The sequence below is a fragment of the Acomys minous genome, assembly GCF_964271855.1.
Source record: "Acomys minous genome assembly, chromosome: 15".
NCBI classification, from domain to species: Eukaryota; Metazoa; Chordata; class Mammalia; order Rodentia; family Muridae; genus Acomys; species Acomys minous.
In genome coordinates, this window is record NC_140497.1 from 73,829,032 (window position 1) to 73,900,959 (window position 71,928).

Consider the following 71,928-nt stretch of genomic DNA (forward strand, 5'->3'; position numbering starts at 1 on the left):
GGCCAGCCTGGTCTACAAAGCGAGTCCAGGAACAGCCAAGGCTACACAGAGAAACCCTGTCTTGAAAAACTGAAAAAAAAGAAAAAAAAGAACACTAATGCCATTGACAGTCCCCTCACCCCACACACACCATGACTTAATCACCCTGCAAAATCCCCACATTTTACTACTGCCCTGTTGGGAATTAGATTTCAACACATGAATTGGGAAGGAGACATACCATACCAACTGATAGACTGAGGAAAACAGGGGAGGAAACAGCATAGTCTCACCTCCAACTAATAGGTGCATAAACTCAAACCAATAACACATTCACAAAAAGCCCATACTGTAGCCCCCTAAGGGAAGAGAAAGGAAAAAGTGAGGAATGGAGGGAAACAGGGAGGGAGAGAAGGAAATAGGGAGGGACGGGGAGGAAAGTGAGGGGGTGAGAGAGAGTCAGAGAGGGAGGGAGGGATCATTAACGCCATATGGTATTGCCAATTCTCCAAGGTACTGTAAAGCCAGAAACCAAGACTCACGCTGTTAATTAAACATAGAGCTGGAAATTACATAACTCACCCCAAACTCTGAGTGCGGGCCTTTCTCACAGATGCGTTTTACCATCTAGCCTTGGAAAACAAGAGGTGCTCACAGCTCTGGAGAAGAGACTTGGGATATAAGAAGCAAAACCCTTGACCCCTGAAGCTGCCGGAACAGCACAGCTTCTCTGTGGGGTCAACTGGCCCGACAGCATTCATCTAGGAAAGATTTGTAAGACACCTAGACTTCAGAGAAGGTTTTTATATCTGGGGGCACTTATAAGCTAAGAAGCTTATAGTTCTGAATGGTCTCCATTAATGTGTGACCTGGATAATGTTTTAAATGCACCTTAAAGATACAAATGCTGGTCGTCTTTCTTTGTTATATCAGGAAAAAAAATGTTGGCACTTAACAGGACTGACAAAAATCAAGTCAAATCACATTGGACTGAAAGTCTTGTCTTAGTTAAATAAATGAATAACACCTGGGTTAAGTAGACAATCATGACAAAAACAATAGTCTTCTTGAAACTGAATGACAAATATCCCCTGTATGTTAAAATTAGTGAGATTCCCTTGAATAGCACTGAGAAGGAAATGTCCATATTTAAATATATTGAAGAAAAAAAGGAAGAAAAAAAACTGTTGCTCCTCATTATCACCCTCTCATTCTTTGTTCCTCTTTCCAAGGCAATTCAGCTCTTACTGTACTGGATGAACTGCACCGGCTGGCCCTCGTCACCACAGGAGAGGGTGTGTTCTGAGCATTCTGGGCTGATGCAGAGTCTCCATGCAGGAGAGGAGCCCAGCTTGGCCAGGCAGATGGAAGGGGAAGCCAACCCCCCACCATCATGGAGTAGAGAATCAGGCAGGAGCTGGGGAGGAAGGCAGCCTAGCAAGGAGATCAGAGTGAAGGTACCGGGAGGGTGACCACCCCTGGGAGGGCTTGGCCACCAGGGATGAGAAATCAGCTACACATAGGGAACTACACAAAGAGCATCCTGAAAAAGTCTTAACTTTCTACAAACTCATAAAAAAAAAATAGCTTAAATGTTTATGGACTCATTTGTTTGTGTATTTATGCACTTATTTATTTTGTGGCACCAGGAAGCAAACTCAGGGCCCTGCGCATGCTCAGACTTCCCATTTACAAATACTGTCTTTCTTGCCATTTATTCTGATCATCTTTTCTGTTTCATGATAAAACTTTATAATTCTCTTCATATAATTCCTCTGCTTTTCTTTCATAATGTATTTTTAATATTGTGTGGATATAAATGCTATGTATCTACACTCATTATTTATCACTCATCTTTAAAAGTTACTTTTAGGTATGGACTTATAGTACTTACATCCTTGAATTTATGATAGATCCCCTGCCTCAGCATCCTGAGTCCTAGGATTTATATATGAATCTTGTATCAGCTCCCTAACCAAATCCTCTCCTTAATGTTTGTGTTTCTATTTACTAGTGTCTTGTGCTTCCTAAATATAAAATCATATCATCAGCTTTGTGTTGCTTTCTTGCTTTTCCACCACTGGTGCTAATTATCACTACTGTAAGTTTTATTTTCCTTTAAATTATGTGCGTGTGGTACGCACACTTGAGCGCAGGTGCCCACAGAGGCAGAGGTGTCAGGGTCTCTTGCAGCTAGAATATGGCTGGGACCTGAGTGCTGAGAACTCAGTTCAGGTACTCAAGCAGAGCAGGAAACGCTCTTAACCACTAAGCCGTCTCTCCATGCCCCATTTACTGCTTTTATGATCTCTGGCCTGAAATTTCCAATAAATGGTAAATTAAAAGGATGATACATCTTTCATTAGGTCTCCATTTTAATAGAAAAATGTTTCACAGTTTGATTTTAGGGTAACATTTGCTGTCATATGTTGGTGAAGGGTTTGGGTATGCTTTAATTCTGTAATGGAATGTGAAATTGCAAGCCGTATGTGCTAACAACAATGTAGGGTTGCCGGGAAGTGTCACCCATCAGGCCCTGAATGAATGAATTTGCCCTTCAGTTGGACAATATAGACTCTCCTGTCAGCTAAGCAATGAGAGCTTATATATTTCCTGTCATGGGAGCTAGGGATATCTTAGGAACACTTTGTATTACAGAGGAATTCACTTGTTACAAAAGAAAACTTGGCCTGGGTGGGTAGTTTGCTCTTCAAACTATTTAGAACTTTTCGATATTTACAGTCATTGTACAGATAAGAGTTGTAGCCATTGTACCTGTGGGTACCATGAAACGGGTAACCTACAAACAATAGGAATACGTTGCACACAACTTAGGATGGTTAAAGTCAGCATCAGGGTGCTGGCATTTGACCTAGTAAGGATCCACTTCCTGGTTCACAGACAACCTAAAATTTTGCTGTGTCTTCTCAGCTCTTTGGGGTTTCTTCTACAAGGGTACTTACACTGTTCACAAGGACATAGTCACCCTCAAAGCCACTGCTCCCTAATACCATCACCTTGGCCATTAGGAGTCCAATATGGATTTAGTAGAATATACATATTCAATCTGCCACAATAAAAAAAATGAAAATTGTGGTCAAGAAAAACAAAAAATTCTGTCCCATTCGTATTTTATTTATGTTTGAATTGGGAACCAATGTTAACTTTCATCACTCTTCTATACCTATTAAAATTATATGATCTGCTAATGTGATAAAGTATATTTATGGATTTCATGTGTCTAAAACATGATTCAATCCAATGTGATTTTACTTGATTTTGCCAGTCATGTTAAGTGACGCTTTTTTCTGATATAACAAAGAAATACAACCAGGTTTATATCTTTAAGATGGTGGGGGGGGGGGAGTGCCCCTTCTCTGAGGAGTGGGGAAGGGGGAACAGGGGAAACAGAGAAGGAGGGTGGGACCAGGAGGAGAGGAGGGAGGAAGCTGTGCCTGAGATATAAAGTGAATAATTAATTTTAAAAAGAATTTAATAATACTTAATTTTTTTTCTCCTATATTGACAAATAAGATTTGCCTAAATACTGTCTCTTCCTCAATATCTGGATAACAACAGAGGTGACATTGCAGGCATGGATAAATCAAGTCCGGGACATTCTAGAATCTATAGGGTGTTCTATAGATCCCAGGAAGTCCCCTGCTTGGTAATGTCCCCCTCCTCCTTGCATCTTCTTTGCTACCCTACTGGAGGAAGGTGTTGGCTGTTTTCGCTGCGCCAACACTGCTGCAAATGCCCTCACACCTGTACCATGATGCTAGGAAGCATTTCTGTGAGTCGCCAGCCCAGAAGTGGGACTGCCGCACACAGGTCTGTTCTTTCCAAGGATGCCACTCGTGGGTCCTCTGGGGGACCCTACCTTTCCTCCCCCCATGACTCTCATTGTGATGTGTTGTCTGGTTTGCTTTGTTTATGATAGGGTTTCACTGTTTAGCCCAGGCTAGCCTGGAACCCCTGAGCATTCTGCCTTATCCTGCTGAGTGCTGGGATTACAAGCCTGTGCCAATAGCATTGTGAGACCTTTCTTCAAAGATTTATTTTTATTTTATGTCTATGAGGTTTTTGCCTGTGCGTATGTATGCGTACCACATGTTCACGGTGCTCCCAGAGGTCAGAAGAGGCCAGTACATCCCCTAGAGCTGGAGGTACAGGTGGTTGTGCACGGCCATGTGGGAGGTAGGACCTCTGCAAGAACAGCCAGTACCTGTGAGCCATCTATCCAGCCACAGAGAGATAAATATGATGCTAAACCCATTCATTATACCTTTCAGCTTTAATATCCTTTTACTATTATAGTTGTTTTTTTTTTTTTCTTAAAATGAGTTTTGAGTTCTTCTGGCAACCTGTCTTCCTCCATGCTAATAAAAGTACTTAAAGTTATACATCTTCCTTTGGGCATGAATAGCTTTTGCAAAGTACATTGGTTTGGGGGCATGAAATATTCTTTTATTGCTTCCTAGAGATCATCCCGGCATATAGCATGTATTATAAAGTAGGGCTTTCCTTCCATTCTATTCTTAATAAATTTTAATCCTAGAATGTATCCTGCCCAATCTCTGTCGTCTATAGCCTAAGGTTTTCTTTGAGAGAGGACATCAAGTTTTCTAAATTATCCAAATATAAATGAAAAAGAATACTTTTCTATTCAAAGTGTGTACATTTCTATAAATGCCAATTACTCCGACAGTATTTAAAGTTGCCTTCAGCTCTCCTGGCGCTCTCTTAATTTGCTTGCTAAACAGTGTTGAACCAGACACTGCGGCCTCCTGCTGCTATGCACCTTGATCAAGTTTCCCTTAGTTGGAGGAGGAATTACAGTTCTCAACAGTGGCTAGAGATGAATAATCAGGACCCGAAGAGACGTCAGTTATGCAGATATCTGGGAAAGAGCATGCATGTTGAGGGACTACGTTCTTTCTAGAATGTTCTAGAAACCAGGAACGGGCCAAGGCAGATAAGGGAATAAGAGAAATGGCCTATCTGAGTAATCACATATCTGAAAAATGTGACTGAAGCATATAGGGCCTAATAGTGAGACTGTGAGAATTTTGGCGTTAACCCATCTGCCCAGTCAGAATCCCTGAGTCCTCTTGGGGAGGTGTCTTAGAGCCCGTCCCTTTTGACTTGAGACAAGGCTACAAATGTCCCTGGCACTCCCTGTCAGGTGAAGTTCGGACTTAAAATACAGTTCTCTCCTCAAAATCTCTCCAATCCGAACCCTTTCAATCCTAAGTGTAAATGAGTTTGCAAATCACTGAACCTCTAATCCTGATCGACCTGCACAGAGTTTAGCATCTATATTGCCTCATCCCAAACTTCCATTATTAAAAAAAACAAAAATACCTGTACTGGTTAACTTTGATTGCAATACTTAGACTTGGAGATGCCTCCAAGATTCCACCAACCACATGGGGCCATTTCAAATGACAACTAGCATGTAAAAACCTGAGGGGGAAAGAGCCACCCTAAAAATGGTCAAGTACATGGACAGTTCTTACTGGTTCATAGCCTCGGCACCCAGAAGGAATAAATACAGAAGAGGAAGCATGTTGAACAGCCTGTTTCCTGGATGCCATAAAGTGGGCAGCGGTCCTGTGCCATGCCCTTCCACCGGGAGGTTTCTGCCTTGCCAATGAAGCCAACTGTCTAAGGGCAGAAGTCTGTTTGTCAAAATAAATCTTTCCTCCTTTTAAATTGTTCCTTTGGGGTGTGTGTTACAGAACTGGAGAAGCAACATAAAGACCTATTAAAAAACGAAGTCTCGGACGTAAAAAATGGAACCAAACACAAGCTCCTTGCAGTGCATCAATCCATGTTTGTGTAGATTTAATGATGCCTTCGAATTAATGAGTGCTTGCTATGAACCTTGTAATCGATTAGTATTAACTATCATGTCTGATAATTGGTATAAAGTTGGAGGAGAAACAGAATACAAGGTTGTAATAGTTGCCACTTTATTCATGAGGACAAGTCTTTCCCAGCAAGTCCCAGTTGGTGTCAAAGGCATATTTTGAACCTTGCATCCTCCAAATTAGGTTTGCCCCATTATTATTATTTAAATAAGAATACATTACCACTAGGTAAGATGACAAGTCATCAGGGCTCTGTTTATAGATGGGCAGCTTTGTTATAAATGTAATTAATTACCTTCCCAATTTCTCATAAGGTAAAGTATTGCTGGTCTGATACAACTAAAAAGAGTGACCCTGGGTCTATCAATAGTTTATGGGAAATCTTTATCAGGATTAAGTGGAAGAAAGGAAAGGAAAGAGGGAGGGGGGGAAGGAGGAAGAGAGGGAGGAAAATAAATGGAGGGAGGGACAGGGGAAGGGAGGGAAGAAGGGAGGACAGACGAAGAAGGAAGGCTGCCTAAGGTAAGGAAGGTGAACCTTTTTTTTTTCCCCTGGAGAGAGGCTTACAGTCAGCCACCAACCACATCGTGGCAGTTCTCTCTTGTGTCCTCATGTCTAATGACTCTCACCAAGGCTCTGATGGCCTCCCATAACTCTCAGGAACGTTACAGAACTCTTAGCAACATCTATTACTTTGACTCTGTGTCTTCGGTTACACGGAGTGTTTCCCAGTGCCTGCAGCGAGACACAGAGCCCTCCAAACCTCAGCGGCTCCATCTCCCGTGGAGACGCAGCTCTCCCGGATCAGCCTACATCCCGCGCGTCACTGCTGTGCACTGGTCATGAATGGTGAAACAAAGAGAATTTTGGTCTACTACCTACTGGCCACGTGACCCTCTGCTTCGCCACTACAGTCGCTCTAGTCTCTCACCCTGGACCACAGCACCCTCTCCCTTTGTAGAATGCTTCTCTGCAGTCTACCTTCCTGACACTCGAGAGCGGAAATGAGATGAACTCCCTTGCTTTAAATTTTCCAACGTTTCTCACTTAACAACAACAACAAAAATATCCTCACCTCTTAACACAACATCCAAAGACCACACGAACTGAACACCCTATAAACTCTGCAAAGCACATCTTGCCTACTGGTACCCAGGCCCAGGCTCCCACATTCTCCTTTTGTCCCTCCCGGTGCCAAACTTGTCTCGGGCCCTACATTTGCTGGTGTGGCTGGAATCCTCTGCCTCATCCAGTCTACTCGCTTCTCTCGCTTTTCAGCCCTCACTCCAGCGCAGCGTCTCAGAAAGACCCTGTGCACCCAGCGCAGCAGGAGCAGCCAGCCCTCTACAGACACTTCCTCACAAGACGTTAGCATCCTGCCCAGCTTGGTGGCCATTCTTTTCCCCTAGAATATAAGCTCTTTGTGGGTAAGGCTCCTTCCCATCACTGTGTCCTGGTCCTACTGTCTCCTGAGTGCTGGCACAGTGGCTGCCCACAGGAAGCACCCAATGAGTATGTAACTGTCACTACCTTCTGGAAGAGATGTGGCGTTCTCATGCAATCAAGTGCGGGGGGCATCTGGTGTTGGCAGTGCCGTTGGGTTCATTTCCTGCCTCTTAACCTCTCCCAAGATGCAACTGGGAAGCTGTGTGAGGTGATGCTGACCAGATAAGCCTCAAAAGAATCAAAACCTAAAAAAATAAAAATATAAATAAATAAATAAATAATAAAGGTGGCTTATACCAAACACAATCCAAGCATCAAAGAAGGAGAAAGCTAAGAGAAAAGGGAACAAAGCAGAGGGCAGGAAGGAAGAAATGCCCTCAGAGGTGCCTGGCATGTGTCAGGTGGTTAACAAGCATCAAAACCAAGAGTGTATTTCTCACGGTGGGGAATTCTACTTAGAGAAGAAAACAAGACTTTTTACTGCACGTGTGAAACTACAATGCAAGGCAGATATCATGTGTTATAAGAAAGAAAAGTATTATGAAAACCTGAAATTTTTGAATAGCTGGCCTCCAAGCCTGCCTGGCTTCCTTCTCCTCGATGCTTTTTTTTTTTTTTTTTTTACTCCCCAGAACCTAAACCTAAAGTATAACATTCTTTAGATAACAGGAAGCCAATAAGTGCCTATTGGGAACATGTGTGGATGATCTCAGAGTGAGGGATGGGTAGTGAAAGGCCAGGTAATAATGAAATCAGAAATGTCTCATCGGAGGTGGCCAGAGGAGCCAGCTTTGCCAGAGCAGGATCAGAATCAACAACCAGGCCCTCACAACAGAGTAAAAGACCTGGGAAATCGGTCCTGCCAGGAGGGCGCGGCAGCTTATACATGCCTTCGTGCACAGAGGGAGACCGTGCCTGGCTCACTGCTGCCTGCTTTCAGGGCAGGGGATCATTGTCAAGCCCCGGAGCAGAAAACACTTAATGTGATGACCAGGCGAGAAGCACAGTTCCTTCTTCTGACCTCCGTCTCCGCCACAGGCAGAGCTGGCTGCTGGGGTGGGCTGTGTGTGTGTGGGGGGGGGGGGGAGGCGAAAGTGAAGAGGGGCCGGAGGGAAAGCCTGTTCAGATGGTGCTAAGTGCCTGGGTACCACAGCCTCATCAGGGGCGCTCTGCTGCGGTGTCTAAGCAACACTTGCCTCTGGGCACGTCAACAGGTCGCTGGGTAGATGAGCAGCAAGTACAGAGCAACAGCAGATTCTCAGCTTAAAGGAAAGGAGACAAGATGCAAATCCGTGAAAACACGGTGAGTCTTTATAACATCCCTATAACTGAACACTCTGTATTTTATGAATGAGGAAACCGAAGCATAAAGAAATAAATGGCCGGGTGTGGTGGCTCACGCCTTTAATCCCAGCACTCAGGAGGCAGAGGCAGGTGGATCGCTGTGAGTTCGAGGCCAGCCTGGTCTACAAAGTGAGTCCAGGATGGCCAAGGCTACACGGAGAAACCCTGTCTCGAAAAAGAAAAAAAAAAAAAAGATTCACCCATTTTGAGTATACAAATTCGATGGAATATTTGTGTATTTAGTCACATAACCATCATCACACTCGGTTTTAGAACATTAACTACTAACAGGCATTATTGCCCTCTGTATCCAGCCGCCGGGTCCTTCACAACCACTATTTTACTTTTGTTTCTATGGTTTGCTTGCTCTGAACACCTCGTCTAAACGGGTTCATACAGTGGGCGGTCCTGTGCGCGCAGCTTCTTTCGTTTGGCACGCTTTCACGATGCATTCGCTTGTAGCACACATTAACCGGTATCTCGTTTCTTTCTGTTGTTGAATTTTTATGTGTCTGGGTGTTTTGTCATACACCACATACACACTCGGTTCCCACAGGGGATTGAATCTCCTGGGACTGAAGTTTACCAACTGGGACTGCACTTACCGACTGAGCCATCTCTCTGGCCCCATCAGGACCTCTTTTTTTTTTTTTTTTTAATTACAGATGAGTAGTATTCTGCCTTGTTCATTATGTTTCCCACGTGGACTCTAAAATGGAAGCTCCGTGGGAGAAAACCCTTCACACTTGCTTCCCGCTGTAGCCCTGGTGCCAGAAAAAGCATCTGGTAGTTGAATGATCAGTCCTCACACTGGAGAGTCCCTGCTGGACTTCGCAAACCGGGCTGAAGCAGCTGAGACCCAGGCCCAGCCTTGTGGACGTCACTCCTCGCTTCTGCGTCCGTACTTAGAATTGAAAAGCCATGAGTAAGTATGAGATGCTTAAACCACACCCACAGGGAGAGTGGAATATGCTTGCTCTATCATATGAAAATGAAGGAAACAACATTGGTTACACTACACTCACAAACCTGGTGGACTTTGTTGGTGGTGTTCTTGTTGTTTTTAATACTTAGAAAAGAGATTGTAGTGAAAAGAATCAAAATGCTCTCAGGGTCGTTTTTGAGTGGTCCAAGTGAAGGGCATTTACTGCTTCTCTTTCTTCTACCCCATCCCCAACATATTCTAATTTTCTTTAACAAACATGTGTAACTCTTTTTTTTTTCTTTTCTTTTTTTGGAGGGGGATGCGGGGGAGGCAGAAAGTTGGGTTTTGGGTTTTGAAGATAGGGTTTCTCTGTGTAGTCCTGGCTGTCCTGGACTCACTTTGTAGACCAGGCTGGCCTCGAACTCACAGAGATCCACCCGCCTCTGCCTCCCTGAGTGCTGGGATTACAGGTATGCTCCACAATACCTGGTTTTTATGTAACTCTTAGTGGGGGGTTGGGGGAGGAGAATTCCAGTGTTCCATCAGAAGATAGGCCTATCTGCCATATTTTACAACCTCCTTGATAGGCACACTTGGTTACCTGGCCAGTTCACAATACCTGTAAGGCGAGCAGTGTTTCACCTGTTTAGTATACGCTCAGCTTGGTCCCTCAGCTTAGATTCCCCCACAGCACCGGATCCACATCAGACCAGCATTCTGTGCGGGAATTCACGTCAGTTCAGTACTAATCCAACCCCATCCTCCTTTCCAACTCCAAAATGCATATCGGTGAGGCGACAGTAGCCGTTTTGTCAGTTGCATATTCCTGTTTGTTTTAGTTTGGGCTTTTGTTGTCTGTTTGGTTGGGTGTTTTGTTTTGTTTTGTTGTTTCGTCATTGTTGTTTGTTTTTTGAGAAAGACTCTCACAGTAAAGCCCGGGCTATCTTCAAATTCGAAATGGTCTTTCCAAGAGCTGCGGTCCCAGACACTGCAGCGATTTGAATGAGAATGACCCCAGAGCCTCCTGCGCTTGAGTATTTGGGTCCCAGTTGGTGGACTGTTTAAGAATTAAAAGGAGTTGTGAGTGGTGGTGGTGAAGGCTTCAAGAGCCCACGCTATCTCAGACCTTCTCTGCTTGCTCTCAGCTACCTCTACCCCGACCCCCACCCCGTGCTCTCCACTATAGTGTCCCTGGACTAGCCCTCTGAAACCGTGAGCAAGCCTCCAAGTAAATGCCCCCTTTTATAAGTTGTCTTGGTCACAATGTTCATCACAGCAATAGAAAAGGAACCACAAGTGTGCATGTGACACCACACTTGGCTTAGCCACATACTCTTCAAGTTAGTCTACCTTTACAAACCTGACCCAAGAAATACAGAGAAACAAGAAACACAGCGGGAACGGCCAGGCCTAATTAAACTTGAAAGCCACTCAGTGACTGTGCATTCCTGGTGTTGGGTCATGTCACTATTACATAATAGACTGTAAAAGGCCCTCAATGCCGGTCTCCCAGCCACAAGACTCTTAGTTTTAAATCCCAGATTAAAAAGAAAAAAAGGAAAAAAAAAAAAAGGAAAGTAATCTTGAATAGATTTCTGCCTTGAGAAACATTATGGCACCCTCTGCTGTCCGGAAACAAAATCTGAGGTCCCTTTAGGGCTTTTTTATTTTTTTATTTATTTTTTTTATTTTTTTATTTTTTCCTTACAGTTCCTCCAGCGTCCCTACCAGAGGCTGGCAGTCATCTTCCCAAATATAAAAAACATAATCCAGATGGAGAAGAAAAGACTTCGAGGCGAGAAGGATACAACCGCAAAAGCAAACACTGGAGATCCAGTCGGTGTGTGTGGTGAGTAAGAAAGGAAAAGGGAGCTGCGCTGAGAATCTCGGGCCAGCAGGTCCTACAACGTCCTGTCTACGCCCCCACGTGAACTAACACTGCACAAGCAGCCCATGGAAAACAGAAGGGTGGGGTGTGATGTCCAAGGTCACACAGCAGAACCAGAGCTTACATTTCTAGCCACTTTAGTGGCAGGGGACAAACATCCCAGACACGCTGATATTTATTGCCAGGGTTTTGGTTGTTTTGTTTTTTGTTTGTTTGGTTGTTTTGTTTACCCTCATCCAAACGAAAACTGACTGCTGGGAAATTTATTCCTTCATCCTAAGGAAAAAAATTAAAAAATAATTTCAGTCCCTTGGCCACAGTTTAGTCTGTCTGAAGCTGGGAAGTTGGTTTTTTTGTTGTTGTTTTGTTTTGTTTTTTCTCTTCTAATTTTAAGGACAAATTTATTCGTAAGGGTACATTTATTGGGAAATCAAAATTTATTACAGTTAGCCCCAAAACCGTGCCCCTCTTCACAACTTCACTGAAGTTGGCACTGTTTTACAGGGCTGAACACTCTCTCAGAACAACCCATACTCAGAGACTAGTGCACCTGATGAGTAACACCTGTGACAGAAGGCTAGCCCTGGGTACGCAGGGTAAGGTGCTTCCTTCGTAAGAGACACAACAGGTGGTCCCCTCTTCCTCAGTGGGAAGGCCTTGATCAGGGCAAATGGGAGCTGAAAAACTCTAGGCTGCAGGCTGTATACAGTAGGATGAAACTCCTTGTTATGGTAGAAGCAGCAACGCTGGCTCCAAGTCCCTTGACAGAGTCAGGAACAAGGCCCAATCCACTCAGTGCTATTTACCTGCCCGAGTTCCCTTTGCCCAGACTCCAAGTGATGACAGTCGTGCTAAGCCCTGCTGCAATGGGGGACTTTGAGAAAGCTGTACAAGCACAGGCAGGGACACCACAGCGCTAGGAACAGGCAGCAGAGGCCGTGATGTCTGAGAACCTCTACACCAGACAGTCCCTAGTGCCTCATGTGACTTCACCAGACACTCCCATGAGGCCTGGATGTCAGGACAGTTCTAGTCTATCCTAAGGAGAGGCTGGCTCTTCATTTCATCCTCCCTAACGTACCTTCAGCCCACAGGTCTGAGCCCTAACTGCCAGGTCAAAAGGACCGTGTCAGGGTCTTTGAAATACAGTACTGTCCTCTGCTCTTGCTTCAGCTAACTGGAATGAAAATTCTGTCCCCATTTAGTAGAATAAATCTGTCACCCTCCTTGGTTCCTCCATTCATCTCAGTCTATCAGAGGAAGACGATACTTGGTTGCTGAGACTGGAAAAGATCATTGCATGTACATGGACTGGGGCATTTTAAGCACCACTGCGATCCACTGGCAGCTGCAATGCTTAGGATTTGCTGCTTCCCTTCCCAGGAGACAGGCCCTGTGGACGGAGGCCTGGTCGATGAGGCCTGCGGAAATTCAATTTAGAGTCAAGAAGCACACATAACCAGATACCTGGCATGTACCAGGTGCAAAAGACATTTTTGTGAAACTGAATAAATCAAGGACTCTGTTGGGAAGATTCCAGCAGGATTTAGTTGATCCCTCTATTTCTACCTTGAGAAAATTGTGGTAATATAAAATTTCAATCATTAGGTTCAAGAAATAAACATTTCTGGGGGATAATTTTTAAAGAGATTTTTGTCCATGTATATACATGCACACATTGCACACACGCGTGCACGGGCGCACGCGCACACACACACACACACACACACACACACACACACACACACACACGTCTAGTTGCATTCTTATATACAGTAAAGACTTGGGAACAAATTATTGTTGAAGGCTAGTCTGGTGTATTTTGATGCTAATTACTGCTTGCTGTCTCTGCTACCCACCTGTACCTTGTCTAAGAGCCTACCCTATTTGACTATCACACCTGGGCAGGGCAAATGGAAAGGCGTGGCTAAGATTCCCGGGCTGTGGGAGAGAGGGGGAATCTTGGGAGGAAGAGAGACCCAAGGAGAGGGAGGAAGAAGACAACTGCGCCATCATGGGTTAGGTGGAGGAGAAGCACATGGCTGGTGTGGATGGAGACTTGGCCCAGATGATGATAATTAGCAAGTATTTGGGATTATGGATGGGAGGTAGCTTGATAGATGGCATGGGATACCTGCCCCACTATGGGAAGTAGTTTAGGGGATTAATATCTTCCCTGCCCCAGGTTACCTAAGGCTATTTAAAAATATAACAGGTGTCTGTGGCTTGGTTAATTACTAGTGGGTTGGAAAATACTGCTGTAATAATAATTATAGGCCAGATAATAAACATTATTAGGCCATACTGGTAAATTAACCACAACAAATTATTCTTACACCTCACTGTAAATTCAAGATTCTTCTATTTATAAAGCAAGTACGCAAGCTAAGAAAAAAAATACTCAAGTAAATAAAACCAGAAGTGAAAAAGAAACAAACCCACTAGTTTTATGAAGATACAACATGTAATAAGAGACCACTATGGACGACTACGCAGCTATAGCTCGGATAGCCTAGAAGAAATGGAGAAATTAAGAACCTACAACTTCTCATGACTCAATCAGAAAGAAATAGAAACCGGAAGAGACCAAAACCAAGGAGATTAAACCAATAATGTAAAAGCTCCCACCACAGACTTCTGGACTGGGTCAGCAGGTAAAAGCACCTACAGCACTTGCAGAAGGCCCCAGCTGGTTCCTAACACCCACATCACAGAGCTCATAACTACCTGCAACCCAAGCTCCAGGGATGAAGCCAGTGCCTCTGGCCTCTGCAGGCCCATGCACACACCAACACACAGATATACATATAACACACATAACTAAAGCATTAAAAACAAAACAAAAACAAAAAACCCAACACACTCCCATCAAAGAAAAATGGCTTCCCGGCAGAATTCTACCAAATACTTAAGAACTAACATGGATCCTTTTGCAAGTCCTCTGAAGAGGGAGAGGAGGAGATGGTGGCATGGTGCTTCTCAACCCATTTTACAAGTCATCATTATGCTAATAGCAATGCCAGGCAAGACAAAAAACAAGATAACAGGCCAGTGTCACTGATGAGCACAGATAATAAAAATTCTCAATAAAAGACTGGCAAAACAAATTTAACAGTGCACTACGGCCAAGTGTGATTTTTCCTAGAGCACAAGGCTCAATATATAAAAATGTGATATAGCATCTTAAGAAAAATAAGAATCACTTAAAAAAAAACATTTATCTCAAATTCAGAAAATATATTTGATAAAATCTAACACACTTCCATGATTTAAATTTAAAAAAAAAACTATCAACAAATTATGTATAGAAGTACTACAACTTAGTAAAACGTCCCCAGCTAGTATCACACAGTAAAAAGTTCAAAGTGCTTCCTCTAAGGTCAGTAACTTTAATAATTAAAAGTTAAGATATAAGATGCCAGGCAACAGATATTATATTACATGAGGTTTATTAAACAAGCCTAAGGAGACAAGGGGGGGGAGAGGTACCCCAGAGAAAGAGAGCCAGAGACAGAGGAAGAGAGAGAAGGAGGGAGAGAGGTGAGGGAGAAGGGGGGTAAGAGAGAGTGTGGTAGGTGAGTTTGTCCTTTCATATAGCCCTGGGTAAGGTCACGCCCCCGTAGCAGGTAAGCAATGACATCACAGGTAGGCAGACTGAAGCAGAATCCTAACAGTAACAAGGATGCCTTATCTCACCATGTTTTCCCAACAGAATACTGGAGACCTTAGCCACAGCAATAAATGAATAAGAAGTAATAAGATTTCTGTTCTGGCCGGGCGTGGTGGCGCACGCCTTTAATCCCAGCACTCGGGAGGAAGAGGCAGGTGGATCGCTGTGAGTTTGAGGCCAGCCTGGTCTACAAAGTGAGTCCAGGATGGCCAAGGCTACACAGAGAAACCCTGTTTTAAAACAAAACAAAACAAAACAAAACAAAAAAACCAGAAAACAAAAAAAAAAAACAACAAAAACAAAAGATTTCTGTTCTAATTGGGGTTACTATTGTTGTGCTGAAGCTAAAGCAACTTGGGGAAGAAAAGGGTAAATATTTGGCTTACATTTCCATATCACTAGAGGAAGTCAGGACAGGAACTCAAGCAAGGCAGGAACCTGGGGGCAAGAGCTGACACAGAGACCATAAAGAAGTGCTGCTTACTGGCTTGCTTAGCCTGCTTTCTTATAGAACCCAGGACTACCAGAACAGGAGTGGCATCACCCCCAACAGGCTGTCTGCCCCACCCCCAACAGTCACTTAAAAGAAAATCCTCTACAGGCTTGCCTGCAGCTGAGTCTTATGAAAACATTTTACAATTGAGATTCCCCGTTCTCTGATGAATCTAGCTTGTGTAAAGCTGACATAAAACCTGCCAACTGCCCCCCTGTCAACTTGACACACAAACACATCACTGCTAAGCCTTTCTTTTCTTGTTCATCAACAAGATCACACATTAATAAAAACACAATATAAAATCATTTGAAAAATGTTAAAAGTCCCACAGCCTTACGAATTCAAACACCTTAAGAGTTGCCTCTTTAAGATGGGCATGGTGGTGCATGCCTTTAATCTCAGCACTAAAGAGGCAAAGGCAGACAATATCACTGAGTTTGAGGCCAGCCTGGTCTACAAAGTGAGGCCAGGACAGCCAAAAAAAAAAAAAAAAAAAAGTCTTTTAAAATCCAAATTCTCTGTAAAACTCCAAAATTTTCTTCTTTAAAAGTTTAAGGGCTGGAGAGATGGCTCAGTGGTTAAGAGCATTTCTGTTCTTCCAGAGGTCCTGAATTCAATTCCCAGCAACCACATGGTGGCTCACAGCCATACATAATGAGATCTGACGCCCTCTTCTGGTGTGTATATGTAATAAATTAAAAAAATATTTTTTTTAAAAAAGTTTAAAGTCTCTCAACTGTGGACACCTATAAAATCAAAAAATCAATTAAATATTGTCTTACTTCAAGATGTAAGAACCAGAGCAGTCAGTGTCTGAAGCTCCAACAGTGTAAAGAGCTCAATGCCCAATACTGAAGAGAGAGGAATTCACTCATTGTATTCTGGGCTAAAGTGCTTGGGTCACTTCTCTGGTTCCTCCCTCTGCAGCACACACAGCCTGTCTTCTAGGCTCAGGCCAGCTCCACTCCACTGCTGCCGCTGACCTTAGTGGTCATCTCATGGCACTGGCATCTCCAAAATAGAGGGGTCTCTTACCGCAACTGGGCTGTACTTTTACCAATATGCTCTCCTTGGCTCCCTTCAGGGACTCCAACCCTGCCACTCAGGCCAAGCCTCGGCTGCTCTCCATGACCCCTTCATGCCTTTGATGCCAGCACCACCACCCGGGTGACTCTTACACCACCAGGTCCCACTGGCAGCACGAGGTGCAACCCTGGCAGCCTCCGGACACAGCTGACATGTGCCAACTCTGAGGAAACACTTCCCAGAAGACTTCCCCTAAGTGATGCTGCTCTCTGCTTAATCACTGCTGATTCCTCAGCTCCAGCTGACCAGCAAGCACCAATTGTACTAACTGTCCCATTAAGCAAAGGTTTTATTTAGTTCAGTGGTTCTGGCATCTTGTTACTCACAGCTGAATCTTCAGCCCAGCTAGCCAGAACCATAGATTGTCCAATTAAAACAGCAAATGGCCCTGACAGTCATTAAGACTCTCAAACTTCCCTCTGAAACTTCACAAGCCAGGTCTCCATCATCTGCACCGTTTTCAACACTCTTCCAAGCTTTCACAGAACAGCTCACCTTGGCTTTCAACAGTTAATGACTTTTCTCACCCAAAGTTCCAAAGTCCTTCCACAATCCTCCCAAAAAACACATGGTCAGATCTGTCACAGCACTATCCAACTATCCTGGTCCTAATCGCTGTGATAAAATAACGTAACCAAAGCAACTTGGGGAAGAAAGGATTTATTGCCTTACCCTTCTACATTACTGTTCATCGCTGAAGGAAGTCAGGGCAGGAACCTGCAGGCAGGAACTGATGCGAGGCCAAGGAGGGATGCAGCTCATTGACTTGCTTCCCATGGCTTGCTCAGGCTGCTTTCCTATAGAACCCAGGACCACCAGCCCAGGGGTGGCACCACTCACAATGGGCTCGGCCCTCCCCATCAATCACTAATTGAGAAGTCCCTTATGGAGGCATTTCTCAATTGAGGTTCCCCACTATCTGATGGTTCAAGCATGTGTCAAGTTGACATAAAAGTAATTGGCACAGTGTCCAAGCATTAGATCAGAAGAGAAACTATCTGTCTTCAGATGGCATCTTAAATATAAAAAGAGCCCAGAAGACTCCATCAAAGATTTCATACATGCACTTGGCTCATATTAATTCCCACCACTTTCCTCCAGCTCCCACCAAGAAAGCCTAATTTTATTTTTATTTTTATTTTTGGAGACAGGGCTCGTTCTATGTAGCCAAGGATGCAACTCAGACCTCCTAAGTGCTAGGATTAAAAGCATGTACCACCATCCCCGGCCCCATCACCGCCCCCTCTTTTTTTTTTAATGTGTATACTTGGGTATAAATATGTTAGAAACCCTGAAATCCTGATCTGAGTCCTCAGAACCCAACGCAGGTCCTTTGAAAGAAAAGCAAGTGCTCTTAACCACTGATCTTTCTCCAGGTGATCCCACTTTTTTTTTTTTTAAATAACCTACTTAGTCCAATTAGGAGCAGGGTTTCAGGACTCACTTAGCCATCCTTGCAGGATTTTTGACTGGCCTCAACTTGAGCAGGCAACCACAGCTGCTCTAAGTTCATGTGTACAACAACCTTGTCATGTAAAAACAAAAACAAACAAACAAACAAAAAAACCCCAGCATTTTCCAGCTCTCCTCTTCATAGCTCTTAAACTCTTTCTATCAACCCCTGCCCCAACTATGTTGATCCTTAAGCCCTGGAGATCAGGGGCTGGTACAGACGGCCCATCTATGGCTGGACACGTTCTTTAACTTTGGTCCTAATTTGAGGCATATTTAATTCTATTAGAAAAGCTCGCGCGCGCGCGCACACACACACACACACACACACACACACACAGTGTAAGAAGAATGATTCCAGAACAGCCAGGGCTACAAAGAGAAACCCTGTCTTGAAAAAACAAAATAAAAGTGTAAAATGAGGGCCCTTGCTAGTATCATCTCCTACTTCCAAGGATTTAGAAAATAATCCATTTGTTTACACTAAAAACACACACGCTCGCACATTACAACAGAATATGCTGATCAAATACAGGGAACAGCAGGATGTAACACAACAGAGGCAGAACTTTGGAATTTAACGTTCACTGTCGTCTATAAAGCATCCAGACCCACTACTGCCTACATATGCTTGACAAACATCTGCTGGAGGAACTACTCTGTGGAGAGGTAACTTTGGCAGATTGAAAGAAATTACTTGCAACACTAATAGTTGCCTTAAAGCCTTGGAAGAGCTTCATTATTTTATATGCCACTTTTCCAAATCATTCATCTATAAAAACACCTCAAAAGAAAGAAGAGAATGTCTTTCACATTATAAAATGGCTTATATTGTCACAGCAGAGGCAAAAATAGATAACCTTGGTGGGGGGGGGGGTGAAATTCTGTAAAAGAATCTTTCAGTATATTTTTTACAGTTTATTACATACAACTTTATTTATAGGCTCCAAAGGACTGTCTTAGAAAATTCAAAAGCACATGTAATCAGATTTTAACAATAAGAACTTAAAAATTACATCACAGTCCTTAAAATCAAAGGCTAATTAAAATTAAATGCAGTTCTATCAAGAACTAGAAATAAATTCTGTGTGCATAGTGTCACTTAAAGTTCCATGAAAACATAAAATACTTCTATGAATGTGGCTATGTCTGGGGAAACATCATCGGCTTCAAAGCTTGACAGTAAAGGAATTTCCAATCAACACACGCAGAGGCTTCACCCAGGAAGAGTTAGGGTCATTTCATCCAGAGACTGTGAGTCCGTAGACGCACAGGAAATGCTCTGCTGTGGATACAGCCTATGTGCATACACATAGTGAGGACACACTGGGACAGCAGGCTGCTCACTCCTGATCCACTGGAACTCTATGGCCTCCAGCCTGAGAAGTATTGTAGGAGTCACAAATCTTACATTTCATGCCTAAGATATGGAACTGGACTGTGGATCGGCCGTTACAGTCATTGCAGAGAATCTGAAAAATGAAGAGTAAGGAGTTTAAGCCTTGGAACCACAGTGGCATGATCTGCATTAACAATCATTTGACAGTCATATAGAAGATGTAAAGTCACATGTATATGTCTAAGCCTATCTGAAGTGAAAATGTCTTTTCTCCAATGAGTATTTTAAGGGTTAAGGCAGCTTTGAATTCAGAAAATGAGAATACGAATCTGACACAGAAGACTCATTTAAAAATAGTCCCTAAAAGTGAACATAACACAAGCAAGACAATTAGCATGGACATACTCAGATCTAATACTTTTCATTAAGGCAAACACTTAATATCTAAAGAACTAACACACATCATGACTTCATTATTTTTACTGGCACTCTGAATTTATCTTAACTAATAAAGCATAAATTTGTACACACAGGAATATTTTTGTGTAATTTTTAGATTTACTATGTATGCTTCAGGAGTGAACTCAAGAACAAAAGAACTTTCTAAATGAGTAGAGCCAGAGCCTCTTGTTTATCTCTAAGTTGACAAGGACTCAATCTCCTCTGGTGCGAAGATCTCAAGATCACAAGTGTTCAGCTGCAAACAGACCAACATATAACTATGCAGCAGCCTTAGCATGTGCACATCATAAGCAATTTCATTTATCTTAACATAATTTGGAAAGCTACTCTTGAAAATGCTACTTAAAGACAGAGATTAGAGGTTGTCTAAGAAATGACCGCTAGTTGTTTTGGGGGTTTTGGGGGGTGGGGTTCATGTGTGCTTTTGTGTGCATCTGTGTGTCTGCGTAGTATGTGTGCAAGTGTAGGTACACACAGAGACCTGAGGTCACTGTTGAAGGTCTTCCCTTCATTGTTCTCCACCTTCATTTTTTGAGACACAGTCCCTCATTGAACACAAAACTCAATGATGTAAATGGGCTGGCCGGCTGGCCAGTGACTTTGAGCTACCTACCTACCTCCACTTCCGTAAGGACAAGGTTATATGACATGCATGTCCATGGCCAGCTTTACCTGTGTGTCCAGGACATGGAAACTCAAGTCACTGTTCGTGGGTGGCAGATGTTTGGGTACCAAATGAGCCATCTCCTCAGCTCTGGGCATAGGGTTTCTTTGTAAGTGACAAAAATATTCGTGGTGCTATTTGTACAATTCTATAAATGTACTGAAAGTCCTGAATTGTGTATTTTTAAGGAATGAACTCCAATGTATGTGAGGTGGGCCTTCATAAATCTATTATTCCAAAGAAAGCATCTACATGAACACAGTAAACCTCAGCCTAAAGGAAGCATCACAATTATCAGGTAGGATCTAAGGGATTTTCCACTGTCCTTAGTAACAAGTCAGCTAATGACATTAATTTTGGAACATTCCACAGTGAATAAACCAGAAGAGTTTTTGTTTTTGTTTTATGGTGCTGGTATCAAATCCAAAACCTTGTTCATACTAACTACTACTGTGGTACATATCCAACATTAAAATAATTACTTGGCTTTGTTTCATCCTTGTGTTCCAAAGTATTTGTAGATATGTATAATACTTATATGTCCAAATGTTATCATAACATCATCTAACTCTGATTTAAACTTAATGCTATACTGAAAAAGAAGCTACGAAGCAATATCTGTCATTTCTCTGTAGGGCCAAAGAATAAGCTAAATGAGACCAAATAAAAGTCTAGAACAAAATACAAAAGGCAGTAAACATTAAAACTCAAAAGTTGGTTTTTAAAAAAACAACAAATATGTTCTCTTGAAACAAATTTTTGAAAATGTAAGTGAAGCACAGGCAAAATAAACACCAGTGATCCACTTGACTAGCAATCCGCCAAAAACTCATAACGAAGCCTTTGCCTGCCATCTAGTGCTGAGAGAAACTGCACAGAGGGATTCCTGGGGCTCTTCCTCCCCTGGTCTAATATCAGCCTAAATTTTTTAAATGTTTTGTCTTTTGCTTTAATTGATTACAATGGCACTATGTCAAAGCAGTAATTTTTAAAATTTAAGCAAAGTGGCAAAAGAAAGAGTGTCAGCAAGATATCTGAGAAGTTCTAAGCGTGGATTCTACTCACATCCACAGTCACATTCTGGTACTCCGATGGCATAGGAGTCTGTGCTACCTCGTTATCCAGCTGCCTCCAGTACCGCGTCATATCTAAGGCAGAGTGCATACACAACGGACATCTGTAGCCTCTGCAACAAACAGCAGGTAGGATCTACATCAGCTCGGGTACACACAGAAGACACAGCTCAGTGGCACATGAACCTCCAAACAATTTTTCAGGAACTTGAAAATCTATGCACTTAAAAAGATAAATAGTGGGCTGGAGAGATGGCTCAGAGGATAAGAGCACTGGATGTTCTTCCAAAGGTCCTAAGTTCAATTCCCAGCAACCACATGGTGGCTCACAACCATCTATAATGAGATCTGGTGTACAGGTGTGCAGGCAGAACGTTATATACCTAATAAATAAATAAATAAATCTTATACATAATAAATATTTTTTAAAAGATAAATAGTAAATTCTATATCTTAGAATACTTTTAAACCCTAAATTTTTATCCTTAACTCTCTAAAATAGAAAAGAACTAGTCAACATTCTTTGTAGAACTGTTTTTACTTAAAATACCAATTAAACTACTCATTAGCTAAATAATTTTAATTTCTTAGGACGCTGATACAAAGAAATTGTAGTCCTAAACAATTGTTCCAACCATATTACTACTTCCTTTCTAAAATTTTTCAAAAGTTGCTCCCTGTCTTGGTATTACATTTTTTGTTCATTAGTTGATAGAACCAAAACACACTTCTACTCTTTTTCCTATTTCTCATCTTATTTCAGTTCCAGTTTTAAAGAAAATTTACTGATTTTCTGAGCAGTTCATTGCTGGGCCAATATACTTAACTAATAAAATTTGAACACTATTCCTCAGTGCTCTTTCCCAAGTATATATGGCTAGAAAATAAAAGGCTTTGCCTGACTCAAGCTGTGGGGAAACAGGCATGATAAGGACATGCAAACGGAGTCCCTAAGATTCCCAGCTAAACACCAGTTATCTACTCTGCTCACCTCCATATATGTATCTACTGTGCCCAAAACAGTGTGTCCAGATGCTGTGTTCACCCACTTCCCCACAGCCCTCCTCACAAAAACCAAACATCTTAAAACTGTAAATTTTAAAATCATCAAAAACTCACTCTTTCAACATTTCTTCATAACACGTTCTGAAAGAAAATAGAACACATTGTTTCAGTAATAGAACAGCTGCCTCCATTATTTGCAGACACCTGTGAGCAGGAAGTAAGGAATCTTACCTATGTAAGAGATGCCCGCATGGCAAGACATGAGCAACAACGCGGGAGGTGTGGATGTCCTGAAAGGAAAGAAAGCCATTAGTGCTTGCAAAAAGGCACTAGTAAGTACTAGCACTTCAAACTCAAAACAGGAGATTTCCAAAGTGAAGAATATTCCACACTCACCTCCAAGCATATTGGACAATTCTGCCTGGAAACATTTTCAATACACTGTTCAAAGAAGAATCTTAAATTAACAGAATTATCAAAAGATAAAAATGCCAACTATAACAGCATTAATAATATATCTATAGCCTCTAAAGACAACAGTTTAGCAGGGCGTGGTGGCCCACCTGTAATCCCAGCACTCAGGAAGCAGAGGTAGGCGGATCTCTGTGAGTTCCAGGCCAGCCTGGTCTACAAAGGGAGTCCAGGATAGCCAAGATAACACAGAAAAACCTTGTCTCGAAAAAAACTAAAATAATAATAATAATTTTTTAAAAATAAATAAATAATGCAGAGAATGGGAGCCCTGCCATTTATGAATCTTTTAGATTTAGACAAAGCCACATACCTTAGAATCTATGTAATTAGGATGTTTCTGACAAGTCAGTTCACTGAGCGAATGAAGTGCAAATGATATGAAGATGCAATGAGCTGGATGTGTGTATACACACACATGTGCATTTCTGTACAAAATGTATTATATATATGCTCTGGAAGCCAGAACAGAGCCAGAGAAGTACAATCCTTGAGGCTACTAACTCCAGGCTATCTTTGTTAGCTTGTCTTTTTAAATTCTTAATTTAATGACTTTTATTTATCTTTAGGCAAGGTCCCGCTACGGAACTCAGGTGAGTCGTGAACTTGTGATATGTCTACCTCAGCCTGCCAAGTGCTAAGACTACAAGCATGTGCCACAACCTCAGTCAGCTTACCTTGCTATCACCCCAAAGTCTGTTTTGTTGTTGTTGTGGGGTTTTTTTGTTTTTTCATTTTTCAAGACAGGGTTGTTGGTTTTGGGTTTTGTTGTTGTTGGATTGATTTTTTTGTTGTTGTTGTTTTGTTTTTGTTTTATTTTTCAAGACAGGGTTTCTCTGTGTAGCCTTGGCTGCCCTAGACTCACTTTGTAGACCAGGCTGGCCTCAAACTCATAGTGATCTGCCTGCCTCTGCCTCCCAGAGTGCTGGGATTAAAGGCGTGCGCCGCCGCCACCTGGCACCTCAAAGTTTTTTAAGTCAGACCATCTTTAGCAAAGTCCTATTCTGCTCATCAAATTCCTCTAAGCTAAGGCTGGGTACCTCGGGAGTTATCTTTACTCAGCCTCACTCTAATTAATTCTCAGTTATCATTTCCCAATGTTCATTATTCATTTTAATTTTCCTCACTATTGTACTATTTTAGGTCAAGTCCTATGTAATACTGTATTTCTACCACACTCTTTTACATTTATCTTGTAAAGAACATAGTGATCATTAACTTATTTCAAATATTCTTTCTGAGTCTATAAATATTCTCTCTCCATTCCCCTGTCTGTCTTCCTCATCTTCAGACAGAAGGCTACACTGGAATGCCCTCTACTTTTTCACTTTGCTGACCCTGCATTCTTTAAATTCTTACAGTACACAGAATCAGTACTATACCTATAGTACTTCATTAGATTGTTTTTAAATAGAAAGAGGGTCTGGAATTACAATAAAATTCCTGTATCTATATTTATAAGTCTTAATTATGAAAGGAAATATGAAGTATACTTTCTAATTATTCTTAGAACACTATGTAAATAGGTTATAGAACAGCACTCTTCCTTTTAAATTTAATCTTAGAAGCAGCATCAATGATAAGAATCAATGAACCAACTGAGAAGCTATAGTGGCTGGTTTTGTGTCGATCTGACACAAGCTAGCGTCATCCCAGAGGAAGGAGCCTCAGTGAAGGAAGTGCCTCCTTGAGACCCAGCTGTGAGGCGTTTTCTCAATTAGTGGTCAGTGCCGGGGGAACCAGCCCACTGTGGGTGGGGCCATCCCTAGGCTGGTGGCCCTGGGTTCTACAGAACAACAGGCTGAACAAGCCATGAGAAGCAAGCCAGTAAGCTGCACCCTCCATGGCTTCTGCTGCAGCTCCAGGATCCTGCCCTGTTTGAGTTCCTGTCCTGACTTCCTTTAATAATGAACTGCAATATAGAAATGTAAGCCAAATAGACCCTTTTCTCACCAACTTGCTTTTTGGTCATGGTGTTTCATCACAGCCACAGAAATCCTGGCAAGAAGCTGTCCACATTATACTATTAATTGTCTTAGGCATTCTTACATTACAAAAAACAAACTGTGCATCAAATGCTCTGAGGCATACATTTTAGATTATCTACTTAATTTTGCTTTTCAGAAAAGTAAAAAATATAGTTGTGGTTGGTAATATATGAAAATTAGCATGTTTCCAAAACATATTAGAATTTAAGCTGGTTTTCAAAAATGCTAATATATTTTAATTATGCAAACTGAATCATGTACCTTATGTTTTCCTTGGAGATTCGTGGCTAGGCATAAGTTACATTTCAAGCAGTGGAAAAAATCTTCCTTTGGACCAATCCTAACAAAACATAACATGAAGGCAAAAAGATTATTTTTTATCACACAATAATTTGTTCACTATATAATACCCAAACTTAGTCCCACTGCAAAAATATTCAAAGTACACTGAGGAATATGGCGAAACGGCCATCTCTGCAGTGTCAAATGTAAACTCCACGAGCACAGTGGCACTCTAAGACTTTTCTTCTGTAAAGAAGATATAGATGCATAGGACAGACCCACATCTGAGCTTTTTTTCTTACACAGCTCTACAGATGGCACTGCAACTAACTTAAACTTGGAAATATATCCAAGGAGTATTTCTGTGCACAGAAAACCTCTTCATTCTTCTTAACAGCCACAAAGTAGTCACATGGTATGGATGTATCATTTATAAGATTATTTCCTCACTGATATAAAATATAATCTTGACTTGCTACAATAATATAATTTTTTAAACATCCAGGTAGCATTCAGCTCATATTTAGATTATTTTTTTCACGATCCTAAAAGTGACACTATTGAGTCAGAAGACCCTGGTCATCAACTGTGATACTGGCAACCTGATGCCTACGAAGACTGCTAGCTCACATTCCCACAGACAGCGAGTATGAGCCATGTTCCTCCCAAACTGGACAGCTTGGGCGCATGTGCAACAGACAAAATACGCTTTTTAACTTTCATCTCTCAAATTACAAAGGACTACTCTTTAATACTAAGAATTGTTACTTCTCTGGTCTGTTGTCTACCTGTTCATAAAGCTCCACCTTAATTTCTACGTATTAAAAAGCCATCGGGAGCTTGAAAAATGGGTCAGTGGTTAAAAGCGCACGCTCCTCTTGCACAGAGAGGACCCACATTTAGCATCCAACACCCATGGTGGGCAGCTCACAACTACCTCTAACTCCAGCTCCAGGGTATCTGACCCCTAGCCTCTATGATCACCTACATTAACACATGCATGTGCACACACACACACACACACACACAAAATTTAAAATAAAAACAAAAAGTAAACTTAAAGGCCATCTACATGTTCCTTTATAGTTATGCTTTCTGCACTCTGTTTAGGAAAAACTTCTGTAACCTCATAGTCATAAACATATTCTCCTTTGTATGTTCTAATACTTAAAACAACTCATTTTTATATTTTATTCAGGTTGAAGTTCATTATAAAATTTATAATATAAACGGCAAAGATGTAATTGCCTGCTAGGGCCCATATTTCTATTCTTTGCTTCTTTTACACCAAAACATTTATTTAACAAGGCAGTTATTCAGACCTATCTTGAAAAAAGACAATTTCCAGCGTCTATGGAGGTTGTGAAAAGAAAGATAAATTTTCTGTTCTGAGAGGAAAGAGTCGCGGTGATGCAGCAAGTAAAGGCACTGCCGCCAGGCCCTGTAACCTGAGTTCAGTCTCTGAACCTTGAATAGTGGAAGGCAAGAACTGCCGCTTCCAGCTCTGACTTCCACATGAACACCATGGCACACAAATTAAATTTAATTAATAAAAATTATTTTTTAAGATTTATTTATTATTATGTATACAGTGTTCTGCCTACATGCGCACCTACAGGCCAGAAGATGGCATCAGATCACTTTACAGATGGTTGTGAGCCACCATGTGGTTGCTGGGAATTGAACTCAGGACCTTCGGAAGAGCAGACAGCGTTCTTAACCTCTGAGCCATCTCTCTAGCCCTAAAAATTATTTTTAATAAAGGAAAAACAATGTGCTTTCTCTTCCTCCTCACAGATCTACCTATTTTCCCCTGCCCAGAACATGAGCCCACAGAATCAAATGCAAGAAAACACCTTATAGTTGGGATGTGGGAGTGCTCAGCTATACAACTACCTGAATTAGGCTTTTCCATGAGAAATAAAACTCAGCCTTTCATGAGCCACTATTGTGTTTGTCACAAAATGCTAAAACCACATTATAATGAGTATGTTTCAGAATCACACTTTTGCTTTTCAAATAGATACCAATTATCTTAATACTCTTTCGTAATTTAGAATATCACTTTTGCTCCTGACTCATATTCATAAATATCTAATCTTGACATGGCAAAGGGCGACTAATATATTAAAATAACATTTTTAAAAGGTTACAATGAGAGGATGATTTCAACTGTGCTGCAAATGCACTGACAGACTTTATGTTCCCTTTTGGTGTTCCTACTACTCCTTTAAAAAAGTGGCTGGAGTAGTGACACACACCTGTAACCACAGCCCACAGGTGCCTCAAATACAAGAGTGACAAGTCTGAAGCTGTATCAGAACTCTCTCAAGTTAAATGAAGAGTCATTATTTGATGTCCCACATGACTTCGGACTAGAGGCAGCATCCATCCATCTCACTAACAGGCTTACTTCTCCTATCTTCTAGTACCCGGCTCTCCTTAAAGCAACTACCAGGGGCTGGAGCGATGGCTGCTCCCCAGAGGACCTGGGTCCCATTCTCAAAGTCTACACGGCAGCTCCCAACCATCAGAGACACCCTCACGTGGGGTACAGGCAAAACACTCATACACATAAAATAAATAAAATTTTAAATAATTACTGAGCCAGACACATAAGTACACCCATTTAATTCCAGTACTCAGGAGGCAGAGGCAGAATACAGGTCAGCCTGGTCCACACAGTAAGTTCTAGGCCAGGAGGCCATATAGTAAGACCCTACCAAATAACAACAAAAACAAAGTTAAAACAACAACAAAACAACAACAAGCAACTACTGAATAGATACTTCAAAGAGTTTTTAAAACAGCAGCAAGTATTAACCTACTAAATACTTGTAGGTAATCATAATCATTCATCTCAAATATGACTCACATGATTTTGATACTCAGTAACACAGAATATAAAGCGTTTTTCATTTAAAAATTTCTTGGCCAGTTGGGTTGGCAGACGCCTTTAATCCCAGCACTCAAAGCATAGATGAGTGGATCTCTGTAAATTCAAGGCCAGGCTGGTCTACAAAGTAAGTTTTCAGGAGACCCAGGGCTACACAGAGAAACTTTGTGTACTACTAAAAACCAAACAAAGAAAAAAAAACCTTTCTAAATATTCAGTAGCTCAGACTTTTTACAACTTTGTTCTCATATAAGGACTATGATAACCTAGAAACAACATTCTTAAAGATTTACAAGGCAAAATTAGCAAGTTACAAGTCCTGAGAAAGAGTGAAGATTAAACTCAGCACTTACACAGTCTTTAGCCAATACTGATATTGTCCCCTAATCCAATTCCTTTTTAATAAATTCTGTTTAAAATCAGGGAGTGGTACAGGCCTTTAATCCCAGCACTCAAGAGGCAGAAGCAGGTGGGTATCTGTAAGTTCAAGGCCAGCCTGGTCTACAGAGCTCGTTCCAGGACAGCCAGAGCTACACAGAGAAAGCCTGCCTGAAAAATAAATGAATAAATAAGTAAGTAAACAAACACCATTCTAAAGATTAAAATTTTATAATATTATTCTATGACACTATCCTTTACTAAATATCTTCCAAACATCAAGAAAAACGTCCTTGATAGAATAAACTCACTCAAGTTTGTAATTATCATATGATCCATGGAACCTTTTTACAAATCTGATACATTTACAGAATGTGTGTGCGCATACACACTCCCACATGCTCGCACTCTCATATGCATATTCCTATGTATGCATCTGTGGGTGGGGCGGTAGGCGTGTGTATAGCACTGCAAGTACGTGGATGTCACAGAACTTTCAGAAGTCAGTTCTCTTTTTCCTTTTTGTACTGCTCAAAGCATTGCATCGTCTACTATATAAGTATTAAGTCTGAAGGCACCCTTGTAGATTTTTTTCAGGTTTTCTTGATAACAGTTGAGAAAGCCGAATTTTTCATTTTTCATTCAAAATGGCAAAAAGTAAAATAAAGACAAATGCAGAGGCACATAACCCCAGTCTGGGCTTTTTCTACTTACTTCTAGTAACATTTTTGACAGACTGTTCTTATGATAGGGAACTGTTTGCACATTGTAGAATTTCTAATAGCACTCTTGGCTTCTACCCAGTAAATGTTATAGTATTACCCTGTGCCTGGCTATGACAACCAAAAATATTCTCTCAAGGCAAAATCATCCCTTCTAAGGAAGAAAGGAAGGGAGAAAAAAAAGAAAGAATACATTAAGTCTCACCAACATAACCACCCACACATGAACTCAACAAGGAAGACACCAATGAACATGGCAAACTGCACAGGGCAGCTGTGCGCTTTGCTGGAGGAAGTATGTCGCTGAAGGGAAGCTTTGAGACTCAGCTGATTGCTAGTTCTCACCTTAACCCTAACAAAGCACAACAGGGACTGAGTGAAGCAGGAAGCAGGAGAGATGGTCCTCCCCAGGGAAGAGCCTAATACCACACCGTCAGCTCTGAAAGCATGCATCAAACTAACATTGTATGGACTCAACAGGTTATATTTAGGAATATATATGTACATACAAGTATGTATGTGTGTGTGTGTGTGTATACATACATATATGCATGCAATAACAATTAGTGGAAAAAGAGGTCACAAATTTGAAGGAGAGTAGGGAGGAGTATATGAGAGGGCTTGAAGGGAGGAAAGAGACGGGAGAAACGTAGATTACAATCTCAAAAATAAACAAAAAACAGAAAGAGCCACTGCACTGAACTCCTAATGATGAGCCTACAGGCAATATATCAGATTATAATGTTCCGATGACCATATATTCGATGAATGGTCTCATTTAAAACAAAACTAGACAGTGGTGGTGCACACCTTTAAACCAAGCACTTAGGAGGCAGAGGGAGGCGGATCTCTGAGTTTGAGAACAGCATGGACCATGTAGTGAGCAGTGAGACACTATTTCAAAACTAACCAAGTTAATTTTTTAAACTATTTGTGCTTGTTTGAATGAAATTGTCCCCCACAGGCTCCAGGATTGGCTGGCATACTTGCTTTCCTGTTAGTGGTGATGCCTGCAGAGGTTTAAGAGATGTGGCCTTGCTGGAGGAAGTGTGTCACTGAGGGCCAGCTTTGAGACTCAGGTGTCTGCCAGTTCTCACTCTCTGGCTCCTGCTGACAGTTCAAGACTTGAGCACTTGGCCACCTGCTGCCAAACAGACTAACCTTTGGGAACCACAGCTCTTCTAGGTTGCCTTGGTCATAGTGTTTTGTTTTGTTTTTTTTAAGAGATTTATTTATTTATTGTGTATGCAGTGTTCTGCCTGCATGTACAACTGAAGGCCAGAAGAGGGCATCAGATCACATTATAGATGGTTGTGAGCCACCATGTAGTTGCTGGGAATTGAACTCAGGACCTCTGGAAGAACAGTCAGTGCTCTTAACCTCTGAGCCATCTCTCCAGCCCCTAATCATACTGTTTTATCACAGCAACAGAAAAGTAACTAATACACTGTTATTGCCCAAATATACTAGAAATAACTCAAAGAGGACATTTTATATACAGTACCTACAAATCCCACAGTTCTCACAATGATACTGCTTCTTATCTTTGTCAAACAGATGGCATATACTGCAGTAATATTCTCCAAACACCGTGCTACAGTCTTCACAAGTCTGCTGGGACTGAAAAGAACACATTAATTAAAAACTCGAGTAACTTTATCAAAACTACTTAAATATCCAGAATCTATGTTAAAGTATGTTTAGCTTATTTTTATGTTCTTAAACATCTAAGTCAACAATGTTATTTACTCAGAGAGTTAAGTCTCATTTCCAACTTTTGATTAAACTTTTTCAATCCATCTTAAAACTTTAAAAAGACATATGGCAGATGTCATTAAAATCTTACATGTTGGATTTTTTCACAGTTGATGCACTGCACTTCCTTTACTTTGAAACGATCTAGCGGATGATCTTCACTGTTGTCATGACACAGCCGGCAAGTATAAAGCTTGTCACAACAAGGTGCCTAATACCCGGGGGAGCAGAGGGGACATAAGGAGAAAAGACAAGTTAATTACAAAGAAAGAAAATCCTACCTCCTTCTCTGGAACAAGGTCAAAGATTACAACCAAAGGATATGTGGCTAGCATTCATTTCTTGGCACATTTAATGCTAATAATATTCCCCTTCAATATCTGTTTGAATGACTCTAATACAACTTTAAAACACAAAAATTATCATAGAAATCTCTAGACAGAAAAATCAAGCCCGTAACATCCAAATCTCATTCTCAGCCTAAACAGAAGATAGGTAATGCCTTCTCAGACATTACCAGAAAAAACCAATCATTTATATACCTTAGTATCTAAATACAAAACTAATATTTACTAACTATAATGCACACACCAATATTGCATAGGATGCAATAAATAAATAAACAAGAGACAGTTTTGTTTTGTTTTGTTTTGTATTGTTTTTTAGATAAGGTCTCTCTATGTAGCCCTGGCTGTCCTGGAACTATGTAGAACAGTCTGGCCTTGAGATCGGATTACTCCTGCCTCCCAAGTACAAGGGTTAAAGGCATGCATCACCACACCTGACCTCACTGACTTTTGAGAATGTTAAAAATTGCCAGTTGTCCACTGAAATCTGTTCCCTCCTTTCTGAACAGATTACCCAACTACTGTACAGTTGATCATATGCCTTAAAATATATCAAAATAATACAAGAGAAAACAAAAAACTTGACTCTAAAACAACCAAGTTGGAACAGAGGCTCTTTGCCCACCTGGATCATACTTTGGAATTGTTACGTGGAAAGAAATATACAGAAATGTATTTTTTATCATTTAAACATTATTACTGTTAGGTCATTTCATTTTATGTACTTAGCTTTTACCCTGTTATATCAAGAAATGCCCAAACTTGGGATGTAGATTAATGGAACAATTACTTGCCTAGCATGTGCAAGGTGCTCATTTCCCATCATTCAAAAAATAAAAAAGCTCTTTTTGGAGGGAGGAGTGGGGATGAAGTGACCAAAATGTAAGACAGCGTCAGAAAGAAAGAAAACAGTAAGGTGTACTGGCTGGTTTTGTGTGTCAACTTGACACATGCTAGAATCATCAGGGAATGTGAAGCCTCAGCTAAGAAAATAACTTCATGAGATCCATCTATAAGGCACTTTCTTAATTAGTGATCAATGGGGGAGGGCCCAGCCCATTGTGGGTGGTACCACCCCTGGGCTGCTGGTCCTGGGGTCTATAAGATGGCAGGCTGAGCAAGCCATGGGAAGCAAGCCAGTAAGCAGCATCCCTCCATGGTCTCTGCATCAGCTCCTGCCTCCAGGTTCATGCCCTGCTTGAGTTCCTGTCCTGACTTCCTCCAACAATGGACTATGATCTGGAAGTGTAAGCCAAATAAACCTGTTTCTCCCCAAGTTACTACTTGGTCATGGTGTTTCATTGCATCAATAAAACCCTTAATTAGGATATAAGTAAATGAAGAAGAAGAAGGAGGAGGAGGAGGAAGAGGAGAAGAAGAAGAAGAGGAGGAGGAGGAGGAAGAGGAAGAAGAAGAAGAAGAAGCCGCCAGGCCTGGTGGCACACATCTTTTAATTCCAGCACTCAGGAGGCAGAGGCTGGTGGATCACTGTGAGTTGAAGGCCAGCCTGGTCTACAAAGCGAGTTCAGGACAACCAAGGCTACACAGAGAAACCCTGTCTCGAAAAACAAACAAAAAAGAAATTCCTAGGCCAGTATAAGGAAGCACCCGTGTTTGAAAATTATGTCTAATTGAGAAGCAGAAAAAGTAATGAATAAGAGAAAGATCTGACAGAACAGGATAGCCAATTCTCACAAGAACAGAGAGTAAAGAAGAGGTGACTTTAGAGAAAGCAACAGAAAGGAGAGGGAGAAGGCAGTTGAAGAGAGAACAAGCTAAACACAGGTGAAGATAGAATGAGCAAGAGACTAAGGAACCAGATTAGAACAGATGGCTAGTTAGTTTGAGGCCAAGCACAGCAATTCAGTCAGAAATAAGAGAAGCCAGTTTGAATCAGTCATCTTGGAGAGGAGTTTGAGCCAGAACAGCTGAGTTGAACCAGCTAGCTAGAATTCAGAAAGAGCTAGAAAGGGTGAGCTTATTAAGCAGTAAGTCTCAGAGGCTAAAAAACACTCTAGGCCTAGATTAGATTATACAGAGGCTGGAAGCTTCCAGGAGTAGGCCTAGGTTAGCACATGGCGGCAGTAAGTCTCAGAGACAATTCAACAGGAGAATAAAAGTTACTTTTACAGCCTAATACTGTTTCTTTGCAGACCTGCACATTCCTAATGGCTTCCTATGCTGTCACTGAACCGTAACACAGTTCATCCTTTAAGTGCTATAACTGTTACTGGCTACATTTTTCTCCAACATGACACTTGCCTAAATTTTAGTGGAGGACATCCACGGTAACCCTTTCACACCTACATGTTCTTATTTTAAGTGGCCTTGTATCCAACCCTTCTCTACCACAGTCTCATACTTAGACACAGCAGCTCACAAACACTTTGGTCTCAGGACCCTGTTAAACGCTAAGGCTCTTAAGGAGATCAAAGAACTTTGGTTTATGCAGACTATAGCTACCAATAACTCATACCAAAATTACTACTGTTTTTAAAACATTGTCAATCTTTTCTCTTCCATGAGTCTTTACTCCTTCCCCACTTTTGAGAAAATGTCTGCCTTGAGTAAATTCAAGCTTGAATGACCAATTTTTTTCAAGTAAAAAATTGTTCATAAACAAAGCAACTAATTTACTTCATAAGCCAACCTAAAAACTTTTCCTCTAGTAAGCCAAAGTACTTGCTAAAAGTTTTCCACTTGTCAAATAAGTTATTAAAAATATTTATGAGCTAAGATTTGATAGATATTGATATTAATCTTTTAGTGCTTCATCAATGATGTTTTTAAATGACACTGGCTCTAACTATAGCTATGCTATAGTGTAGCATGACTGCTTGATTCATACACAGGGGCTAGTTTTAATCATTACTTTCCACCATCAGTATAAATGTCAACACACTGTATACAGACTATCTATTCCACAAAGTGGTTTTCAAGGGATTCTTGGAGGTCCAGTTATCACACTCTGGAACTGCTGCTCCAGAGAAAGGACTCTATCTCAACTCCAAGCACTAAACAAGCAAAATCCTAACACTAGTTAAATCCCACTCCTACCCACTGACGTGTATCAGAAGCTGGAGTAAAACACCACCATACTGTTTGGTCTCCTTTTTTGTTTGTTTGTTTTTAATTTCAGGGCTTTAGTATGCAATAGAGAAGGACACACTTTTACATGCCCACCCCCTAGCTTTTAAACTGAATTACTCTGAGATTCCTGGAAGCTGTTCCCCCGCTTTACGATCTCCATGTGAACTTTCGAAGACAGTAAAATAATCAGGAAAATTCTTAAGTTTTTTCCCCTTAAACACAGATACCATTATCAACAGAATTAATTTTTAAACCAATAGAAAAAAAAATACTAGAATTTATCACTAAACTAGCTTTATTTTTTTTTTTTCCTGGAGGCAGAAGCTGGTGGATCTCTGAGGTCCAGGCCAGCCTGGTCTACAGAGTGCGTTCCAAGACAACCAGAGCTACACAGAGAAACCTTGACTCAAAAAGGTAAAGGAAGAGAGGGAGGGAGGGAGGAAGACGGGATAAAGGGAGCGAAGAAAAAAGCAGCATTTCTCCATGGCCTCAGCTTCAGTTCCTACCTCCAGGTACCAGCCCTGCATGAGACTCTGCCTTGGCCTCCCCTAATGATGAAGGGTAAATAATAAACCCTTTGCTCCCCAAGTGCTTTTTGGTTATAGGGTCTATTACAGCAGCAGAGAAGCAAACTACTACCCTCTCTGCCTTGTCTTCTTTTACAAATACTGTACAGTTAGCACCCACTTGCAGCTAAGATCTGCTTCATTTGTGTGATGCATCTTTCCCCTCTGACTCCTCAGGAACAGTAGTAGCCCTAGAGCACTTGCTTTTCCTGCCACATTACCAAGGGACCTGTGAGATCATCTCCCAGTAAACAGAAACATACTGTAACACATATTTCAGTCTCCTTTGCAATAAAAATCCAAAAACTCTCTATGCTATGTTATTTCCAGTATCCACGCCAAGGAAGCTTTCTCCTGGATCCTTCCATTGACACTTCCCCTTGCCAAAGCAAAGCCAATTGCCACTCTTTATCCTACTTGAACAGCTGCACCTGATCTAGCAGATGACTTGCTCCTTGAAACCCCTCAGCAGGCCTCTCCTATTTAAGGAAGAGGGAGAGGGAAAGAAAAACAATGTTTGACACTCAGGGGAAAATATCCTAAGTGCAGGAGTAGGTGGGGGAAGGCCAAGATGTTAAATTCAGTCTCATACCTCACTTTGAAACTGTAAAAATACTTCAGTAGAAATGTAATCAAAAGAATAGTATTGAACTCCTTACACAACATTAACCAGTTTGAAACAAATTCATCTAATGAAATGAAACAATGTTCATCAAACCATGGCCCACAGAAAAGGGTTCATCTTACAGACCTAAGCCTATCATTTCATCCTAATTTTCCAGGTCAGTGACCAGCAGGAGGGCTGACTGGTAAAGAAAAAAAAAAAAAAAGACTGAGTGGTAGTTAATATTTACTACACCTCCTAAACACTACATGTGCACTCTATGCAACCATCATATTGTTTATAGAAGAGGCTTTTCCCCATTGGCGGGGAAGATTGAACCTAGGGACTCCGTGATGAAGACAGTACTCCAGCAATGACCTGTGTATTGACCCAGCACCCACCCTCCCTTTTTTTTTTTCTTATTGGCAACAGCAGCTTCAGGCTGGTATTCCTTCTGCCTCAGCGTCAGAAATAACTGGTAGCACTTGTCTGCTGAAACTACAAGCCTTTACCACTAAGACCAGCCATGAAAAAGAGGACGTCTAAAATTGCCATTTTTTATGTACAAGCCATTTAAAAAGCAGCTTGCTCAAAATTACAGAGCAAATTAAGGGCAGAACTAAAGTATGGGGGAAAGCTACAGAATTCCATCAGTCAACGTTTCGTAGTGGGAGAGACTTCTGATGACTGAAGCCAAGGCCTTCAGCATTTTCAGCACTTCACTGGCGTTCTAGTGCTGAGTTACACCCCCTTCCCCCAGCTCAAATCTCAGGCTTTCTCAACAAAATATTCACACTGCTTCTTGAAAACAAAAACAAAAACAAAAACAAAAACAAAACAGGAATCAGTGTGAGAGCCACTTTTAAACACTACAGACAACTAGCATGTTTCTCAAGCTGCAAAAAATAATAGCATAGATATATTGCGCACTTCTCTGATATCCAAATTAACGGCAATTACACAACTGTCTCATTTCACACATTTTCTCCTTGACAGGTCTGGGCATACTCCCTGACTATACTCACTATACGAACAGAAATTATACTCTGATTTCCCTTTCCTTATCTTTTCTTCACCATGCATGGAGAAACGCTTAGAACAGGCCTTACAACTGTCTCGTTCTACTGTCAACCTCAAATGACGAATAAACCCGCTGGTGACGTGACTTTGTGCAAGGTCCGGACCTTTGCAAACAAGAGCTCTTGCTTGCAAAGTACGAAAGCGTAGAGCAAGCACAGAGCTCAGACCCGCCTCACCAAAAACGTTCCCTGCAAGGGGGAACCCAATTCCAGATGGAAGGTAACCTGACAAGCAGCTCACTCGAAAATTTATGCCCAAGATTAACCGGTTGCCTCGCCGAACCTGCCCCAGCCTGCCCCGGCGGCAGCTTATCAGGAAATGCCCTTTCAAGTCGTCACCTTGAGGAGACAGCCTCTGTCATAATGCTCGCAGCCCCGCCGCCCTCGCTCCAGGCTGGGGACGCCATTTTCCTGCGCCTCCGCCGCCGCCGCCATCTCCTACACCTCCCCCACCTCCCCCTTCGCGGTCCACAGAACCTTCCCCCAGCTTGGAAACCACGCCTTAGAGCCGCAGAGGCGGTCTGAGAGCCCGCCTCCTCCTCAGAGCAAGCTGCCACTACAATCGATATGGCGGCCGTTCACGTGACCCGGGACAACCGGATTTCCGGTTTCTGGTCGAAGGGGCGGAAGTGAAGTGAGTCGCTGAGTCCGTCATCGACGTTAGTCGCTGTCTTCGCTGCTAACGGTAGTAACTCTTAGGTTGGCTCCTCTATCTCCCCCCGCCCCGCATCGCGGCCAGCCCAGATCCCGGGGCGAAGGAGACGGCAGCGACCCGCGAATCTGAGTCCGGCCTGCTGCAGGGCTAGCGCCCGTGAGGAGAGGCCCCGCCCTCGGCCTGGCCCCGCCCTCGGCCTCCAAAAGGGGGCGGAGCTCGGCGGCCGCGGGGCGGCTCCTCGAGCCGGCGGCTGCCAAGGTTCGGTTCCTATTTCCCCGTGCCTCCTTCAAAAGCCGTGCTGGTCACCAGCTAAGGCGTGAGAAGGAGTGGGCGTGCCATGGCATGCCCCAGTGGAACTCACAGATGGGTACGGGGAACCGTCGCCGTAGTGGATGAGATCACAGTCTGGAGGGACGCTTGAAGGATAATTGTGTGTGGTGGCCCTGGGGAGGGGACGCTGCCGCTGAAAGTTAAATAGCAAACAGTATGCCCTCAGGAGGTAGTGTGCATCGACCTGTAGCAGAGAAAATGGTCCGTAAGAACCTGAGAGCAACCCGGCGTGGTGGCGCTCGCCTTTAACCCCAGCACTCGGGAGGCAGAGGCAGGCGGATCGCTGTGAGTTCGAGGCCAGCCTGGTCTACAAAGTGAGTCGAGGACAGCCAGGGCTACACAGAGAAATACTGTCTCAAAAAGCCAAAAACAAAAGACCCTCATATATTGAGGTGCGGGGAGGATGCCTTTGGCTTAGCCCTAAAGTTACTACCCATTTTAATTCCCTCACAGTTTTGCTATGAGTTGCTAACACCATGGTGAAATGTCGCTCAGCCATTGGATGTGCTTCCCACTGCTTGCCAAATTCCAAGTTAAAGGGACTGATCTTTCATGTGTTAAGACTTTGCTGTACTCAAGCCAAGTTCTTTTAACTTTTACTAAAAAGGAACTGTTCTACCTAGGTCTGCAGTTTCAAGCTTTAGTTCCTAGGGCCTTTTTAAACCGCCTTGTTAAAATTAAACTGACAGCAGTTCCTTTATGCCTTCATAATGTGGAAATTTTAAGTGCCAAGGAATCAAAGACGCAATAACACCACCAACTGCCAGGCTCACTTTTGCTGATGTTTGCGTTTTTAACTGAATTAAGTTCACTTTTTTTTTTTTACATGTAGTTTACAGTCTACATGAGGGATCTTTATTCAGATAGCCCTTCTGTTTAGAACTAGATGAGGCAAAAGATGTTCACTATAAATTACAAGTTCAGACCAAGGATTATTTAGCTGCATTGCAGATACAGCTTGGGGAATTCTAATTTAGTGTTTTGATCATCCCTGTGACACCCGTGGGGGCCGGGTCTAATAGGATCTAACAAACATGCTAAGGATTTGGCAACTTTTGTGTGAAGTACTTGTCTTTTCTAGGTACTTTACTAGGTGTGGAAATAAAAAGTGTGTGTGTACCACCTTATCATATCACACACACACACACACACACACACACACACACACACACACACAGTATTTGAACTAGCTTTGAAATTTTGAGAAATGTAACAGCCAGAATCTGGAAACAACCTAGATGTCCCTCAACTGAAAAATGAATGAAGAAACTGTGGTACATCTACGCAATGGAATACTACTCAGCTATTAAAAACAAGGAAATCTGGAAATTTGCAGGCAAATGGACGACACTAGAGACAATCATCCTGAGTCATGGTATGTACTCACTTATAAGTGGATATTAACCCAACATAGGTGTCCCTCTGAGAGACTCCACCCAGCAGGGGATCGGGACAGATCCTGGGGCTTGAAGCTGGACTCCTCCCGACAGAGCAGTGACAGTTGTAGGGAAGAGTGGGGGATGGTAGGTCTGGGAGAGAGCAGGAGCTCCACAGGGAGAGCACGGAGGCCTGTGGATCTCACCAAGCAAGGACAACAGGCATGCGGAGAACCGAGACCCCTGTTCAGGTGTAGCCGCTGGACAGCTGATTCTCCACAAGGGGGTGGGGGAGGGGAGACCCCTGCTGAGCCTCAGACATGCCCTCTGCTGCCCACTGCCCCTTGGCAAGACAGCGTTATGGGAACACAGGAAGGGGATGAAGGCTATCCGGAAGAGACCTAATAGGCTGTGGCCAAACAGTGGGGCTATGACGGGCCCCCCCTATCAAGAGGGCTAGAGGGGCGTGGGGGGGAATAGGGCAGAAGAGGGAGGGAGGGTGGGCGCAGGAAGATTAGAACCAAGAGACTAGAATCAGGACGTAATGTGAGTAAATTTTAAAAAAGAGAAACTTTGAGAAATAAGATTATTGACCCTAAATCTCTTACAATAGTTCTACCTGCAGAATTCTAGACTCTGCAGCGTTCTCTGCGTACTGTCGTAAAGCAGTTATAGACCTGCTATACCAAGCAGTTTTCAGGCAATGACAAACAAGTGAAAGTACAAAAGGTCCCATCCATTAAGGATAAATTCTGGGAATCACTTCAGAAAGGGAAAGGTCAGAGGCATTCTTTAACATCTGCAGTTAGAGAAAACCCTTTAATTGCAGATCTTGCTACAAGGTACTAAATGTTCATTGAAACATTGAAACATCCATTCAATGTGATAAAATTTTAAATAAAGGCCATGTATTTCTGAAGAATGGCAAAAAAAAAAAAGTCTAGATATTAAATCTGAGTTATGAGGCCAGCAGGGTGTCTTAGCAGGTAAAGGCTGTTGTCACAAACCTAATGACTTTAGGTGAATAACCAGGACCCACATGATGGAAAGAGAGACAAATTCCCACAAATTGCCCTCTATACTATACTATACATGCTGTGGAATATGTGTGTGTATCTGCAGACACATATGCAAATACAAATGTCATTTAAAAAATTAATTTGTTTTAAAAAATTGATTTGTTACATAAGCAGGAATTATGATTTCTGGAATAGTTCAATCTGAATATATATCAATATTTTAATTTTTTTTCTAGATTCCCCATAGATGAAAATATCAAAAGAAAATGGGTATTAGCAAGGAAAAGACTAGATGTGAATACTGCAGGCAATTGGGAGCCTAAAGAAGGAGATGTGCTCTGCCGGAGGCACTTTAAAAGGCAGGATTTTTTTTGTTTGTTTGTTTGTTTGTTTTTTTGAGACACAAAGGCTTCTCTGTGTAGCCTTGGCTGTCCTAGACTTGCTTTGTAGACCAGGCTGGCCTCGAACTCACAGTGATCCGCCTGCCTCCTAAGTGCTGGGATTAAAGGTGTGCGCCACCACGCCCGGCTTAAGGCAGGATTTTTTTTTTTTAAGATTTATTTATTTACTATTTATACAGTATCTGCCTGCATGTGAGCCAGCAGGCCAGAAGAGGGCACCAGATCTCATTATAGATGGCTGTGAGCCACCATGTGCATGCTGGGAACTGAACTCAAGCCCTTTGGAAGAACAGCCAGTGCTCTTACCTTCTGAGCCACCTCCCCAGCTCTAAAATTCAGATTTTGACAGAATCACTCCAAATACTAAACTCAAGCAAGGACTCATCTCTTCTCCTTTGAGTCCCTGTGGCACTTACAGGTTGGTACATGAGCTACTGTGTGCTGTGAACACTCACTTCCTGCGGCAATTCTAAAGTCTTGTTTGTACTTGTGGGCACGTGTATTGCTTTCTCTATCTGAAGTTCATTCTGTGAGCTTCATAGATTATAGCCTCAGCATTCATGATGCATAGCAGAAAAATTTTGCCAGTAAACACCCATAAATATTGATATATTACTAAAATTTAGGTGAGTGGACTGGTGTTTAAATTTAAAAAAAAAAAAAGTCAACTCAGGCTGGTGTCTTAAAAACAGAGGAGATTGAACTGAGGTTCAGATTAGTAATTCTTAAGACCGCTGGACTCACGCCTTTGATCCCAGCACTTGGGAGGCGGAGGCAGGTGGATCACTGTGAGTTCAAGGCCAGCCTGGTCCACAGAGTGAGTTCTAGGACAGCCAGGACTATACAGAGAAACCCTGTCTCAAAAAAAACAAAAAAAAACAAAACAAAACAAAAAACACCACAACAACAACAAAAAACCACTCAAGAGCAAACTGCAAACAAAACCAAAATATGGTTAGAGTAAAATGAGAGATGATGTTACAGAAAAAAAGAAAGAAAAAAGAAAAAGAAAGGTTGAGTAGTAAACCTACAGTAGAAAGAATTGTGTTCTTTGTCCGTATAGTGTTGTGAGTTGGCCGCTTTGTCCTTGCATCTCTCTTGGCTTACTATAGCTGAGAATGCATTTGCTTCAAGAACAGTGGACCATGATTATTGCTTGTAAGTTACTCAGGTCTTCTCCTGTCACCGTTTTCTCACCTGGTAGGGAATATCCCCTTCCATTTTCACTCCTCTTTTTGTTTTTGTTTTTAAAGAAATTTTATGTTTATAGCTGAACCTTATAGTTGCCTGAAGGATGCTCTTTTACAGTAAACAAAATGAAATTTACTGGCTTCTAGAACAGTCTCCAAGAAAAGAAATATGGTATTTCACTACACAAAGCTATGAAGGAATCAGATAGTAAGAATGGTTACAGTAGCTCAATGATTTTTATTAACTGTTCCTAACAGGAGAAAAAAGAAAAAGTTAATTGTAGAAAAACTTCATTCTAAAAACCCTTTCAAAGTCACTAGCCATGGTCACCAACTTGGTGCTTCATGCATTAAAGAATTCCAACCCCAGGCATTTTTATAAGTAAAATTATTTACTGAGCTAACTGCTGAGTTACTTCTTTTAAGGTAAATATGCCCTTTCCACTAGGGTCAAATGTGTCAGAATCATAGCAAAAAAGTAAAATGTAGGCTTGTGAAGAGGGTTTGTTTGTTTGTTTGTTTGTTTGTTTTTTAAGATTTAGTTTGGTTTGGTTTGGTTTTTTCGAGACAGGGTTTCTCTGTGTAGCCTTGGCTATCCTAGACTCACTTTGTAGACCAGGCTGGCCTTAAACTCACAGAGATCCACCTGCGTCTGCCTCCTGAGTACTGGAATTAAAAGTGTGCGCCACCATGCCTGGCTTATTTATTTTATGTATATAAGTACTCTGTCTTCATGCACACCAGAAGAGGGCATCAGATCCTATTACACATGATTATGAGCCACCATGCAGTTGCTGGGAATTTAACTCAGGGTCTTGGAAGAACAGCCAGTGCTCTTAACCACTGAGCCATCTCTCCAGCCCCCAGAGGGGTTCTTTAATATATAACTTTCCAAATAAGTTTATTTCCCATGATCATTGTAATTTAAATGTTTGCAAAAGCAATATAAAAGTGGGTAATCTTTTGGTTATATACTTAGTTTGAAGAATGCTTTTGTAAGGATTGTTCTACCAATAAAATAATTCTTTAAGATTATATTTTCAACATGGAAAAAATTAGTTTAAAAATAGCTATATCAGCTGGAGAGATGGCTCAGAGGTTAAGAGCACAGGCTGCTCTTCCAGAGGTCCTGAATTCATGGCTCATAACCATCTGTAATGTGATCTGGTGCCCTCTTCTGGCAGACAAGTATACATGTAAGCAGAACATTGTATATATAATAAATAAATACATCTTTTTTTAAAAAAAAATAGCTGATCTTTAGGTTTTCTTGAAAACAGTCACACACAATACAGAGTATTCAAGCTTCTATTTACTTATTCACATATTAATTGTTCATATAAGTGCCAGGCATTGAATGAAATGATTTACTACAGCATTGTTATAATGTTTTATTGTTGTTGTTTTGTGTTTTGAACTCACTCTGTAGACCAGGCTGGTCTCAGAGATCCACATACCTATGCCTCCCGAGTGCTGGGATTAAAGGCATGTGCCACCACCGCCGCCGCAACCACCACCACCAATCTGTAATAATTTTTAAAATCAGGTACTATTAGTCATGTTCACTTTTGTTATTTTTTCAACGTTGTTTTGGCTATTACAGATATTTTTTTTTCTTTGTCATGTGAATTTAAAATCACTTTGTAAAATTCTACCAAAAACAATGCTGAATTTTCACTGGTTGCTGTTGTCTGGAGACATCTATGGAGAGAAATGAGGTCTCGGGAACAGTAAGAAGTCTCTGACCTTGAATGAGTGTTTTGCTTTGCCAGATTTGTTTCTTAGTATTCCATGTGTTTGCTCACTGTTAGAAATGCTATTATTTTGTTTGCTTCTAGAAGATGGAAATTTCATTTACTTTATCTTGATCTTATATCTAACAAACTTGCTGAACTCAAATATTAATTACGGCAGGGTTTTTTCTTTAAGGCCATCAGATTTTCTGTGCAAATCATCATGTCGTCCACGGTTAAGGACAGTTTTGATTCTTCCTTTCTACTCTCAATGTCTGCCGTTGCCTTCCTTCCAAGTGAATGCCTTGAGCTCCCAGGGCTATCATGAGGCCAGTAGCCCAGGCCTTATTCCATCTACTAAGGCAGTTTTTCTTTTTTAGGCTAACATGTCAATTGACCTCTCAAGTGCTTAGCTAATGTTTTATTCCAGGAATGACCCTTACTTTGTAATGTATCATCACAATGCATTCTTATGTATTTTGCATACAACTTGTGATTTTTTTTTGGTTTAACCATCACTTGGGTGTTCAAGAGGGATATTTAGCCTGTAGCTTTCCCCCTCCCCTCCTCCTCTGATGTTTCAGTTTCTGAATTCAATATCAGAATAATACTGACCTTTTAAAAAAGTGAGGAAATATTACCGACTTTTCCAGGTTTCTGGAAAAAGGTTTTTGTGTAATTAAAATTTTCTTTTATAAATATTAGATAGACTCCTCTCATGAAGCTCTGAACTTCAGGGGATTGATTGATTGGTTGCTTGTTGAAGAAAAATATAATAGCTTCTGTCTTCCAAGGAACTTGTCCACTTCATCACAGTTACAACACTTATTAGCGTGAGGTATTTAATAATGTCTTCTTATTGGTCCTTTTGCAGACTCTGTAGACACAATTGTTCTCATCTCTCACTCTTGACCATTTGTATCTGGTCTTTTACAGTAGTCTGCCTAAAGGCTTAACAAGTTTCTTAATCTTGTCATAGAACTCAACTTTTATTTTATATTTTGTTAATCTATTCATATTACATCTCAGTGGTTATCCCATCCCTTGTATCCTCCCATTCCTCTCTCCCTCCCCTTTTCCCCTTACTCCCCTCCCCTAGAACTCAACTTTTGTTTATTTTCTTTCTTTCTTTTTTTTTTTTTTTTTTTTTTTTTCTGAGACAGGCTTTCTCTGCGTAGCCTTGCCTGTCCTGGACTAACTTTTGTAGACCAGGCTGCTCTCGAACTCACAGTGATCCACCTGCCTCTGCCTCCCGAGTGCTGGGATCAAAGGCATGCACAACCACGCCCAGCATTTATTTTCTTTTACTTCCCTAATTTCTGCTCCTTTGTTATTATATTTTTCTACTTATTTCAGTAAAATGTTCTTGACTTTTTCTAGTTAAGGTGAAAGTTGATATCACTGTTAAGACTTGTATCTTTCTAGTCTAGGCTTTCAGTGGTATTACTTTCTCACTAAGTATTGCATTCTACAATAAGTTGCGAGTTCTTTGTTTTTCATATGTTTAGTTTCTGTTTAGGTTTGCTCTTCAACACATTGGTTACTTAGAAGTGTATTGTTTGGGGTAGGGAGATGGCCCAGTGGTTATAAATGTGGTAATTCCTTCTTCACAAGGCAGACACAGGACCCCCAGAGCAAGCTGGCTAGCAGTGTCAGCCATGTTGGCATGCTCCAAGTTGACTGAAAGATCTTTCCTCAGTGAACAACCAACCATAGAGGTTGGTTCTAGACATGAACCTCAGGCCTCCACGTGCACACACACCGAAAGGTAGAGGGGGAAAAATGGCCTCCATGGTTTCCTGATATTTTGCATATCTCCATACCTCTAAATGCCAAGCTTTGCATGGGTCCCTCATCCTTGCCATGGCCTACAACCTCTTCCAAGGCCACAGGCTGGAGCAGTCACAGGACTCACCTCTATTTCCCATCCATCCCTGAAGCTGCCTCTCTTGTCCAGTATCTGTTATCCTCAAGTCTGTTTCATGTCTTTGGACCACACATTGGTTCATATGGAATCAATCCAGTCTTTCACTTCATCCTGTCTAGAAACAAAAGCCTTCTTTAGTAATTTTAATATTAAGTAATTCTTTAAAATTAGTTTATAGTATCTTTCTATGTCGGTATTATTTTCCCTGTTTTCAGATGAAAAAGTATATTGTCAGTAGGCTTAAGCCTGGTCAAAGTAAATATTTAATTGGAACTAAATTAATCTTTTTTAAACTGCAAGCCTGGAGTCCTCTCTGGATCCCTGCACTCAGCATGAGTGCCTGCTCTAATGCTCCTTTCCTGTTACTGCTTATAAAGTAAAAGGTTCCTCAAGAGGAAGTAAAGAATTAGCATCTCAGGGGCTGGGTGTATAGCTAATAGAACCCCTTTCCTGAGATTCTCGAAGCCCCAGATTTGACCCCCAGCACTGCCAAAAAAAAAAAAAGTGGTAAGGGTGCATGGGTTACTTAGGTGGAGGTTGGAGAATCCGACCTCTGAGTAGTCTTCAGCTATATGGCAAGTTCGAGGCCAGCCTCAGATACACGATACCCTGTGTCGAAGAAAAAAAAAAAAGCTCAAATTCATTTGATAGATATAAACTGTTTATTGGTGCCATACTTAAGAAATGTAAGCTGCATAGGTCTTGCCAGTGCAGTGCTCATAGCAGGCTGGACCCTCTAGATGAGACGTGTTTCCCATCAGCAATGTCCCATGCTCGCAGTATGTGGAGCCTCAGAAAGGAGAGGCTGAGGGCCATCACCTGCTTCCTCTTCCACCATCCTCCTGTGCTCATTAACCCTCTCGTGACCTCTCCTCTAAGTGCCATAAGTTAAGAAAGAGCTGAAACTCAGTGCTAAGCTTTCATTTCTGTTGATACGGTGGATGTATTTTGGGAACCTGGCTACAGTGGTATGGGCAGTCCTAAGAAACTTAAGGATAAGGTAGGTCATGTGATCATCAAGCTAGAGTGTGCAGAAGGTTTTGGACCAAGAAAAACACCTTCAAAAATCATTGAGGAAGACAATCGGGGAATTAAAGGAGGAATCTCTGAGCAGCCAAGAGACAGCCAATAGATTGGATACTTTCTGTTGCAAGTGCTGTCATGAAAACACAGGATGAAATGGTAGTTTGGGAAGTAATTTAATATTTGTTCCATCTGCAGTTGACATTGATAATGTCTCCCCAAAGATTCTCACGCCATCACTAAATCCCACCTTCAGTGACATCACTGGGAGCATTATACAAGCCAAGAACTTGTTGGAGGCATGCAGAACTGGGTGTGGTTATGCCTTTGTGTGACTTGAGACCATTACGTTTTCACAGAACTACACTAGTGCTGGGTCACTACTGGAAGGTGGTGAGATCTCAAAAAAGTAAGGAAACCTGTCAAATTGGCCACATGACGTTACAGCAACGAAAAAGAATGTCAGAATTTTAACTGACTACATTTGCTTGTGTATGCTTTATGGTAAATTGTGGTTTTAAATTTAAATATTTTTGCTATAAAGCAGACTTTGTTTACAACACTTGCTCCTTTTTGCATCCACCCCAATGTGCTTTAGTTATTAGTCACACTGCCGATTATTTTATAATAAGGCACTCGAGACCCTGAGAATAAGTTTTCCGGTACGGCGCATCATTCCCCCTCACAAGGACTAGTCTGACACAAGCCAGATGGCTGTAATGAATGAGAGCACCTAAGTTTGACTTCCGGCGAGCAGGGCGGTTGTTCTCTGACTTCCTGCCGCCTGTGCGATTCATTCAGCTCTTCCAACCCTTAGCGCTGGCAGCAGCTCAAGCCTTGCAATGCTGTTTTGTGGGTTTTAGAAGGTAATATTGCCTACGCTCTTAAAAATTGGAAAGCTATTTAAAATATGCAGACCTTGCAGCGGAAATAGAAACAAGAGAACAGGGAAGTGAGACTGTCCAGTGGCAGTAGTGACTTAGAGAAGTGCACATGCCGAAGTGCACAGCAGAGAGGAGCTGCTGTAATGCGACTTCTTGCCAGATGTTAAAAATAAATAAATAAATAAAAAGTATTAACTACTTAATGATTGAGCCAAATGTTGGAAAATTTGCTTCTCTCCTGATTTCTTACTAAACAGTGAAATCAAGAATCATAAATACAGGGGCTGGAGAGTTGGCTAAGTGGCTAAGAGCACCGTCTGCTCTTCCAAAGGACCAAGGTTCGATTCCCAGCACCCACATGGCAGCTCACAACTGTCTGTAACTCCAAGATCTGACACCCTCACACCAATGCACATAAATTAAAAATTAAAATATTTTTTTAAAAAGAATCATAAATACTGTACATTAGAATAAAAAGCATCGGCTGGAGTCCCACCTTATCTTTAGCACAAGTCTGTGAGTGAACCGTATTTGGAGATGTATGCGTGCTCATTGGGATGTGTGTGGCAACTGTTTCGTCGTATTAGCAAAGTATGTGTCCATGTTGTTCCCTGTAACTTTGTTTCATATTAGTGTCATAAAGATGTGATCAGTTGAAGATTTTTTAATTTAAGCTATTGTATTTTCATACAGTCAGTTGAAGATTTTTGTATTTAAGCTATTGTGTTTTCATGTAGGACTGCAAATCTTCCCTCTCAAAGAGATTTTTCCCACATTTGGAAGATAATTATTGTGCTAAAGGAGTGAAGTTACTGAGATTCTTTTATTACGCTCAAATGTTTTTGGGTTTTGGGTTTTTTTCCCGCCATCTAATGTTAAGGCACAATGAGTAAGAGAGTAATCTGTGGCATCTTAAACCTCAGTCTCTCTGTGAGCATGTGCATTAAGGTTGGCGAATGGGCGATGGTGAAAAGGAAGGCTGCAGCAGTGCCCCTCCTACTCCCCCTCCCCTGGCTGCACGCAGTAGAGGAAGGCTGCAAGAGTCAGAAGGAAGGCTCCAGAGTGTGCCCTAATATGATTGCATAGTTACTTTTGCTGCTTGCGTCACGGTGAACCCAACCTTTGCCTTCTCCGACACTGGGTCTAGTATCAGAGAAATTGCTAACTGGGAGAAATGTCAGTAAGGAGCCAGAGGTTCCCGCTTGTTTGCTCTTTACTCTTCTCAAATAATAGTTACCAACAAGAACCGGACTTAAAATATAGGATCCCTACCACCTGCCACTTAAAGCAAATGCCTAAGCACAGTCCTTCCCTCAGTCCTCAGCTCAGAGCTGGCAGTCCAGGTCTTCCAGGGAAGAACTGCAGTATAGCAGTGCACACCTTTAATCACAGCACTTGGGTGGCAGAGGCAGGCAGATCTCAGTGAGTTCGAGACCAGCCTGGTCTACAAAGCCAGTTCAGAACAGCCAAGGCTACACAGAGAAATCCTGTCTCAAAAAAAAACAAAAACAAAGATGATGATGATGATGATGACGACGATGACGATGACAACGATGACAGAAAGCTAAATCCGTGGCCTATCCAGAAATCCTCAGGCAGCCAAGCTGACCTAAGGTCTCTAGTTTCTAAACATGGACTGGCCTCTAGACCCTGGAACACACTTGATTTCCAAAAAAAAAAGTTACAAAGGACTTGATGCAGCATTTTCTTCTTCATATCAAGTTTAAATTTCTGAAAATAGACTTTGTTGCTAATGGTAGCTGTAATTACACATCTTTTTTAAAAAAAATAATCTATTCAGATTACATCCAGATTGTTATCCCTTTGATTGTATCTTCCTGTTCCCCTCCCTCCCTCTTTCACCCTATTTCCTTCCCCCCAGGCCTGTGACAGAAGGGGACCTCCTTCCTCACCATATGATCACAGCCTGTCAGGTCTCATCTGCATAGCCTGCATCCCCTTCCTCTGAGTGCCACCAGGCCTCCCCATCAAGAGGAAGTGGTCAAATAGGGGGCACCAGAGTTCATGTCAGAGTCTTTCATTTGAGAAAAGATGAAAATGTATCAAATACATAGTTAGTTTTAATTTTTAAAAGTGAAATTCTTACAGAAATTATTGAGGAATGAAAGCAATAACTTATTTGAAAAACAAAAATAAAAATTTTGTCTAGCAATGTGTTGTGTGTGTTTTTTTGTATCTTGATTCAATAAAATGGTCAGAGAAAAACTAAAAGCACGTACATCAGCCAGCATGGACTGGCTTGGCTTGCTTTCAGGTGTCTCTTACAAGTGACAGCTCTTCACGTTCCCCAGTATGTCCTAGAAGTGCAAAGCACAGCAGCCGTTGTGCTTCCCCACAGCACAGCATGCAAACATGCTAGCTTACCTCCTCCCGCCTAGCATGCCCCAGGTCCCTGTGTCTCCCGAGGGCTAGTTTTCTGCCCCACCTTTATAGCCCTTTTACTTCCTGGATGCCTTGAAGAGAGTCAGCTAGGTCCTTTGTTATAAAAGATGTCTTTTTAAGTATGCATTTGTGGGAGGAGGTGCGCACGTGAGTGCAGGTGTCAGTAGAACCCAGAAGAGGGCACTGGATCCCCTAGAACTGAAGCAGAAACAGTTGTGAGCTGCCTGATGCAGGTTCTGGCAGCCAGCCTTGGGTCTGTGCAATAACAGCATGTGCTCTTATCCACTGAGACATATCTCAGCCTTTCTTAAAATGATTGATTGATTATGTATCCAGTGCTCTGCCTGCTTGACAGAAGACGACAATAGATCTCACTATAGATGGTTGTAAGCCACCATGTGGTTGCTGGAATTGAAGTCAGAACCTTCCAAAGAACAGCCAGTGCTCCTAACCTCTGAGCCATCTCTCCAGCCCTCTCAGACTTCTTTTAAAGAATTTCTTGAGGCATGTCTCACTCTGTAGCCCATGCTGGCCTAGAACATGTGACCCTCCTGCCTCAGCCTTCTGAGTTCTAGGATTACAGGCATGTACTAACATGTTTTAAGTTCTTGATTATCTCATTGGATTAACCTCATCCATATTTTCAATTATATAGTGGTGTCTAGAATGTCTGTGTCGGGTAGATCTCTTAATTATAACACAAACAACAGTATTAATAGCCTTGGAGTGAGACTGTATATTACTGTTCTTTCCATATGAACATTTCTGGTCCTTAATGGCAATGGAAGAATATGCACCCACCTCTAGCTGCATAGCACATAGCTGTGTCCCACATCTAGCAAAGACAGAAAGCTCAACACTCCGGGTCCTCACAGGCCTCCTCTGATTCAGCTCACCTTCATCTGCTGTTACCTCGCAAAATAGAACAAAGTTTCTGGGGACCACAGTGATGAATTAAATGGAGACATGATGAGAACCAAAGTGATTTGTAATGAATACCTCCTTTTCTTCCCCAAATCTGAAATGCGGGGCTGTGTTAGGCAAAGTGTGCCTATGTGACTAGCCCCAGGAAAGCCTTGGATACGCCAATCCAATTCCTTGCTGTCCAGGACTTCCTACACTGTTGTCACAGTCTGATTCCACAGGAATTGTGTGTCATGTATGTTCCTGATTCCTTTCAGTTTCATGTCATATGCACTTTCTCCTTGCTGAGTTTGTTTTTTGTTCCATTTCCTGTAATAGCCACAAGGACGACTCTGGAGTGTGGAGTGATGCAGTCACGGCCCAAGGCCTCCAGAAGTTAAGAGAGAAAGGGCAAGTCAGCCCTAGAGCTCCACAGGGAATGCAGCCCCGTCATCCTAGATTTCCAAGTAAATTTCTGTCACGTTTGTAACCACTGAGATTGTAGTACGTGGTGAAAACAGAAGCAGGAAGCTAACGCCTAGACAGAAGCAGTGTCAGGGCCTGTGGGAAAACAACTACAAAACAAATCAAACTTAACAGGAAACAGAATCCAAAGCAAATGAGTACAGTGATTTAATGAACTGTGCATTGGTGGAGTACTCTAGTTACAAAGATAGGATGACAAGAGATCCAGGTACACTGATGGGGGAAAAAAAGTCATACTCCTGAGGGAAGGGGTGTTGGCCACGCACCATGGTGCCCTCAAGTGCGGTGATAGCTGCAGGTTCTCAGAAACACAAATGTGATGGGCAGTAGGGACCTCTGTGTTTTGTGGCTGAACATGGCAAAAGGAAAGAAGGAAATATGAATGTGGTAGGAACAGGTCAGGAGGTCTCCTTGTGGCCATGGGTTCTGTGGCCTTGTCTGGAGCCTGACAGAAGGCCCGATTCCCACCTGAGGCAGGGGGTGGGGGGGTGGGGAGGGGAGTGTTCTTTCCCTAAGAAAGTAAAAGACATTAAAGGAAAAAAAATGAGACCTGAGCCTGAGAGAGAAGTGAGCCTGGGTTGTGCTTGAGGAAGGGGAGTAGATGCCACCTTTGGGCCTTCTTAAAGGTCTCACGGTCAGACTCCACATGGCTTCCTCAGACTTCATTTCCTACTTCTAACTGCTGTCGGCAAACGGTCAAGAGAAAGTCCTCGATCCTGCCACCCGCGTTCTCACATCATCCACAATGTATAAATCAGCCATGCTTCTCCTCAGAGAAGTGCGCCTGATGGGCAGCAAAGCTGGGGCGGGGGTGGGGGGTGGGGAGAAGAAAGTGCTGCCTGAGAAGCAAGAAACCTGGGAGCAGATGACACACAACTATAACCTGAGAAACCCTTGGATGATGATGGTGGCACTAGCAGCAATATGGAAGAGGAAATGCTGGAAAGCCCGTTCAGAGGCTCTATATGCAGAGCGTATGCTAGGTACCGGACACACAGCAGAGACAAGACCCATTCCCAGTCCTCAAGGAGGTTACTGCTCAGTGAGAGACTCTAAAACCCATGATTCATTGATATCAGGAATGCTATATCTAAGAGGCTGGGTTCTTACATTCATAATGCCTTGCTGGATAACATTAAGTTTAATAGAGTCATGCTATAACACACTAAGTTTGAGTACTGAGGTTTCATTCATTTGACATATTCTCAGAAACATAAAGAAGTTTATCCACTAACATTTACTGTAATAACATCATATATACCATTTTTAACAGTCCGTACACTATTGTAAAGGGTACAAAGATAAAAAGATGAAATCCATAATCTACAGGGACACAGAGGTATCCAGCACAGCAGATAGCTGGCAAAGGCTGTGACAAAGATGACAATACTAAAACTGGAGCCCCAGAATTCCAAAAGAAAAGAGAAAAAAAAAAAAGAATGAGTGTGTCAATACAGGCAATTTAAAAGTTCTGACCTGGACCTGATTCTATTAACATTCTCATCAGAGTAGGAGCCCAAACCATTCACAGGCGCACCCAACAAACATAGATTCCAATTGCAAGCAGGCCTCCCACTTTATTACATACGGGCCATAGTTCTGGTGCTGAACTTTTCCGAGCCTTTACAATGCAGACAATCAGAACTAAAGCCCAGACCATGCATGACCTTTCCATGTGATGTTTTCTCTTTTAAATTCCATCTCTGAAACATTGGAAAGGGGCCAGAACAAACAAACAAACAAACAAAAACCACAACAACAACAAGAGAAGGAAAGTTTGCAGGGGCGGATAGCAGTCTTGAGAAACATGACCAGGGAGGTTATACCTTAAAAATGCTTTCCTCTCTCTTGTGGCAACTAAAAGTGAGCAAAGAACATGGTCCTACTGAAAGAAAATTTTTATCTTACTTTTACGGAGAATCCTTTCCTCTATCATTCACCCCAACTATAACATAACATTTAATCTGGGTTGGATATACTTATTTCACTCAGCCAGTCTTACAGAGCATAAACAATGTTACTCAAGGTGCGGTTCGCAGACCGGTGTTCAAGTGACCTCAGGGAGGTCAATTATGTCGTGAAGCACAGTTTGATTCAGTCAATGGTAGACTTTTCTCGTGAATGGAGCAGTGTATTAGTTGGCATTCTGGAAGAAGTGTCTCATTCTGGAACAGTCACAGCTTATAGTCTGGCTCCTTGGAGCACTCAGAGTATTGAGTCGCTTGCTGAACAGTCTGTGAGCTGGCAGAGCTGTGGTTTGTGGTCAGTTGACAGCAGAGGAATTCCCGACAGATCTGTATCAGATAATCAGCTCCCACAGATCCTTGTGGCCAGCCATATGCATTTGAAAGGTGACATCACATCTGACTCTGCACTTTGAGGCCTTGTGCTTTATAAGGCAGGGTGCTTTTATTAAATAAAGAATGAAGTCTATAGGCTGTGCGCGATGCCAACTACAAAAATCAGTAATGAGTGCCTTGCAGAGACAGGCAGAGAAAAAAAAGGGCACTCAACACACAATTCACTAAAAATGAAGCCTACTTGGGGCTAGTTCAGAAGTAGCTTTTATAATGCTGTGAGGTGCTGCCGGGCTACGCAGCTGGAGGGGTGCCGCAGGAGGCTGTCCCCGAAATGCGGCTGCCAGACCTTGAACTCTCCAGTCCAGAACCACTAAGTGAACCTCTTTCCTTTATGAAATTACCCAGTTCCATGCATCTCTGTTACAGTAACAGAAAACAGATAAGCGTTCTACAGACTAGAATCCAAATCATTTTATCTGTAAAAACTGGGGGTTACTTGTTACTATTCCCTTTATCATGTCCCCGGGGTATGGAATCCAAGTCCTGAATTACTATTTCCAGTGACACCCGGAAATTTCAAGGAACTTTCCCAAAGCCATAGCAACTTACCTATGGAGAGTCTCGAAACCGGGGTGTGTAGGTGTGGTCACACGGTTTTGCTCAGCGTGTCTATAACTAGTCACCTAACAAACACAGCTTTCCAGCCTGCTCAACGTCCCAGACAACCCAAGACACACCGTAAAGTCTCCATCACTGAGACGAGTTGCCGCTGTAGCTCTCATAAAGCCAATCACCATTTTTGAAAAACCTCATGTTTCTGCCAGTCCTGTGGTTTGCATCAGGCATCCATGATCCATGTTCAAGGGGGGCGGGAAAAAAGCTTGTTTGAGGAAGATTTAGTTTTCAGTAGTAATGACAGCTACCATTTACAAGATCTCTAGTTGACTCAACTCATTCACCACACGATAACCCTGTGAGGGTGGGACTGCCAACACCCACTCTAATTCTACGGCTGAGAAAACTGAACAGAGAAAAGGAGCGTGCCCCAGGCCTCGCAGCTGAAGAACAAAAGCCATAAGGAAAAAGCTCAGTCTTGTCTGCTCTGATCTGTGATGCCAGCCCAGTGTTGAGTTGGTGAGTGAATATTCACAGGGTCCTACAGAACGGATGTCAGCCATTCCATTCAGAAGCTCTGGTGGGGGTCACTGTGAGGAGGGGACGTGATGTCATCTGGTGTGTGTGAGGAGGACAGAAGCCCACAGTTACTCATTACCACAATCTGGATCCGTGTGGTGCTATCACCAGGCCCAGGGTGGCTGAGTCCTGGGTGACATCACCTCCAACCCCACCTTACGGGCAGGACAAGCAGGAATGCATGTGTCTCTCCTACACGGATGTCTGCCTCATGCCATAGCTTTTCTGAGCTCTCAGAAGGGACGCAAGGGGAAGGATAAAGTGGCCTCCATCAATAAATACAGAAATACAAGCTTTTGTCGCTTTTCGTTCTGCTTTTTAACATAGACGATTCTCTCTCTGACTTGCTACTACAGATTCAGTTTCTCAATCAGCTGTGGCAAAACCACACAGAGCATACTGAGTATAGCATCACGTACATCTGGGTCTAGAAGTTCAAGTATCAGGATCTAAGTATCCGTCCATTTGTCAATCAAACAGCGTCTCTTTCTAGGGCCATGACTCCTGTCAGCTTCAAGTCCGAAGACAAAATTCCTTTCCAGTCACGCACACAAAGATACCAAACATTCTTCATTTTGTGGTGCAAAAAATGGCGCCCAGAGTCTCATACATGTTGGGCAAGTGCTCTACCACTGAGCTACACTGGAACTTTTTTTCTGTGTTTTTAAATTTTGAGACAGGCTCTCACTAAGTTGCCCAGACTACCCTGAAATTACCCCATAGCTTACGCCAGCCCTAAATTTGGGACTCTCCTGGCTCAGCCTCCAGAGTAGCTGGTCTTACTTACATGCTCCTGTCCTGCCAACAGGTCCAGCTTAGAGCAAGAGTTCAGCTCTCTACTTCTACCACAACTAAGGCTTAGCATTTTACTCTGAGCAGCCTCGCTGGTTAGCCTGTCCATCGTATCATGTCAGGAGCCACACGTAGGCAATTTGATCAATAAACAAAAGTAACCAAAAGCGTTTATTTGCTGATATGTGCAGAACTGAAGATTTCTTGTAATTAAACAATTGAGGCATCCACCATCTGTTCACAGACCTGGAGCCTTGCGTGGAGGAGAAGGCATCTAACAAGTGTGTTTGCACCCTTCACCCTCCTCTGTAAACCATACCCTCCTAAATTGGCTCACAGCACAATGAACTTTTCAGATAAAGTCACGTCTTTTGCTTCAACACCTTATCTCCCAACCTAGTTGGCCTGTAGTGCCAAGTAACACGCCAGTAACAACTCTGGTGCATGACGTCCCAACAAGTCTTATAGTCCCAACAGGCCTTATAGGGGAGTCAGAGCTGAACTGAAAGCCAGCGCCAACCACAAAGCCTTTATATCCCCTCAAAGGCCATCAGCTCCAGCCATAGCAGGGCCTCCTCAGCTTGACTCACAGGCACCCACCGCCCTGGCACAGCCGTCCTGATCCATGGCGCGACTCAGGGCAGCTCCTGCCATTACTCACCAGGCAGGAGCAGCACTGTCAGCCTGATCTTGGTGCAGGGTACAGCTCTAAAGTCAGCCTATAGAGTAGGCTTCTCTGCATAACAGTGCAGGGTGAGGTGGATCTGTCCTCAGGAAGATGCCAAGTCCTCAAAGGCCCCCCAAACCACAGGAGAACAGAACAGGAAAGCCCTTCAGGACATCTCCCACCCGAACCCCATCAACATCCCAGCTTCCATTTCAATATATACTCAACTTGAGTATAAAATATAAACTACTTGGGACAGAGAGATGGCCCAGTGGGTAAAGACACCTGCCATCAAGTCTGATTCCGGGAATCCACATAGCAGAACAAGAGAACAATTCCTACAAGTTGCCTTCTGACCTCCACGCATTCACATGCACACACACACACATACACACACACACACACACACACACACACACACACACACACACACCATACACACACACACAAACATACACACACACACAAACATACACACACGATAGACAATTGATAGATAGATAGATAGTCAATGTAAAAAAACTTTTGAAATTTTATTTTTATCATTTTAATTATATGTATATATGCATGTTGTTGGGGTTACATATGTAAGTGCTGGTTCACATAGACTACAAAAACGGCATTGGATTCTCTGAAGCTGAAGTTATAAGAGGTTATAAGCCATCTGATAAAGGTGCTAGGAATCGAACCCAGGCCCTCTGCAAGACCATTGTGTACTCTTAACCACTAAGCCATCTCTCCAGCCCCATTAAAAAAATAATTAAGTTAAATAATCCTATTGCTTAAAAAATAAAACAACCTATTTACTAAAACCATTTAGTAGCCAAACGAAGTATCTTCAGTGTTTGGGCTTCTGAAATTTTAAACACTTTTTGTTTGTTTGTTTGTTTTGTTTGTTTGTTTGTTGAGACATGGTTTCTCGGGGCTGGAGAGATGGCTAAGTGGTTAGGAGACAGGGTTTCTCTGTGTAGCGTTGGCTGTCCTGGACTCACTTTGTAGACCAGGATGGCATTGAACTCACAGAGATCTGCCTGCCTCTGCCACATTTTTAAACTACCAGGAAAGAGGGAGAAATTGAGAGGGATGGAGTAGGGACATCACTATGAGATCCCCAGAATGCAGAAGCCTGGCCTCCTGAGAAGGTGCATCCAAGGGGAGTGGGGACAGGCTACTCCCCGTATCCAAATCCTCTGAAGTAAGTGTGAGATGCTCCAGACATGTCATCACTGGCAAAGGGGCACTTGGTGATGGCCTTTGCTATCTGTAAATTGATTCATTAAATGCCTTCCTCTGTGCCTCCATGTGCATGATATGGAGCTCACTGAGAAGCTGGCTCTGCAGGAGGAGCTTACTGAGAAGCTGGCTCTGCAGGAGGAGCTTACTGAGAAGCTGGCTCTGCAGGAGGAGCTTACTGAGAAGCTGGCTCTGCAGGAGGAGCTCGCTGAGAAGCTGGCTCTGCAGGAGGAGCTCACTGAGAAGCTGGCTCTGCAGGAGGAGCTCACTGAGAAGCTGGCTCTGCAGGAGGAGCTCGCTGAGAAGCTGGCTCTGCAGGAGGAGTTCTCCAGTGCCTTCAAACCAAGCATGTTTGTCTCAAAGTATTCTCTGAGGTCTGGGGATGGGCGGCCCCTCCTCAGCTGTCATAGAGTGGGAGGAGCCCAGAAAACAGCAGAACGTAAATGCGTCGTGCTCTTGAGGACCAGTAGATGGTGAGTAATGTCCAACAGGTGCTAATAATATCTGTCTCATAATATTGTTTCTCCTATGAGAAAAAAAACTGGAAGACTGGCCACAGGAAGATTAGCCATGGAGAAAAATCTTACTTGAGAACTCAATCTGACTGCCTCGACTTCCCCAGTGAATTTTTGCAGAATGTTCTTAAGTCCCAAATTAATAGCATTACCTTTTTGCTGTTTGGTTGTTTGTTTTTTAACTTGGAAGCCTCACCTGGGGACATTGCGCTCTGGCCCAGACTCCCTACTGGGAAACTCTAGCTGACTGCCTTAAAGTGGTTTCTACTGGATTCTCTCTCTCTCTCTCTCTCTCTCTCTCTCTCTCTCTCTCTCTCTCTCTCTCTCTCTGTCATTTAATAAACTCACTCATTCACAACTAAAAATATTGTTACTATAAAATGTTACTGCCACACAAAATGGCAGCTATGCACTCAGCCTCAGAAGCAGCGTGTATATACATGAACATAGAAGCAGCATGCACATGCATGAACATCGAAGCAGCACGCACATGCATGAACATAGAAGCAGCGTATACATACATGAACATAGAAGGAATATGCCATGTATATTAGTGCTCTCTAGAGAGGAAGAACCAATAAAACATGTATGATAGGAGGGCTTGGTCTTAAGGAGTCAGCTCATAAAATTGTAAGAGGGTAGTCTGGGAAGACTAGAGATCCAGAGAAAACCCTGTAAAACAGTTGTCATCTGAGGTGGATACCCTCTGCAGATTCCCTCCCACTGGGGGAAGATCAGACTTTTGTTCACTGACTAGTTGAGGCCCACTCACATGGGGGAAACCTGCCTTATGCAACCACATGGGGGAAGACAAAGCTATGTTACTCAGTCCCAAAACATCCTCACAATGACACCCCAAACAACAGTTAGTTACATATCCACACACTAAGACTCCAGTCAAAAGAATATGTAAGATTAGCCACAATAGGGTGTACAAAATCCCCCTTGACCAGATCCAACACATAGGGTACAACAGGGCACTGAAGACCCCTGGGTAAAGCTACCTTCTTGCTCTCTGTCCTTCCCTGTCATGGCAAGGTGCATAACTGTGCATGAATAGGCACAGGTGTTCCCATCTCTCCATCTGTAGACATGCTAGACATTATCCTGTGTCTACTTCTGGAGGGCTCCCAGCACTGAGGCTAAGGCCGATGTGCTTCTGTCCATTAGAAAATGGATACATTCCCACCATGCTATACATAATTTACCACAAAGAAGAGGTAGAACACACTATCTCAAGGTGTGAGATCAGTTTGGCTGTGATATCTGTCACCACATCAAGTGGTGGGCTAGGCCATGTGTTCTCTCCTTGAGTGCTGGACTTAGAGGTTTAAGCTGCCATGCCTGGGCAATGTGTTTTTATTCTCCAAATTTTTACTTATGAACACAACATTATAACGACACTACTTTTTAACTCAGCCACCTTCTCATCACCTCAGAACAAAAGCCATGGTATTATACGACCCCTCAGTGTTTCTTACATCCAACTTCCAGTCTATGAGGAATTGCTATTACCCTGGCCTCCAACACATGCCTTGCACCTCCCACATCTCCACTGCTACCACCCCAACTGGAGCCACCATTTCCCATCAAGACCATTGTAGTTATCTGCTATAACCGGGCCACCTTGCTTGCCTCCGACCATCTACTCTCCAGTCAACGGCTAGAGTTATCTTCCTAACATGTAAGTAGGACCATGTTGTGTCTCTCTGTGAAGGCCTCCAGTCACTCCCCATTTTACCCACAACAGCGAGCCAGACTCCTGGTGCTCCTTTACCTGCCCCTAATGACAGGCTCCTGCCTGGCTACAACGATCTCCACACTGGCCGATGTTATATGCAACCCTACTTCTGCTTCAGGGCTTCTGCGCCATCTGTCTGAGCCATTCTTTCTCCAAACATCCACACGCGTGGCTTCCCCACCTCCCTCAAGGCTTTGCTCAAATATCATCTTTTAAGTTAAAATTCCAGCCTCCCCCCTATTCCTTGCCTTGAGTGTTTTCATTTTCCAGTGGCACGTGTTACAGGACATTCTAACGTGCAATAGCACACTAAATGCTTTCTTCCCGTGATATCTGACAGCATTGGGATATGAACTCTGGGGCAGATATTTTTGCTGTATTCTGATCCTTTGCAGTAGTGGCTGGCATATCCTGAGCATGCAGCAAGGTAGCACAGGCTTTTCATTGCAGTTATTCAAGTGGCAAGATCATGGTCAACTAATACAAATGCCACTTCAAAGATCGTGCCTCTGAACTGATAATAATACATTTTGGGGGGGGGGGCTGGGTATCGTGACACACACCTTTAATCCCAGCACTAAGGAGGCAGAGGCAGGTGGATCCTTGTGAGTTCAAGGCCAGTGTGGTCTACAAAGTGAGCCTAGGACAGCCAAGGCTCCACAGAGAAACCCTGTCTCGAAGGAAAAAAAAAAAAGAATACATACTTTTTGTTTGTTTTTTGAGACAGGGTCTCTCTCACTATGTTGCCTAGACTAGCCTAGAACTCATGGGCTCAAGCTTTCCTTCCACCTCAGCTTCTCAAAGAGGTTTCTCCCCCTCCCCCCACAGCCCCAACAAAAGCCAGACTCAATGCCTATCGTTGCCTCCTGTCACTCTCTGCAATGGAAAGAATCCTCTAAGGAGACTAGCCAGGCACAGATGTGTTATGTCGGAGTGGTTTGAGTAAGAATGCCTCCATGTGCTCATAAATTTAAATACTTAGTCACCAAGTAGAGGCATTATTTGAAAGGATTAAAGGGATTAGGAGATGTGGCCTTGCTAGAGGAAGTGTGGTGGTGGGATTTGGGGTTTCAAAAGCCCATGCCAAGCCCAGATATCTCTGCCTACAAATCAGTGTGTCGTTCTTGGGTACTGCTCCAATGTCTGCCTGCATGCTGCCATGCCATCCGCTATGATGATAATGGACTCAACTAAAACTGTAAGCAAGTTAAATTCTTTCTCTTGTAGGAATTGTCTTACAAGTCATGAGAAGAGTCATGGTGTCTCTTCACAGCAACAGAACAGTGACCAAGACACATATCCATCTTACAAAAAAAAGTTGGTCACTTAGAAGAAGGTCTAACTAAGCTATGCTACCAGCTTTTCTTTCTTTCTTTCTTTCTTTTTTTTTTTTGTTTGTTTGTTTGTTTTGTTTGTTTAAACAGTGACTGTAGTAGCCACAAGGAAAGACACTTATAACCCTGGCCCTTCCCTCACAGGCAGACACAGAGCAGAGAAGAATCAGACGTTTGGGTCAGAGTCTAACAGCTGCCTCCTCAAGTAGGTCAGGGAAGCTCTTCATCTTCTCTTTCCTCATGTTTGCTCCAGGAAGTCAAGCTACATGGTGAGAAGCTAAGTGCCTCCCAGATGGTTCCCCTCTGTCGGGGGTTGAATGAGAACGGCCCCAGTAGGCTTATATATTTGAATCTTATTGATGGAACTGTTTGGGAAGGATTTGGAGGTGTGGCCTTGTTGGAGAAGGTATGTCATTAAGGGTGGGATTTGAAGTTTAAAAGTCCACACCATTTTACATCAGCGCTCTCTCTCTCTCTCTCTCTCTCTCTCTCTCTCTCTCTCTCTCTCTCTCTCTCTGTCTAAGCTCTCAGATACTGCTTCAGCACCACATCTGCATGACTGCTTCCAATGTTCCCCTACCACGGTGGTCATGGACCCACCATCTATAAATGTAAGTCCAAGTTAAAATTCCAGCCTCTCCCTATTCCTTGCCTTGAGCGTTTTCATTTTCCAGTGGCACATGGTACAGGACATTCTAACATGCAATAGCACACTAAATGCTTTCTTCCTGTGATATTTGACAGCACTGGGATATGAACTTTGGGGCAGGTATTTTTGCTGTATTCTGATCCTTTGCAGTAGTGTCTGCCATGTCCTAAGCATGGAGCTTTCTTCTATAGCAATGGTTCTCAGCCAGTTGGTTGTGACCCCTTTCACAGGAGTCAACATATCAGATGTCCGTCCTATCAGATATTGCATTATGATTCATAACAGTAGCAAAATTACAGTTATAAGGTAGCAATAAAATAATTTTATGGCTGGTGGTCACCACATCATGAGGAACTGAACTAAAGAATCACAGTCTTAGGAAGGGCGAGAACCACTGTTCTATACGTTTCCTTGGTCACAGTGCTTTGTCAAGGCAGTAGGAAAGTAACCAAGATACCTTCCCTTGCAGCTCAAGAGCCATGGGTTGTAAAAGTAACTTTTATTCTCCTGACTCAATTTTTGTTTTGGAGGCTTACTATTGCCTCCTTCTGCAAACCTTGGCCTAGTCCCGGAAGCTTCTAGCCTCCATACAGTCTAACCTAGGCCTAGAATGTTTTAGCCTCTCAGACTTACTGCTTAATAAGCTCACCTTTACTTGTTCTTTCTGAGTTCTGGGCTGGCTGGTTCAACTTAGCTGTTCTGGCTCAAACTCTTCTTTCAGCTGTCTTATTCAATCTGGCTTTTCTCATGGCCCAGAATTGCTCTGCTTGGCCTCACACTAACTCAGCAATCTGCTCTAATCTTCTGGCTCTTTCTCATTTTCTGGCTCATTCCATCTTCACCTGAGTGCTTTCTTTCTTTCCCTGTAACCCATCTCTCTATTACTGTCCTGGTAAAACTGCCTCCTTTCTCTGTAAAACTGCCTCTTAAGAGCTTCCCTTTCCTCTCTCTTCTCATGAGAGCTGGGTGTATCCTAGTCTGTCAAATCTTCTCTGATTTGTCACCTTTTCTGCCATTCAATTATAAATCACTTTCAAATATGGGTGCTTCCTTTTAAAAACTAACTTTACCTTTGTTTGGGATTAAAGGCATGTTTCACCACTCCTGGACCTAAGCTTTTCTTTATCTGATACTTGCTCTATACCAGGCTGGCCTTGAACTCAGATCTGTTTGCCTCTGCCTCCTGGATTAAAGGTGTGTTTTTATTCCAATTGGATCACACAGACCTAGAAGGTCTTTGGATGTAATCTCCTGCCAGAACAGCCATATTCTGAATTAACACTCCTCTACAATGGATAGAAGAAGAAAGAAGGCAGCAAGGTAGGGAGCGTTTGGGACAGAAAGAACAGTGAAGGTAAAGTGAGTTCATTCAGCCCAGAGTGAAGGAGAGATGAACGGGGTTTGCCCAGCATTACAGACACTTCAGGTTGATGAATACTGCCTGCTAATTGCTTGACAATTTCTTACTCTCACCCACAGGTCCAGGTGGTTGTGGTCCAGGATGCAAATGCAAATTGCCTGACTCAGGCTGCTGGTGACTCGCTCGCTCGCTGGCTGGCTCGCCTTTAAAGCTGCACTGGGTCCAGAGCCATGAGTGCTCGGGCAGAAGCCATGTCTCCTGGACTCCACTTCTGGTTACTGGTCGGCTGGTTGGTGGTAACTATGGCAGAAGGTAGGAGTTTGGGTTTTTACCTATTATGTGTGGGTTATATACTTAATATCATATGAAAAAACAAATCTAGCTTCCAGGATTACATATTTCCATAAGTTGGAAGTGTCTATATCTGCTCCCATCAGCCTGTGTGGTTAAAATGAAAGGCTGGATTTTCTCATCTGAAGGCCTGAATCCAAATCTCAACATTAGCTCTGCGATTTTTAGACACTTGCAACCTCACTGAGCAGTGTGCAGATTTCTCACATGGGAAGTGACAACAGCAATATGCATTGCTGTGGGGCTAGAGAGGACCACTGAGCTCTATGCCAAAGACCTCACATTAAAAGCACCACACAACTGCTACTGCTGTTACTATGGTTACCAAGCTCACAGCGTGAACCTGGAGTGGCAGCGCAGTCTGTGTTCCCTGCTTCCCTGCTCCCTTCTGTCTCCAGCGGCCAGGTTTGGGCTTCATTGTCACTGTCCGTTGTGTCAGTGAATCACACCTGGTGAGCTGGGTCAGATCTCATGAGACTAATTTCTCCATCGCTCCTAGTCTCCTTGTCCCCGCCACTGAACATGCGGGTGCTCTGCGCCGTAATGCTGGCTTTCAAACCCGACCCAAAGGGAGATATGGAAAACGGTAGAAAAGGAAAGGGAAGGGGGCTCTGAATCTAGTATTTGTTTCCATAATTGATCTTAGTTCCAGAACTAGCTGCTACCCAGTGAGGAGGGATCCTGGGTCAGACAGAGCTTTCCATAGGTGCCCTGACCTGGTATTCACCCTCCGGTCACCCTCCAGCATTTTCCCTGCTGTCATCTCACAATGTTTATGATAGGCTGGAGTGGGAGAGCGACAGCAGAAGGTGGTGTTGGGTCCCTTGAGATCCCCTCATCCAGCCTCTGCACAGAGTTACAGCTGTCACAGAGCAACAGCTCCCCAGCTCCCAAGATGAGGTTACAGAAATGTGCGGGAAAAGGGGCCACCTTCTTTCCAGTCTAGGGGCACATGCACTCACGGAACCAATTTTGTTGACTCCTCCGTGTTTTGTGGAGGCCTTGAAAATAGCTAAATAGGTTCTAATGGGATTAGATATCTCGATTATTTATATACAAAAATATCCTTCGAGGGCTGGGCATGGTGGTTCATGCCTTTGATTTGATCCTGGCACTCGAGGCAGAAGCAGAAAGGTATCTGCGAGCTCAAGGGCAGCCTACTCTACACACGCAGTTCCAGGATGGACAGCCAGGCCTATGTAGTGAGACAATGTCACCAAACAAACAAAAATGTCATTTGAAATGTGAGACTTGATCTCTGAGCAGCCTAGGTTCCAGCTCACTGTTCAGTTCCACTTGTCCTGGGACTGACTGCCCAGCAGGGCCATATGTGTCCCACAGTCCCTCTGCCCTCCCCATCCGTGGCAGCACCTGTGCCTTTGCTGCATCAAGTAACAGCATCTAAATGCAACTATAGTATTGCATTTACAAGGCAGTCTTAAAGCATGTTATTATAAAATAGATCACACACACACACACACACACACACACACACACACACACACACTGGCATCTTCAGGTTGTCATAGTGATCTGTACATCACCTACAGTGTGTGTTTCCTTCCGCTCTGTATTGCAGATCTGCAGTGTTGTTCCAATCTTCGAAGGCAGGCACTGTCCGTCACCCCTGCATTTAGTACAGCACCGGACATGGCTCGTGCACACTGGTTGAACCAACTTCACTACAGCAGACTGAAAAAGGCCTTTAGAGCATTTCTAAATTCTTTATCCTTCAAGTGATAGATTTGACAAAAATAGCCAAGCATTCCCTGAATCCACAAAATGAATTACATCACGGCTATTGGGAGTCAGTTGGCCAGGGCACTGGTATTCCTCTGTGGTTAAAGTCTGAAAGGGCGTGGGAATTCTAAGACTCCAGGTGCCCTGGGAGGGAAGAATAGCATACGTAGGACCCACAGTTGCCTTTCTAAAAATCACTACCGTTCTCTACAGAACAGCTATTGTCTGCCCAGATAACCACAGAGTATAGGGAATTATAAAAAGAACTTCCCATCATTACCTTTGTTTTTTTTTTTTTTTAAAGTGCTAGTTTTGGGTATATGATAAATTTCATGTCTAGACTATAATAAGGCCATTTAAAAATGATATCCAAACTCCAAACAATATTTTGGCTTGTGTTATACAATACTATAATTTTAAATATAAATTATTATTTAAAACATTCTAAGGCAGGAATTAAATTCTCAGTGAGTACCACAAAAACACCTAGAACAGCCAGTGTCTGTGCCCATTTAGTGAATACCCCAAGTATTCACGGATAAGACTGTCATGCAGAAAGTGTTCCATGCACTGAGCTGAGGACATCAGCAGCGGCCAACAGAATCAATAATCCCTTTCTTCATGGAAGCCCTAGACTTAGAAAACAATGTACTTTAGTCCTATCCTCACCTTAATGCACAGGTCATGTATGAAATATTAGAACGCCTAGTAATAAAGGAGAAACTAACTAAACCTAATATATATATATATATATATATATATATATATATATATATATATATATGTAAAGACAAGGACCCAAGAAATGAAGCTTGTGCCACTAAGTCAATCCTTCTATAACATAACAACAGCTAGCTCACTAAATGTGCACTGTGCAACAGGAAACTTTCAGAACCACTAATAGCTCATTTTGGATAATCCCACAAGCCCATTGGATAGGCCATAATATTCTTTCCATCTTGAAAATAAGGGAAACACCTCAGGGCGAGAGGATCTGCCCACTGTCACAATAGTAGAAGCAAAACTCGGGGATCCTGCCTCTGGAACATCACGCTGCCCTAACTTGCTGGCCATTTTTAGTCATCATTCAAATACTAAGTTCTCAGGATGCTTAGCTTTGATGTACAGTGCCTTTGTCAGTATGTCAGTGCGTAATGTATGGGAAACACGAGTTAATCTTCACAAAACAGGTAGGAACACTGGAACTTTTGCAATTATAGAAATGGAGATTTCTCTCCATCAGTTTAGTTCTTCCATAGGCACTGGGCTAAGGCCAGTCTGCAAGATGGCCTGCTGGGTATTTCAGGAATAACAGCCTCACCGGTACGCATGCTGCTGCTGGGCCAAGGCTGCTATGGAAGTTCTTGCGAGTGGCCGTCACCCATCCTCCAGGCCGGAAGAGCCCCCTGAGGAGATCTGACTTGGAGACTAGATGAGAAATCCAGGGGAAAGAGATAGGAAATGGAACTCTGAGTATCTAGAACCAAATTTTAAGGATTTTGGCCAAAGTAGTGTTTATGGATTGGAGAAGACAGCTGCTTTGTGATTGGTTGAATGGGTACATAGTTTACAGCCCCTCTTCGCTTTTTTGTTTTGTTTTGTTTTGTTTTAGGAGTTTTTAAGGGCTTGATTTTGGTTTTGGTTCCAGTTTTTGGTTTTTTAGGTCAAGGGTTTCTCTGTGTAACCTTAGCTGTCCTGGACTCACTTTGTAGACCAGGCTGGCCTGAAACTCATAGTGGTCTTCCTGCCTCTGCCTCCCTGAATGCTGGAATTAAAGGCGAGCACCACCATACCCAGTTTTATTTTTATTTTCTTAATAGTAGATAAATTCTGTTTTATTTCAATGAGTTTTGTTTTGTTATAAATCATATATATATGAAACACTCTCAAATTTAAAGGTACAGCTTCATATCTTATACTGGTGTGTGTGTGTGTGTGTGTGTGTGTGTGTGTGTGTGTGTGTGTCTGTGTGTGCTTTCATATATCCAAATATACTTAATACCCAAAGAGATCAAGGAGTAGAACATTGCTAAGGACTTTCTTGATTAATTCCTCCACCAAACAACATTTGTGCTGACCCTCAATTCACTACTTTTAACCTTACCTTCAGTTTGTTTAACTCATGAGCTTCATATAAACGGATTCTTACAAGACGTACGTTTTGTATCTAATTTCCTTTGTTCAACATAAGATGGACTCGGCTGGGTTTCTAGGTATTCGTCTGGGTTTCTTGCTTTCACTTCTAGGCACCGCCACACTGTATGAATGACTACACATGGTTTACTTTGGCTCCTTTAGGTTGCTGTGAGCATGCCTGAACTGGGATTTTTGGATAAGTGTGCACTTACTTCTTGTGGGTACTGGGTGTGCCATGCTTCCTGTCCTTAGACCACTGCTATTCATTCCGTCATGCTGAATGACTTTAAAATGTCTCCGTCTTATATCTCTCTCCGACCCTCACCCTGAGGAGGTCTAACTTCCTCTTCTTCTGTTGCTAGGCCCGTTTCCTGACCTCCATTTTCATTTCCACAGGACGAGTCATCCCTCCCGGAGGCTCACAGAACAGCGTGAACCCTACAGACTGCCAGATCTTCACACTCACCCCTCCGCCCACCACCAGGAAGCCAGGAACAAGGGCCCAACCCAGACCGAGGACACCCGCGGTGACGTGGTTTTATTTTCCACAGAGAAGGCCCAGCTTCTACCCGCGCTTTCCTACCGGGCCCTTCCTCCTTCCAAACTACAACCCACGCATCCAGTTCCGACCTTTGTACCCGCCACAAGCTAGACTGATCCCTGGTAGATTCTTCCTCAGAAGACAGCTCCAGAGCGGAAGCTCATCTGAGGAAAGTACGGAGAAATGAGAGGCCCCAACATGCTGAAGTGAAGCAATCAACGCCTCTGAAAAAGCCAACGAGATTGTTTGTTTCTCTCTCCAATCTAAAATCATGGTGTTGGAAGGTTACGTATCCTCAATAACACTGACTAGAATATTGTTTGTCAGCAATGAAAGGATTGGATTCCACAGTTTTGCTTATAAAATCTGGCAGTAACTGCCGCAGTCTTCTTCCACGGGCTATTCATGCAAATAAACTCTTTAAATGGGCTGTTCTAATACCTTCTGTCCCTACTTAGACACCACAATATTAGCCCCTCTTCCAAATCAGAGGGAATGACGTCTCTAAAAGGCCATTATGAACCAAAGGCAGACATGAGTGACCCTCTTTCCGTGCTCACTGGGGAAGTTAGCGAGTAGGCAGAGCTACAGCACGAACTTCGAAACATTATAAAGATTAAAGCAAAAAGACTCCTAGAGAAATTGGCTCTAGATAATACTCTAATTGTACGCTGAACTGTCAAACTCAAATTAGTTTAACTGTAAGTATCTTAATTTACTTTAATATTAACTATTTACTCATATTAATTTGACAAACGTGCCAGTGTTTCTTGTGTAATTGTCACATAGACACTGGTAAAATGAAATACAAACTCTCAACATGGTTCCAAATTAAAAACTGAGTTTTAAAATTACCTGGACGTTGGTTGGCTACAACTCAGTTGTGGGGACCTCGTGCTCTGTGGTAAATGAGAAACAAGGCCTTGTCTGTTTGATCTTGCTATACAGCTCCACCTCTTGCTTGTACTGCTTACCTTGCCTGTGGCGTGGGAACCTGGATTCTGTGCATGTGGCCAGTGACTTTCACTCATTCTTAAGAATTACATGCCAATGTTGCTGCCATTGCTGTGACAAAAAAAAAAGAAGAAGAAGAAAAGAATCATAGTAACACAGATGCAGGAGAACTCTGGGAATGGACACCCAGCCGGAGGAGACAACATTGTCGCACTAGCATGCTTCCTTCCTGTGTCAAACAATAAAATAAAAAAAAATTAAAGATCGCCGGCCGTGGTGGCGCACACCTTTAATCCCAGCACTAGGGAGGCAGAGGCAGGTGGATCGCTGTGAGTTCGAGGCCAGCCTGGACTACAAAAGTGAATCCAGGACAGCCAAGGCTACACAGAGAGACCCTGTCTCAAAAAACAAACAAAAAAAAAAAACAAAAAAGCAAACAAAAATTAAGGATCATAGCAAGCAGTGTCAGAGCAGCTATTTCCTTCAAATGTACAGGCGTAAGTTTAAACTGATTTGAATCCTCCTCAAGAAGTTATATTTTGAAATAAACTTTACACAATGTCTGTTGGTTTAGGGGAAGTAAAAAACAACCAGAGGATGAGTACCTTTGGGCAACGTGGAAAAGGATGAAATTTGGATTTGTGTCCCATTTCTCTTCCTGGCTCTTCACAGCACCTATGGGCTTTCATGCCTACTGCACCCCTCAGTTTCAAACCAACCTGGGTTTTGATTGGAGCTTTCTCTCTCCAAACAGTAGAACTTTTGCAGTTAAAAAAGAATCAACAAGCCGGGCCTAGTGGTGCATGTCTTTAATCCCAGCACACAGGAGGCAGAGGCAGGTGGATCACTGTGAGTTCGAAGCCAGCCTGGTCTACAAAGCAAGTCCAGGACAGGCAAGGCTACACAGAGAACCCCTGTGGGAATTCTTGCTGCTCTTCTATAGTATGACATCATTTCAAAATGATAGTGTAAAAGCATTCTTTAAAAAAAAAAAAAACAGTTCTGGGCCTGTGAGAGGTGGCCTAAGAGGCCACAAGACTGGTGACGTAAGATTGAATGCCCAGAACCCACAGAAGGTAGCAAAGAGAACCAGCCACACAAACTTGTCTTCTGACCTCCATCCTCACACTGTGACATGTTACACATATGTGGCACTGTCACTTACACCTCTCATATACAATAATAACAAATCAAGTTTAAACCTTTAAAGATGAGCAGTTCTGAAATCTAGGCCCTTCCAAGGCCAGGGTAGATGGCATGTGACGCTCAGGTTACAGGGTCATGATGGACGGCGGAGGCACTGTACGGATCACTGTGCCTGTTGCTGAAAGCAGGCTGACTCTGCAGAGGTTTACAGAAAAGTTCTTCGGATAACTAGAGCTGAAACACAATACCACTCCCTATGTGCAAGTAAAGATGCCTCTATGATAGGCAGCACACACTTGCAATAAAAACATTAAGCTTTTGTGACTTTAATATGTTTTTGGATCATTTCTTCAAACTCATAAATTTTGCTTTTAAAATATGGTGACTTCTGACAAGTTTGTTGAGTTGGGGATGGTCTTCAGCCCCCAATGCCTCTCTGGGGCATTCCTATGTGCATTCTCTTTTAAATGTAGCTGGTTTGGAAGCCTAAGGGTCTTTCAGATGGATGTGATCATTGTTTAATGTATTTTTGCCTTTGAGGCAAGAGTAACCCAGGTAAGTCTAAAGTTCAAACTATGCTCCATACAGATAAGTTCCATTTAACCTTAAGCCAAACTCAGATTGAGTGACATTTTCAAACCTAGCATCTTCAAAAATGTTGACGTCATGAAAGGTGAAGGTGAGAGATGACAGTGTCATGCTGGGTAATGTGTGAGATCCCTGGTAGACCCTGGAGTGGGAAGGCAGGAGAGAGACAGCCATAAATGATGCAGACGGCTGGAACACGTAGAGTATGAAGAATGCATCTGGTGACGGTGTTACGTCAGTTAAATGTCTGAATTCGCAATTCTGTAAGAGAATATCACATTCTCAGAAAAGAGATCCTGAGGCATTTGGTGGAGAAGGAGAGAGAATCTCAAGAACTCAGTCTCAGCTCAGCCAAGGAAAAGATGACTTGAGAAATGAGCAATAGGTAGGCGGGTAGAAAACAACATGTTTTCACAATTGATAGGTCTGAGAGTAAAGGCCACGTGGGAATTCTTGCTGCTCTTCTATAGTGTGACATCATTTCAAAATGATAGTGTAAAAGCATTCTTAAAAACAACACAGAGAGGCTGGGTGGGTGGCTCAGCAGTTAGGCACCATGCCAAGGTCCTGAATTTGCTTCCTAGCACCCTGGTCAGGCAGCGCACAGCCACCTGTCACTCCAGTTCCAGGGTATCTGATGCCCTCTTAAGGAGCCCAAAGGCTCCAGCATTCACATGTGTGCACGCGTCACACACACACACAAAACAAACAAACAAAAAAACACATACACACATTTAATTAAAAATAAGTCCTTTTAAAAAAAACACAGAAGTCAATCTTACATTTATCCTTGCCTTAAAGAGAAGTTAAAAATAGCATACACACACCCCGCCCCACCCCGAGCTCATTGCCAACCCTGTACTGGCTCCCACATTTAGCATTTAGACCAGGGGGCACCAACCTTCCTCATGCTGAGGACCTTTAATGCAGTTCCTTGTGTTGTGGTGACCCCAACCATAAAATTATTTAATTTCTACTTCACAACTATAATTTTGCGACTGTTATGAATCGTAATGCAAACATCTGATATGCAGGACATCTGACATGTGACCCCTGAGTGGGGTCAGCGCGACTCACAGGCTGAGAACTCACAGGCTGAGAACCACGTGTCTAGACTGGCTGATGTGGGACTTGGTGAGCACTTATGTCTAGGGAGGCTGCCTTCTAACTGGAGGGCAGAGGAGGTTTCCCTGGAAGCACAGCTCTCAAAGGGAAGAGTAGAGAAGAGCATGAGATCATAGCCTGCCCACAGCCACCAATAGCAGTCAGGTCTGTGGGTTGCTGAACCCCCATTGTTGGTGATGAACACACAGGAGTGGAGTGACTTGAGACCTTGGAGCCTCTGAACTTTACAAAACTGCTTGGGGACCAAAAGGACAAAAGACGGCACAGATTTCAGAGAGGGGCATGATCCCCATCCCCATACAGACGTCATTCTTGATGGTACTCTCCCCAGGCAAAATATAGCAACGTTTAC

General features: G+C 42.7%; 3 protein-coding genes across 4 annotated transcripts; 2 read left to right on the forward strand and 1 right to left on the reverse strand.

Moving 5' to 3' along the window:
• Nucleotides 1-19,066: 19,066 nt before the first annotated feature.
• Nucleotides 19,067-37,675, reverse strand: RCHY1 (ring finger and CHY zinc finger domain containing 1). Of its 2 annotated transcripts, XM_084758030.1 has the most exons (9): nucleotides 37,220-37,675; nucleotides 31,286-31,405; nucleotides 30,944-31,059; nucleotides 25,423-25,501; nucleotides 23,099-23,143; nucleotides 22,934-22,992; nucleotides 22,817-22,843; nucleotides 21,690-21,810; nucleotides 19,067-19,631 (listed from the first exon to the last, which is right to left on the reverse strand). In XM_084758030.1, exons 1-9 carry the CDS (start codon nucleotides 37,313-37,315, stop codon nucleotides 19,503-19,505), a joined length of 792 nt encoding a protein of 263 aa, XP_084614156.1. In that variant the 5' UTR covers nucleotides 37,316-37,675; the 3' UTR covers nucleotides 19,067-19,502. The 2 variants fall into 2 exon arrangements, with proteins under 2 accessions (XP_084614156.1, XP_084614157.1); XM_084758031.1 differs by lacking the exons at nucleotides 30,944-31,059; nucleotides 31,286-31,405.
• Nucleotides 37,676-37,829: 154 nt separating this feature from the next.
• THAP6 (THAP domain containing 6) lies at nucleotides 37,830-46,689 on the forward strand (the record flags this gene model as incomplete). Its single annotated transcript, XM_084758297.1, is given in 6 exon segments — nucleotides 37,830-38,421; nucleotides 40,497-40,641; nucleotides 40,816-40,824; nucleotides 40,997-41,051; nucleotides 41,054-41,079; nucleotides 46,537-46,689. Coding segments are annotated over 6 exon segments (468 nt in total). The 5' UTR covers nucleotides 37,830-38,341.
• Nucleotides 46,690-63,114: 16,425 nt separating this feature from the next.
• ODAPH (odontogenesis associated phosphoprotein) lies at nucleotides 63,115-68,201 on the forward strand. The gene is made up of 2 exons (XM_084758032.1): nucleotides 63,115-63,307; nucleotides 67,619-68,201. Exons 1-2 carry the CDS (start codon nucleotides 63,226-63,228, stop codon nucleotides 67,948-67,950), a joined length of 414 nt encoding a protein of 137 aa, XP_084614158.1. The 5' UTR covers nucleotides 63,115-63,225; the 3' UTR covers nucleotides 67,951-68,201.
• The last annotated feature ends 3,727 nt before the right edge of the window (nucleotides 68,202-71,928 follow it).

Bases quoted from the DNA above. Each gene is read 5' to 3' on its own strand.
- RCHY1 (XM_084758030.1), bottom strand. From the start codon at position 37,315: ATGGCGGCGGCGGCGGAGGCGCAGGAAAATGGCGTCCCCAGCCTGGAG. The intron at 22,993-23,098 runs GTGAGTGTGGAA...CTTTCCTTTCAG, and splicing joins ATTGTCCAATATGCTTGGAG to GACATCCACACCTCCCGCGT. The intron at 21,811-22,816 runs GTGAGTTTTTGA...TGTTTGTTGCAG, and splicing joins TATGAAGAAATGTTGAAAGA to AGGCTACAGATGTCCGTTGT.
- ODAPH (XM_084758032.1), top strand. From the start codon at position 63,226: ATGAGTGCTCGGGCAGAAGCCATGTCTCCTGGACTCCACTTCTGGTTA. The intron at 63,308-67,618 runs GTAGGAGTTTGG...TCATTTCCACAG, and splicing joins GGTGGTAACTATGGCAGAAG to GACGAGTCATCCCTCCCGGA.